This window comes from Sus scrofa, chromosome 13, assembly GCF_054392235.1.
Source record: "Sus scrofa isolate SSC_HxYL_T2T_F1_AM1 chromosome 13, Sscrofa_HxYL_maternal_Yorkshire_Landrace_v2.0, whole genome shotgun sequence".
Taxonomy (NCBI): domain Eukaryota; kingdom Metazoa; phylum Chordata; class Mammalia; order Artiodactyla; family Suidae; genus Sus; species Sus scrofa.
Genome location: NC_139395.1, coordinates 113,333,127 through 113,405,215, shown reverse-complemented (window position 1 = coordinate 113,405,215; position 72,089 = coordinate 113,333,127). Strand labels below are relative to the sequence as shown.

At 40.3% G+C, this 72,089-nt stretch overlaps 2 protein-coding genes and 1 pseudogene across 5 annotated transcripts; 2 read left to right on the top strand and 1 right to left on the bottom strand.

Annotated features, from left to right (window-relative positions):
* Window positions 1-24,337: 24,337 nt before the first annotated feature.
* On the top strand, window positions 24,338-25,293 carry LOC102167018 (P2Y purinoceptor 4-like). Its single transcript, XM_084990099.1, is given in 2 exon segments — window positions 24,338-25,156; window positions 25,159-25,293. Coding segments are annotated over 2 exon segments (954 nt in total).
* Window positions 25,294-34,521: 9,228 nt separating this feature from the next.
* LOC146397557 (U6 spliceosomal RNA) lies at window positions 34,522-34,622 on the top strand (annotated as a pseudogene).
* A 3,961-nt stretch (window positions 34,623-38,583) lies between these two features.
* MFSD1 (major facilitator superfamily domain containing 1) lies at window positions 38,584-61,663 on the bottom strand. Of its 4 annotated transcripts, none has more exons than XM_084990096.1 (16): window positions 61,410-61,663; window positions 59,721-59,773; window positions 58,438-58,550; window positions 56,873-56,915; window positions 56,509-56,576; window positions 54,461-54,569; window positions 50,414-50,516; window positions 48,517-48,615; window positions 47,683-47,794; window positions 46,195-46,251; window positions 45,692-45,848; window positions 44,321-44,418; window positions 43,591-43,703; window positions 41,676-41,723; window positions 39,868-40,591; window positions 38,584-39,485 (listed from the first exon to the last, which is right to left on the bottom strand). In XM_084990096.1, exons 1-15 carry the CDS (start codon window positions 61,579-61,581, stop codon window positions 40,530-40,532), a joined length of 1,407 nt encoding a protein of 468 aa, XP_084846222.1. In that variant the 5' UTR covers window positions 61,582-61,663; the 3' UTR covers window positions 38,584-39,485; window positions 39,868-40,529. The 4 variants fall into 4 exon arrangements, with proteins under 4 accessions (XP_084846222.1, XP_003358698.3, XP_084846223.1 ...); XM_003358650.6 differs by having other exon boundaries at window positions 38,584-39,297; window positions 40,534-40,591; XM_084990097.1 differs by having other exon boundaries at window positions 38,873-39,297; window positions 40,534-40,591; window positions 46,195-46,534; window positions 47,046-47,794.
* Window positions 61,664-72,089: the final 10,426 nt, after the last annotated feature.

Here is a 72,089-nt window from a genome sequence, read left to right as displayed (position 1 = left end):
CGTCGTGGCTCATCAAAACAAAACTGACTAGCATCCATGAGGACATAGGTTCAATCCCTGGCCTCACTCACTGAGTTAAGGATCTGGCGTTGCCATGAGCTGTGGTGTAGGTCACAGACACGGCTCAGATCTGATGTTGCTGTGGCTATGGCATAGGCCAGCGGGTACAGCTCCGATTCAATTGCTAGCCTGGGAATCTCCATGTGCCATGTGTGTGGCCCTAAAAAAAGACACAAAAAAAATTTTTTTAAAAAGAGCTTCAGTGAAATAGGCAATTACAGTGAAATACAGCCTCATGCATGCTGGCCTCAGGGACATGCCACTGTGGAGTGTGGTACAAAAATCCAGCCAACCTAAGGATGTCAACACAACTGGGGGAAGATGGATGGATGTCTTCACTCAGTTCTCTGAGGAGAGACAAGGCCAAGAAACAGGGAGGGACTGTGGAAATTATCCTCGAAATCAGTCCTTCTTTTTCAGTGACTAAAAACCTCAAATCTGACAGCACCAGTTTCTTTTTACAAAGATCACCATCTGGAGTGAAATCTGCCTCATCCCATCAGCATCAAGGCTCTCATTATTCTTAATGGGGATTTTTTTTTCAAGTGTGTCTGAACTCCCAAAGACCAAATAATGTCTCTACAATCTCAACCCAGACACCATTATAATGCCTGCTTGTGCCATCCATGGTCAGCTGCATGGACACCTTCATGACTGTGCCCCCAACCCAGGAACAACAACAGGACAGACTGGAGGGTGGAGGAAAGTGCCAGGGGGAAGCCTGAGCACAGCTTAGCCAGGATGTGTCTGAGAGGCAGCCCCACACCTCAGTCATGTTGGCATAGCAGTGCCATCTGAGCAGAAACACCCCATTGGTCCTACAATGCCTTTCTATAGTTATCAAAAAAGGAGGTGAGGTGATCTTGCAAGCACAGCTTGCCTGCCCTCAGCCCCTCACTCTGATCTCTTTGCCACCACGTCCCTGACCCCCAAACAGCAGAGGTTAGAATTCATGTTGGCAAAGCTGAAGCAGAGCTAAAGCTGTGTGGCTATGGAACACAAAGAAGTGGCCATAGAAACAGTGGCCTGGGGATGCGGAGGAGACACAATGGCAAAGCAGCAACCAGAGCCAAAGAAGGAATGTTGGACAGCCACATTCCTCCTGCCTGTCCATTCCTCTCCAGCAGGGGCTATACTTTCCCCAAACACCGCAATTCCCTGAATACTGCTCAGTGCCTAGTATTAGGGTACCAAGGGGACAGTTGTTTCTGAGAAAAGAGAGGGAGTCTTGAGAGAGGTTTCAGGACAGAGGCTAGATTTGTGCTAGCCAGTAATAACAATGATAATAACAGCTAAATATACTGTGTGTTTACACAGTTTAATTAACTGTGTTAAGTGCTTATATGAATTATATAATTTAATATAATTATAAAATTAACGAAATGGGAAGGAAGGTTCACAGAGAAAGCACTGCAGAAGGAAAAGCCTGAGCAAAGGTAAGAAAGTGAGAAAATGTTTTCATGGTCAGGAAATGGTGAGATAGAAGAAACAGTGAGGAGGTAAGCAGAGAATCATGCCGGGAGAGCATACTCTCCCAAGAAGACTTCACTCATGGGAATTCCTCATTCTGACCACTGCTGTGAGTGCTGTCCCCACCACACTTAAAATGCATACTTTGTAGGAGGTGCCTGGTAGGACTACATCTGGCTGAAAGTACCAGATACCCAAAATAATAAAGAGATGACAGTTTATTGATCTTTCACAGAGAGGCCCGGGGGGTAGCTGCCCAGGACAGAATGGCAGTCCCACAGATGCAGGGCTCCGGGCCCCTCCCAAACTCCGTTTTCCCATTCCTAGGTGAGGCCCTCATCTATGTGGTCCAGTATGGCCACAGGAGCTCCAGCAGTTACATCCACATCCAGTGAGCAAGAAGAAAATGAAAAAGAAGGGCCAAAGGAGACTTAAGTAACATGCAAGGAAGGTTTCAGAAGCTGTCACAGAACAGTTCCTCTCACACAGGATCATCCAGACTTGGCACTGTCCACAGCTTACCTGCAGGGGAGGCTGAGAGATGCATCTTTACTCTGGGTGGCATGTGCCCAGCTAAGAAGTGGAATTCCATGATGGAGGAAAAAGAGAACAGATGTTAGGAGACACCTACCAGCCCCTGTTTGTAAAAGATGTATTTGATCTCTTGTTTACAGAACATTTTCTTTTTTTTTAGTTTATTTTTATTTATTTATTTATTTATTTATTTATTTATTTATTTTGTCTTTTTGCCTTTTCTAGGGCTGTTCCCTCGGCATATGGAGGTTCCCAGGCTAGGGGCCTAATTGGAGCTGTAGCCACCAGCCTACGCCAGAGCCACAGCAACATGGGATCCAAGCCATGTCTGCAACCTACACCACAGCTCATGGCAACACCAGATCCTTAACCCACTGAGCAAGGCCAGGGATCAAACCTGCAACCTCATGGTTCCTAGACAGATTCATTAACCACCAAGCCACGACCAGAACTCCTACAGAACATTTTCTTTGACCCAACCAGATCACTACTTCCTTAACAGTAAGGACTTCAATATGTTTCGTGGCACCTGGTACATACCAAGAAACCAATAAATAATGCAGGAAAAGAACTGATGAATGACAAATGAAATAAGCAAGTTCTTAAAATCCTGGTATTCTTTATGGAGACTGTCTATTTTCACGGCTGAGCTACACACAAATAGTGTGATCATAAGATAATGAGACTGATTTCTTTTTCCAGTACGTAAGATGGAAAGATAAGGATTTTTAAAAGCCATGATCATAATATCATTAGAAACAGAACTATTTTTTTTTCTTTTTAGGGCTGCACCCGTGGCATATGGAGGTTCCCAGGCTAGAGGTCGAATCAGGAGCTGTAGCCTCCAGCCTACACCAGAGCCACAGAAATGTCAGATCCCAGCCAAGTCTAATTTACACCACAGATCATGGCAACGCTGGATCCTTAACCCACTGAGTGAGGCCAGGGATCAAACCCACAACCTCATGGTTACTAGTCGGATTCATTTCCACTGAGCCATGATGGGAACTCCCAGAATTTTTTTTTTTTTTTAACAAACAAACCAGACTCCATAGAACAAAGTCTTAACCTTTAACTCAGTGTCCACAGCTCCTTGCACGTTCTCCTTTACAACAACCAACAGTGTTGAATCTTCCACCTTGTGAGGATGTATTTGGAATTTGGAAACACGGAAAAGTGGTCTGGAACCAAGCCTGATGAATAATAAGCTAGATGATCTAGGAGTTCCCGTCATGACTCAGCGGAAATGAATCTGACTAGCATCCATGATGACACAGGTTCCATCCCTGGCCTTGCTCAGTGGGTTAAGGATCTGGCATTGCCATGAGCTGTGGTGTGGGTCACAGATGCAGCTCAGATCTGGCATTGCTGTGGCTGTGGCATAGGCCAGCAGCTACAGCTCCTAATTCAACCCCTAGCCTGGGAATCTCCATATGCCATGGGTGTAGCCCTAAAAAAAGCTAGAAGATCTATCTGCATCACAGCATTTCAAAGTTTTTCTTATAATGATAGAGTAACTAGTCTAGAGCCCTCTTATGGTTTTAAAATGTCTGTGGAAAGTAATTTCAGGAGTGCAATTCCTAAAATCTTTTCAAGAATGCTGAATTAGCTAAATTAGTCATAATTAGTAGTTACTTATGTTAATTTTTGTGAAATAATAATACAGACATATATCATCATATTAGCATAATATATATCTATACATGTGTATTACATATATATGTACATAATCCTGTTATTTAATGAACAGGATTACACTGTACGGATAATGCAAATTAGCGTTTTATAGTTCTATGTATATGTATACATGGACACACCCTATATACAGAGAAAGATAGATACACACACACACATCTATACACACATGTATACACATCTAAATATCTAAAATGAATAAGCAAAACCTTTACCAGTCCAGGCCTTCCATAGTATACAGCATTTACTGGGCTCAGTATGATCACCGATAATCATTGAAAACCAAACCAAACAAACAAGTAAAAAGAAAACACTCAGATAGGCAAATAAAAGCACAATAACAATATAATCAGATTAAATCAAGTAATAATGTCTTTTCAGAGAAAGCAAAGGCATTTTACAGACATCAATTTTCCTAGGGGAAAACACAGGCCACATTGCTTCTGCCAGCAATTCTTGGCTGTTTATGCAATGCTGAGCCATTATCTGATATGTGGAGAATTTTATATTAACCACAAGGAAAAAACTGAATCAATAATGTTACTTAGAATGGACGCAGCACTTCTCATCTTCCCAGCACTTTACCAACATTGATGAATTAAGCCTCCCATGGTCCCAGTGAGACCAAAACACAGAGTCATACTCTTTGACTCAGGGACAGAGACAGAGATAGGCAGTCAAGTCAGTTGCCTTCTGCTCTGTGGGGAGTGAGGGTCAGGGCCAGCCTGAGGTGAGAACTGGTGTGTTGAGGCACGAGGACCACACTTACCACCTCCTGCTGTCTTCAGAGAACCACAGGTCTTGAAGCTTGGGCGCCCCGTTGTCTGAGGCAGCGTAGAGAATGTGTGTTCAAGTCAAATATCTATCAATCAACACACATTGATTTTCTTTAATTATCTCCACAGAACAGACTTGATTCTGAAGAGCTTATGTGATTTGAAAAATGTATCACCTATTTGTCAGACATGTATAATTTATGAAGGCCCTTCCAGTCCAGATCTGTAGTCTAAAGCTGACAATTTGTGAGTTATTAACATTTATTAGACATACCCTATTAAGATCTGCTGACTTTCAGCCCCTTACACAAAAATGAGAAAGATGCTATGTAAATTTTCACTTGCATTATTAAGCTCAGAGGGGTCTGACTCTAACACCATCTCATGAGTCCTTCCCAAGGAACTAACTGCCCGATACAATGCAACTATCAAAAAAATTATTCTTACTTCAACAATTAAATCTTCTGGTTTAAAAACAGCCTGCTTTACATGGGCTTACATCCTTTCCTGGAATGTGTTTCAGTGACTTCCTTTGTATGCATAGTGCATGTCAATACTAATATTAAACAACAGAAATCTTAGGCATTTTTATTATCAACATCTGCTCATGAATTGAAGGTGAGATCATCTATTTTACAGGTAACTGACTTAAAAATAACTACTAATACTTAATTCATGAGCTAATATTCCCTTTACATTAGGTGTCACAAAGTAATATTAAATTTAGACATATGCAGAGAACATGATAGGAATTTCTATTAATCTGGTAAGATAATTGACTTTACACCATTATTGTCTTATGTATAGCAAAAATGAAACAAGAATAAGCAGACACATCTCCGTTCATAAAGAGGCATAAGAGGGTGTTAGAGTGTGATCTGATTCATTTAATCTCTAGAATTCTAATTTCAAAGAGTTAATAAATATGTGTGGATGTGCCACGCACTGGGGATCCAGCAGAAAGTGAGACCAACACAGATCCTAGTGAGGGGCTCAGGGAAGACGTCCTTGAAGAAGTAACTGGAGCTTGGGACTGAAGGGCGTTGAGGGACAACAGTAAGGCCAGCAGAGGCCACTGCCCTGTAGAGACCTGGTGGGAGAGAAGAGGGAACATGGCAGAAGACAGAAGTCCAAAAGGCAGGGAGATGCCTGGGACAGTTGTGCAGGGCTGCAGGCCACCCAGGCTTCATTGTAAGGATGGCAGGAGGCCACAGAATTTTGAGCAAGGGGGTGGCTGACAGAAGCAGGGGAAGGGCCTCAGGGATACCTGAAACAAATTATTATGGATGAAAAGGCCCTGAGAGGCCAGCTCTTTTTCAAAACCTATCTCAAATCTGAGTTTGAGACAATGTTTTTTAAATTAAAAAGAAAGAAGAGCTCATCTTCTTAAAACCACATGAAGATAACCCAGTCTTCTAGAGTTGTTTTCCATATGCAATGCTACGACATGTCTCCGAGGTTGATATGAGGAAGGGGATGGGCAGAGAATGGGGAAGAGGAAAGACCTTTATTATTAACTATTTCTCATATACCAAAAAGCATAAAGAAACAATAATAGATTCCTTTATGTCCAGCAACAAAATTTAGCCAAGTTTAACATCTTACAATTTTTTTTTCTTTTTTGTTTTTGATTTGTTTTTTGAGAAATAAACATTACAGACACAAACTAATTTCCCCCGAGGTGACCATTATTTTGAAAATCTTGTGTATCTTTCCTCTACATTTTACCTCCATTATAAATGTGTATTCTAAATATAATATGGAGTCTTATGTTTTTAAACTTTAAGTGGTTTCATATTGTATATATAATTGTGCCACTTGCTTTTTTTCACCTAACATGTTTTCCAGATATTTTCATATTGATATATATATAGTTTGAGTTCATTCATTTTATTTTATTTTTCATTATAGTTGATTTACACTGTTATGCCAATTCTGTTGTACAGCGAAATGACTCAGCCATATATAGATACACATTCTAGTGTGGTTTTTTTTTTGTTGTTTTTTTGTTTGTTTTTGCTTTTTAGGACTGCACCTGCAGAAGTTTCCAGGCATGGGGTTGAAATGGAGCCGAAGCTGCAGGCCTACACCCTATACCAAAGCTCACAGCAACACCAGAGCCTTAACCGACTGAGTAATGCGAGGGATGGAACCTGCATCCTCATGAATACTAGTCAGGTTCATTACCTCTGAGCCATGACGGGAACTCCCAGTCCATTCATTTTAACTGCTGCATGAATACCATATGAGTATAGAGCACAATATATTTATCAATTCTCCTAATGGTGGACATTTAGGCATTCTTTTTTTCCCTGATATCAAACAATACTGCAGTGGACATCCTTGCATTTATCTATCTCCTGATGCACATGTGCGAAAGCTTCTCTGAGTGCCAATGTCTTTGTAAAATGTTTTAACACATTACAGGAAAGTAGTCCACTAAATTGAACCACTATTCTAATTTCTAGTAGTGATGACAATGACAGTGATATGTTTAGGTTACAGGAAATAGTTTGAAGCCACAATTTTCAGGACACAGATTCAAAAATAAGTGAAATCACTTTTGTAGAGGTGAAAAATGGACATTTAGAGGTCAACCAGAACTTGGTCAAGTTTTTAATTCAGTAGCTAAAGCTCTGTAGAGTCTAATCTAAGCTGAAAATCTGGTTGAAAGACCTAAGCATTTCTAATTTAAGATATATGCCAAGTAGACCTAAATAGCAAGAAAAATGGGAATAGACATACTTAGAGAAAAAGAAAAAATCCTGACATGTTCAGGTTAGCATCTCACTAAAACCTCTGAGGCTCATCCAACATGAATAATTATACAGAATAAGCTATAAATTGATGAGATTTTCAAAGTCTGATTTTTTTTTCTTTTCTAATTTTTTCTTTCCTAAAACTAACACTTTTGGACGAGGCTGGAGTCAGGATTTCCATTCACATCCTCCTGCTGCCTTTTTCATCATCACTCATCAACAAAGCTCAAACAGCCACCTTGTCAGAAAGTGCCCTTTGGCTAAGTGAACTGAGATTGAAAAATCCTTCTAAACTGAACAGCAGTCCCATGTGGGCAAGTGGCAAGGCTTCAGTGGGAAGGAATTAAGTACAGGATTCATCCCCTCTGAGGTTGGCTAAGGGTGAAAGTCTTAGATCTCCCCGCTTGCCAACAAAGCACAGAGCAATGCTTTCTAACAGCCCAAAGGGGCCCTGCAAATCAAGCCCTCAATACTGCCACTACTGTCATGTGGACACATCACCCAGCCTGTTCTTGGAATTAGAGGAACATAGATGTTTTTTATTTATAATGAACTTGGAGATCCTCTAATTTAAAATCCTTGTTCTGCAGAAATGGGAGCCCAGTGATACTAAATGTCTTATCCAAGCTCACACAGTAAACTACTGGCAAATAAAGACTCCACATTCTCCACATCATGCTCTTTGTCTGTGGCTTGTACATACTGCTAATACTCATGACAATTAAAAATATTAATTCCTATTGATGTTTCATTCATAAGAAGTTGCCAAAATTTTCAGCAGCAGTACTTTTAGAGCATTACAAACTTCCTGTGGAAGATTATATTAATATTCTCAGCCATTTGCTCTGTCTCCCTCAGAGAGGATTAAACTGTCCCATTGGAGTTCCTGCCATGGCTCAGTGGTAATGAACCCAACTAGTATCTGTGAGGTTCAATCCTTGACCTTGCTCAGAGGGTTAAGGATCTGGCATTTCCGTGAGCTGTGGTATAGGCTACAGACAAGGCTCGGGTCTGGCATTGCTGTGGCTATGGCCTATACCAGCAGCTGCAGCTCCAATTTGACCTCTAGTCTGGGAACTTCCATATGTCGCAGGTGCAGCCCTTAAAAAAAAAAAAAAAAAAAAAAAAAAAAAAAAAAAAAAAAAAAAACACAAAAAAACTGTACCACTGATGCCAGGCTATGGGATTTGCAATTTGCTTTGGCCAAAGATATGAAAATAGAAGGGAGGCATGCTTTTCTAAGAAGAAGCTTCAAAAGGCATTGCCTATTTCCTCTCTCTTTTTCTCCTCTCCTGTAAGATAAACATGTACCAGGTAGAAACCATTCTCTCCGCCTGGATCCCAGGATGAATAATAGACACAAAAAAGAACTGGCCCTCACTCACACTGATGCACTGTGAATGAGAAACAAACCTTTGCTGTTTTATGCCATTAAGAATTTAGGGTTTTTCCAATAAAAAAATGACCAAAAGATCTAAATAAACATTTTTCCAAAGAAGACACAGATGGCCAAAAAGCACATGAACAGATGCTGAATATCACTAATTATTAGAGAAATGCAAATTAAAACTACAATGAGTTATCACCTCACACTGGTCAGAATAGCCATCATCAAAAAGTCTATAAATGGTAACAAGGCCTTACTGTATAGCACAGGGTAATCTACTCAATACTATGTAATACCTGTATGGAGAAAGAATCTGAAAAGGAATGGAGATATGTATATGTATAAGTGATTTGCTCTGTTGTACACCTGAAACTAAAACAACTTTGTAAGTCAACTATACTCCCAATTAAATTTATTTTAAAAAAATAAATGCTGGAGAGATTGTGGAGAAAGGGGAACCCTCCTACACTGTTGGTGGGAATGTAAATTAGTGCAACCACTATAGAGAATAGTATAGACGTTCTTTAAAAAACTAAGTATAGAACTATCATATGATCCAGCAACCCCACTCCTGGACATCTATACTGTGAAAACCATAATTCAAAAAGCCACATGCGCCCTAATGTTCACTGCAGTGCTATTTACAATAGCCAATGCATGGAAACAAAGTAAATGTCCATAGACAGAGGAGTAGACAAAGATGATGTGGTACATAATACAATGGAATATTACTCGGCCATAAAAAAGAATGAAATAATGCCATTTGCAGCAACATGGATGGGTCTAGAGGTTATCATGCTAAATTAAGTCAGACAAAGATAAATATCACATGAGATCACTAATATGTTTTTAATCTTACAAAAATGATATAAAAGAACTTATTCACAAAACAGAAACAGACTCAAAGCTTTCAAAACCAAACTTACAGTTACCAAAGGGGAAACATGGGGGAAGGGATAAATGATAAGGTTGGGATTAACATATAGTCATTACTATATATAAAATAGATAACTAACAAGGAACTACTTATAGCACAGGGAAATCTACTCAATACTCTGTAATAACCTATATGGGAAAATAATCTGAAAAAGAATGGATAGATATATAACTGATTCACTTTGCTGTATACCTGAAATACAACATTGTAAATCAACTATACCCCAATAAAGTTATTTAAAGTCAGCAATAGCTTAAGCTTAACATTTATTTCTAAAAAGAGCTGGAGTGGTGCAGTGGGTTAAGGATTTGTCAGTGCAGTGGTTTAGGTCACTGCTGTAGCACAGGTTCAAGCCTTGGCCTGGAAACTTCCACATGCCATGGGTATGGGAAAAAAAAAGATTTTAGTTTGTTATTATAGCACAACCTAATAAAAAGCTAACTGACAGTTACCAACAAACGGCAAAAACAAAAATGCTTGGTTAGTCATCACAAAACAACTCCTATAAAATTGTGAGTAGAGAGATCGACCTAATACATTATTTTTGAAGATGAAGGCAAGTCATAATTCATTCTTTTTTCCTTTTGATCTATTCACTTTCACATTGTACCAAACTCCTTTTACAAAAGCAGTGTGAAAATCTGACTATGGGATCATTAATAGGTGCTTTTCATTTATCCTCCTCAAGAACACACATCTCATATTAAGGGAATCAAGACCAGAGAGCATGAAATTGTGATATTCTATCTCATCACCCATGGCTTCTAGAAAGGAAGCTGAAGAGTAGGGGCCATGGAGAAGTCCAACATACCATGAGCCAAGACTTTGGGGGCTAAAGGCTGAAGCAACTTTCCCCATGTCCCCATTCAGGATGGGGGTTACCCAACAAATACTGTCTCAGAGGCCAGCCTGTCATCATCTTATGAATCCAGCAATAAAGTCCATCCTGTGGGGCAAGAGAGGAAGCATGACCCTCCCTTCTAGGACAGTAAACATGGCACTCCATAATTCAGCTAAGATCTGTTGAGTACCAACTATGTACAAAGCACTAGTAGGGGAAAGTGTACTCCAAGCAGTGGGGGGCAGGAATCACAAAGATTGTGGGGCGTGAATGAGCATGACATGTTCAGGGGACAGATAGGCCTTCAGGGAAATGAACTTGTGATTTGGGTCCTGGAACCAAATTCAGCATCAGAATAATCCAGACTGAATGACAGTCAAGGAATGGACCATGGGGAAGCAGGCTTTCTAGAATGCTTAAAAGCTAGAGGCAGGCATATTTTTCAGGCAAACCTAAATTTTGACTCTCCTCCAATGAGAATGTGGCTTTGCTAATGCTGAATTTGGTTCATAACTGGAAAATCTAAGAACACAGTATACAGAATGACAGGCTAAGTCTTGACATGAGTCCTATGTATTAAAAAGACCTGTGGTACAGCAAAAATCTGGCTGTTTACTTAGCAACAGCAGGACCCTATCCTGTTCTGTGTGGACATCCCATGGGGGAACTAGCAAAGTAGAACAGACCCCACATCTGCTCTTTTTTGGAAAGTTTCTAGGTCTTGACTATACCAATCAGGATATGTGTGTGTAAGAGAAAGAGAACAGTATAGAGGTTCCTTAAAAAACTTTCATTTAATTATATGCAAATATACCAGGAAAATATACTTCCTCTCTTTGGAGGAGAGAATATGTGCGTGTGTTAGCTTTCTCCTGTTGCCAGACCATAACCCACCTAGCACACTGTAGGCGGCTGGTGTAGTTACAGCCTGTAACTGGGGAGGTAAAAAGGATGAGACTAGGTTGGAGTGTGGGGCAGGGACAAAACCACACAGAACCCTACAGTACACTGGAAGATAGCTGGAGTTTATTCTGAAGAACACTAGGAAGGCAACAGAATGCCTTTAGAAGGGCACACTATCTGATTTTTGCTTCGTACAGATCACCCTGGCTGCTATGCATGGAGTAGGGTAGAAGGAGGCATGGAGAGCAGCGAGGAGTACAGCTGAAGTGGGCAAAGGATTACGGTGCAAACACCAGGGTGGTGGCAGTGAGTCGGTAGTAGTGGACAGTGTGACAGGTATTTGATACAACTCCGTGACAGACTGATGGGGGAGAAGGAAAAGAGGAAGAATGGAGAATGAGGTCTGAGGTTTTTGCTTAAGCAGCTGGATATGTAACAGTGCCATTTACTGAAGTGACAGAGAATGTTGAGCAGAGAGACATATGTGGTGGGAGAAAAATTAGGAAATTAGAATTTCACTCTTAGCCATGTTGGGGTGGTGAAATCTACAAAATAGCCAGGTAGTGCCAAGCGGGCAGCTGGATATACAAGTCTGGAGCTCAGGGCACAGAACAGGGCTGTGGGCCTGGGCTAGGGAATTATCAAGACATGGATGGTGTGAAAAGAACAAGCTTCACATACTGTTCAAAAATTATTCCTCCAAAATCAAAATGATATTTCTCTCAAATAAGCCCTATAACAAGAAGGCCAAGGCAAAGGGCCTTAATGGTTTCTGACTAGAAATTGGTTTATGAATTTATGTAGAGATAGAGTTATGAGACAAAGTTAGAGAAGTCATTAACGGTGCTGGTGGGCACACGACTGCTTAGGTACGTAAATCCAATCTCCTACCCAGACAATATTCTAATATATCCAATTTGTTATAACATACATACAGTGAATAAATGCAATTCTCCACAACAAATACATAAAACAAGCTTCACAGTAACCATTTCCTCGAGGTTAAAGATTATAGTTCATAGATGATTACAATAAACCTCTATAATAAGGAAGGGAAATATCCCGAGAGAATTCACCTTCTCAGCAAATAGACCAGCCAGAAATTCAATTTCACAAGGAAAAGAGCAAGTATATAGAGATCTAACTTTATCAGGACTTTTAAGCCACCTGGCTAATATACTTTATTTTTTGTGCTTTTATGGTTGCTACTTGTAAATATTCTCCAAACTTATCCCTTATCTTTGGAACAAAGGATAAGGAGTAAACTCAGTGCTTTTCCTTCACAGGTATACTTGTGTCAATAGTCTTACTTCCTCTCAAGACTTCCCATTAAATACTACTTCTCATTAAATTCCATGGCCTATAGTTTCAACTACCATGCGAGAAAAGTTTGACTCAAAGTGCCTTAGGCTGTGTCCATCTTCTCCTTTCACAATGGATGAAATCACCTTGAAAACAAGTATAGTCATGAAAAAGAAGCAGCTCTGGAGTTGGGCTCTGGGGATATCCAACATGAGAGATGAAGTTGAAGTGGGTGACACAGTATAGAGACCAGAAACAGTGAAGTAGGAGGCATATTAGGAAAGTGTGATATCGGAGACATTGCTATGGACATTTGTATCTGCTGTTCAGTATTCAGTCCCTTTCTTGTGGTAACAGGACTCCAAATATGCTTTAGGAGAACCACTCTTTTCTCAGTCTAATACATAGGATATGGATGAAGCCAATTCTCTCTTCAATCCTAGGTTTGGGACATTTCACCAAGACCTGGGCCCATCTGTGCATTCCATTCCTCTGGCCACAGAGTTTGATTCAGAGATGGACACAGAGTTTAGGGCAAGACAACAGGATCAATCATTGCTAATCATTGCTAATCCCAGGACTTCATGGCTGAGGCCTAATTTTTCCTGCTGGATTTGCTTATAACTAAATGAGAGTAGCATTGATGGCAGCTATCTTGTCACTATGAGGGGAGTGTATGCAAGAGAATGAAGCCAATTTGGAGAAAATGGAGCCAAGAAATATGTATCAAGAAAGCAGTCTTAGTAACACTATCTGAGCTCCTGCAACAGTCCGTGCCTAAAGCCATCCTCCAAGGACAGTGACTGTATGAGTCGACAAATTATTGTTTAGCTTCATCACCTTTGGTAAGGGTTTCTCTCCCCAGCAATGAAGTCTTAACTATTGGGGAAAACATGAGAAGAGTTGCTTCAAGGAGTACTCAGTTGTGTCATATGCTGATTAGAGGTTTAAACTGAGTCAGAAAACTATCTGGAGAATTTGGCAACATGAGGGCCATCAGGAGCTTGTCAAGCTCAGTTCAGTACAGTGGTAGGTTGGAAACTAGATTCAGGTTGTTCTATGGAATATCTTCCAAGCATATGTATTATCAGTCATGGCTCCTAATGGATAAAATGGAGCAGAAAGAGCCCAGGACAGAGATAAAGGAGATCAGGACCTCAGATACAGCTCAGACACCAAACGTGTCTCCTTGGACAAACTGCTCACTTGGAGTTTAACAGTTTCCTCACCTATCAAGCGATTACCCCTGCCTTGCCAGGGGCCCTCTAGCACTAAAATTCTTAGGTTTTTGTTATTTTCAGCAAACGCGTTTGTTCTGAAACTTAGAAGCCATCCATGGTTCCTAGTCGGATTCGTTACCTGCTGCACCACGGCTGTGTAGCACTGAAAACTATGTCTAGTCACTTATGATGGAGCATGATAATGGGAGAAAAAAGAATGTACACATGTATGTGTAACTGGGTCACCATGCTGTACAGTAGGAAAAAAATCGTATTGGGGAAATAACAATAAAAAAAAAAGAAGAAAAAGCCATCCAAATCTGCCCAGGTCCCATCAGCATTCTCTCCTATGTTGCTAAGTTAAATTCCCCTTGGGGAGCTCCCCTCAAGGCTCAGAGGAAAAGAATTTGGCTAGCATCCATGAGGACGCAGGTTCAATCCCTGGCCTTGCCCAGTGGGTTAAGGATCTGGCATTGCCGTAAGCTGTGGTGTAGGTCACAGGCACTGCTTGGCTCCTAAGTTGCTGTGGCTATGGTTATAGCTTGGATCCTGCATTGTTGTGGTAGCAGATACAGCTCCAATTTGACCCCTCGTCTAGGAATCTCCATATGCCCCAGGTACAGCCCTGAAAAGATTTTTTAAAAAATTCTCCTTGGCTTGGTTATCATTTCCTAGAATCATTTCACCGAAGGCTACATCACAGTTGTAGGGGTCTTGGGCAGAGCACTTGGGTGTGCCCCCTGCCTCTGACATTCCAGACTGAGTCTGTGACCATCCAACAGTGACACTGTCCCCTCGTGTCCTCTCTGTTTGGGGGCCCTCCATGCCACTTCCACTGTCCTTGTCGCTCTCACACCAAAGACACAGTTATGGGTCCACAAGATCTGTCCAAGAGAGTTTCACAGGCCTTTTGATCCTCTAAAAGGCAAAGATGTTTGTTGATTAGCTTTCATTCTTGGCAGAGTCTTTTCTGGAATGTTGCATATGTGTGCTGCTCTTTACTTCACACCATGGGCCAGTCCCATTGCAAAATGGACACTGGCCAGGAAGCAAAACCTGCACCAAAGGTCAGTGGCTATTAAAATGTATCCCTCTTATTTAGCTCAATTGGGAACAGGACAGGAGAGGTTAATTCTTCAACAGGGTAACATATCGTATATATCAGCACTAACAATGAGGTTTTATTTTCCTGAGTCAGCTTTAAAAATAATGTTGACTTTTATGGTCGATACATTATAGATCACCATATTTATGTCAGAACATATTGGCATGAAAATAAATCAATGAAAATATTAATACATGAGCCTTGTGTTTAAATGAAACTCCTTGCAACTCCACACCTTCCCCTCATATTTCACCATAGCGCTTTCTGAGACCTCACTCTGACATGTTTTACTGAACATGACATCAAGGCCTGTTTTCATTCTCTACAACTACTGTTTTTAATATCTCACATATAATGAGGTTCAAAAAACATCCAGTTGGTTCTTTTACCATAAACTTAACGTAACTACATTCCATCATTAATAGGACTGTCAATTCAAATTTAGGGCTTATACATGAGCAAAATACCTCAGAGTCAAAGCTCTGACTGGTATACCATTATAAATGAAACTCTGTGTTGGAGACCACCTTCAAATATTGTATTTGCTATCTATAGTCACTTTAAGAGTCATGAGACATTTCTATTACAAATATGTGTTTTAGAAAGCAAGTTCATAATTTAGACATTATTAAAGAAAAATTGGGTTTGGTGAAAAAGAAAGTCCATTCTCTTAAGTGTATCCTTTCTTTCTAATGCTCTCCTGTACTCAAAGAACACACCAAGTGCCAGCTGCTCACTGGCCCCCCTCTGAGGGGAATTGTCTTTCTCAAATCCTCCACAGAAAGAGCAACCCGTAGTACCCAACCATCAGGTGGGGCCCTGCTCCTAACTCTGTTATCCCACCACAGCAGTCCCTGCCATAGTGAAGGACCCAGGCATCCAGCATGTATGCAGACCCACAGCATGCCAGAGGCATCCCAGAGTCCTGTCCAAACAGGAATAATAGTGAAAAATCAGGTCAACCAGAGCCCCTTGGGAAAATTTCTATGGCTCTGTGTGCAGAGTTAGCCATCTGCAATAGCAGGGGAAGCCAGAGGAAAAGCGAGTCAGGAGAAGCAAGGAGGATGCAGAAATTGAATTAGGGAAGCAACGAAGTAGAGAAATAATAGAGGAAGGGTGACAGCATTGGTTGGAGCAGCAGAAAAAGGGGTCACTAGGGGTAGTCCTCAGCCCCTCCCCCATATTCATTACCAAGTCACATTCATTTCCCTCCTAAATCTCCACTGAATACATCCATTTCTCTTCATTGCCATCCTCACCACTCAAGACAAAGCTACCATGAGATCCCCCCTAAATTGGAGCAAATGCCCCCTAATCTGTCCAATGATCCCTGCACTCCATTCTCCACATGGCATCTAAGCTAATCACATTTCTCTGTGTTTCTTAGACACACACACACACACACACACACACACACACACACACACACAGTGTGTGTGGGGGGGACCATGAAGCCCTTAGTAGGAAAAATCAATTAGATCTAAATGGGAAAAGCTTACACATGCTAATAGAGAATATCTTTATGACCTTGGGTTAGAGAGAGAGTCTTAAACCAGATACAAAAAGCACTAACCATAAAAGGATGACCATTTCAACTATGTTAAAATTAAGAACTTCTGTTTATTAAAAAAAAAAAAAAATATATATATATATATATATATATATGTCATTAAGTCAAGGAATGCTAAAGAGTAGGAAAAAAAATAGTTGTATCATGAATACCAGAAAATATTTTTGTCCAAAATATGTAAATAACTGCTAAAACTCAATAACAAAAAGACAACTCATTTGAAGATAAGCAAGAAGAAACTAGAAGGGTCACTTCACACAAAAGGATTCGAGTCCAGCTAGAGCAGGAGCCCCTCATCGCACAGAAATGTGTGGGCAGGGAAGGGGGACACCTCACAGGGCAAAAGAAAATGGGGTTGAGTGAGGAAATGCATTCTCTTCAGGGTGTCTCCTCTTTCTGATGCTCTCCTGTACTCACAGGTACACCATGAGCCCACTTGTGTGGCCTGGCCAGTGGAACATAGGAGTTGATGGATAAATCCCTCCTTCTTTCAGGTCCTGGGTGGACTTTCCTAAGACACCTTGACTCAGGTTCTCATCAGACAGTGCCTTCTGTGGGGACCAGCTCAACAATGCAGCTTCAACTCTTGGTATTGGCCCTTCCCCACTTGGCCAGTCGCTCTCCTTGCCTTCACCGCTGCTCCCTGGGACTACACCCCAAATACAATGGTAGCATGCCATCCTCCCTCTTACCTCATGTGCTGAGTGTTCAGAGCCATTGTGGAGTCCAGTCCCCTCCCTAGCAACACCCTGGGCAACTAGATTTCCTAGAGCCACAGGCTCTGCCACTGAATCTTTCTTGCCCCAAACCAAACAAGCTTTCTACGTTTCTGCACACAGGGAAAGACTCAGTTGTGATGGCTTTAAAGATCTCTGATGCCAAATGAAAGGAAAAGGGAAAAGGCTCATGAAGATCTCCTTCCAGGGTCGTGAGCCCAGAGGCAATGATGGACTCCCAGAGCCACAGGATATCATGGCTATGGTTATTTTTATTGCATTATTAATGTTAAAAATTCCAATTTCAAAGTCTTTTGGAGGGTACCTCGTATTTGCATAAGTAAAAAGATTATTTTTTCAGTAGTGATTATTTTTCAGGCAGTTCCCGAGCAGCCACCTTCTCTGTTGTGACAATACAATGTCAGAGCAATGTTTCCAAATCACTCCCTGTGTTTACACTAATTTGAAGCTGCCAATTATGTCAGATCCTTGTCAACAGAAAACATAAATGTGCAAGCTGCTATATAAAGTAATTATTGAAATTAAGCACTGTCTCTAGAGAATCTTCTAAATTATTAAAAGGACCCAATTTGCTTTTCCTTGTGAAAAAATAAAAGCCCTTGGCTCTCATGTTTCGGGACAATTCACACATGAAAGAGGGACCCAGGTAGACAGCAGGCATAAGCCCACACTGTAAAAAGATAACACAAAATCATTAAAAGGAAAATGTCAGTGCTCTTTATCTTAAGACTCAAGGAACAGTTTTAACCTGGGTTGCTATGCAGGTCTTATTCTTGACAGTTCTTAAAAACTCCCATCTGTCTTCACTCTCTTCACCATTATCTCCAGATGAGGCTTTTTGAGCTAGGTTTCTGACATCTATAACAAAGGCACTAACTACACCTAGTGACTTTGGGGGAATGACCTGCTCCCCTGTCTTCTTTGTTGTGTGACTGGGAAGGGGGAGAGGGAGTAAGTAACTAAGAAACCATTCCCTGGAAATCTGGGAATTTTCTGAGTCTCTGCTTGGTGAAAGAGGCCCAGGCTTGTCCTAAATCATCGCAGATAGGACCTCCACTGAACCTCAGTTTGCTCAGCTGTAAAATGGGGGAAATAATGCCAGTCATGCTTATCTCACAAGATCTTTTTAAAAATCATTCCCAACAAGGCTGCTTTTATCTGACTTTAATACCATTTCATTGTGTGAACCTAACACAGTAACCTTAGACAAAAGGCCAATACGAGGTGGTTCAGTTGGTAAGATTTTCTGTATGTTCTCAATGAACTGTGTCTCATCCACAGCTGCTATGCCTGGACTTGAGCCCAACCCCAATTCCTGCTGCCACTTAGCAGAAAAAAATTGTAACCTGTCTGTCAGTCTTCATCGCCACCCAGTGGTATATTGGACAAATAACACCAAATTATCTCGTGGATTTGAAACACTGAAGTAATTCAAAGTAAACCGCCAACTATTTTAATTCACCATGTAATTAAAAAAATGTACCTCGGGGCCCCATTTTTTGGGAGGGGCCACTTCATGACATATGGAGTTGCCAGGCCAGGGATCAGATCTGAACCACAGGTGCCAGCTACGCTGCAGCTGTGGCAACACCAGATCCTTACCCCGCTGTGCTGCACCAGGGATCGAGCCTGTGTCCCAGTGCTCCAGAGGCGTGACTAATCCCATTGTGCCAGAGCATGAACTCTTGGGACCCCGTTTTTAAAAATTTTTTGAAAAATCAAATAATTATGTTGTAATATAAATAATAAATCTCTAAGTCATCTTTGTAAGTTAAGAAATGCATATATTAGAGTAGCTTTTGAGAAACCTCCACACTGTTTTCTACAAACAGTGTGGAGGTTTCTAAAAAAAACTAAAAATAGAACTATCATAACTCAGAAATTCCGCTTCTGGGTATATATCAAAAAAAAATCAAAAACACTAATTCAAAAAGATATATACACCCTCAATGTTCATAGCAGCATTATTTACAATTGCCAAGAAATAGAGTTCCTGTCGTGGCGTAGTGGTTAACGAATTCGACTAGGAACCATGAGGTTGTGGGTTCGATCCCTGCCCTTGCTCAGTGGGTTAAGGATCCGGCGTTGCCGTGAGCTGTGGTGTAGGTCGCAGACACGGCTCGGATCCTGCGTTGCTGTGGCTCTGGCGTAGGCTGGCGGCTACAGCTCCGATTAGACCCCTAGCCCGGGAACCTCCATATGCCGCAGGAGCGGCCCAAGAAATGGCAAAAAAAAAAAAAAAAAAAAAAAAAAAAAGACAAAAAGACATACAATTGCCAAGAAATGGAAGCAACTTAACTGTCCATCAAGAGATTAATGGATAGGCGTTCCTGTTGTGGCTCAGCAGTAACAAACCCGACTAGTATCCATGAGGGTTCAATCCCTGGCCTAGCTCAGTGGGTTAAAGATCTGGTGCTGCCGTCAGCTATGGTGTACGTCGCAGTCATGGCTTGGATCTGGCATTGCTATGGCTGTTGTGTAGGCTGGCGGCTACAGGTATAATTCGACCTCTAGCCTGGGAACTTCCATATGCTGTGGGTGCAGCCCTAAAAAGACAAAGAAAAAAAAAAAACAAAAACAGATGAATGGATAAAGAAGACATGGTACATATATGCAAGGGAATACTACCCAGCCATTAAAAAGAACAAAATTTTGCTATTTGCAGTAACATGAATGGACTTGGAGAGCATTATTCTAAGTGAAATAAGTCACACAGAGAAAGACAAATACAGTATAATATCAGATATGTGTAGAATGTAAAAATTCAACAAACTAGTGAATATAACAAAAAAAGTAGCAGACTCACAGAGATCAAACTGCCAGTTATCAGTGGGAAGGGGGAGAGGAGGGGTAAACAGGGGTGGGGGAATGGGAGGTACAAACTATTGGGTATAAGAAAGGGTACAAGAATATATTGTACAAGTGGAATATAGCCAATATCTCATAATGACTGTAAATGGAGTGTAACCTTTTAAAATTGTGTAAAAACTTAAAAATAAAAAAAAAGTTTAAATAAATGCATATATTAATCAACAGCTTTTGGAACAACGTATAGAAACAAATTTATTGTCTGGAGGATTTATGACGCCCCATTAAATAGTTCCATTTCTCTAAGAAAACTCTCTAGAAACAGATAAAATACTAAATATTAAAATCAATTTATAGATTTAAACACATTAATAATGTAACAGTGGCATTTTAAAACAAAAATGAACAATGCCTTCTCCTTTGGCCCAAAATCTTTTTAAAGGGGGATCTTATTTTCTCATTCAACAACCACACCTCCACAATTGAAAGGCAGTAACATTTTGTTGTTACTCAAATTTATTCATAACTTTCCCTTTTTCTGAACTCTCGAAACAGGTACCTTATAAATACTTGTTAAAGGAGAGAGAACAGCCCTTTCTTCAACTTAGCTGAGTCACTTCTCTGGGTAGTGATAAGGATTACAAACCACAAAACGAAGAAGACTTCACTCTCCCCTTGGGAAGTTGTCCACCATGTCACTCAGAGGTCATTTCTGCTCCCAGGATGACTTGCTGAGGCCCCTGTTGAGCAGGGAGCCAGAAACCAGCCCAGGATCTTGGAGACTCACAGTGGGAGGAACTCTGGGCTGGAGAGTAGAAGTCCTAGTACCCATCTAGCCCAGATTCAGGATGCTCATTTCATTCTTTCCTCAAGGCCATCTCCCCATTGCATCCAACAGTGAAACAAATTCCACCTCTATAAGTTTAGTCTTTTTGAAGGCTCTTGAAGACATGGTGACAAAGAGGGGAAATTGCATTATGCCACATATGCTCACTTTCTGGAAGTGAGGGCATCTCTTCTCCTGAGAATTCCATTCCTCATGCCCCCATCTTCTCCTCTATTGTAAAACCCTGGCCTGCCTTTCACTCTGGGTATTTTCTTTTGTTCTACAAATAACTACATAACCCTTCAATCCTGCATCCCAATGAATGAAGGGAGCTAGGGGTGGTAGGAAAACAGAAGAAAAGTCAGGAGATGACAGAGGCCAGGGAAGAGAGGCTTCAAAGAGGAGGTGGTCAACACGACCACAGATTTTAGCGAGTGCATTAACCTTTTATGGCCTGAGTTTTTCTCCCTTTCCCCTTCTCCATAACAGCAGTCTCAATGATGTACTGATCCAAACATTGTGTAGTTCTCTTACATGATGCCTTGACTAAGGAGAGTCAACCTGTCACTTACAAAGCTGTCCCTCCAGAATGTGAAAGTGCAAAGAAATCATCTTATTCTGCTCAAGCTGCTGTAACAAAATGCCATAGACTGGATAGTATAAAACAACAGAAATTATTGCCCACAGTTATGGAAACTGGGAAGCCCAAGATCAAGAAGAGCAGGGTTTGGTTCCTGGCGAGAGCTCTCTTCCTGACTTACAGTCCACTTTCTTGCTATATCTTGACTCAAGAGAGAGCAAACTCTCTGCTGTCTTTTACTATAAAGACACTAATTCTACTTGATTAGGGCCCCCATCTTAGGACCTCATTTAATTGTAATTGCTTACCCCAAATGATGTCACACTACTGGTTAGGGATTGTAGGTAACACAATTCAGACCACATCAGAAGGTGATAGGAAGAAAAGTGACTTTGTCAGTTATGGGGCAGTAAAGCTACACACACCCTCCTGTCCTCCCACATAAACCAAAGAGCTCAGGCTTCCAAGGTGCCATGGTCTCTAGAAGAGGAAGAGGAAGAAGGAAGGGTGGGAAGAGAACCAGAACATATTTGGTCACCCCCTGTGGCAGGGCTGTGTGCCTCTCTTCCAGCTAGTTCTCACAGTAACCTCACTGGAGACACTGTCCCATTCTATAGCTGGGGAGACTATGGCTCACAGAGATAAAGTGACTTGCTTTTTCAGACTGTTAATGGTCCCTGTTGGGACTGGGATTTGAGTGCTCTTTACCACAGTCCTGAGGGGGCAGAAGCCCACAGCCCACCTCAGCAGCAAGCCCACCAGACTGAAGAGCCTACCAAGCCCCACCGGTGTCTCCTCTGATTGGCAATTTCCTCACAGTAAAATGGCGCTAATGCTTCATCCACAGGGCTGTTCTGAGTATTACAAATGATCACAGTGTGAACTGGAGGGCCCAAGCCAGCGCTGAACCAGGCTGGTTCCCCTCCTTAACTTTCCTCTGAGAGTCCCCACTGAGGTGGGGAGGCAGCTTTGCTGGAAATAACTAAGCATTTTGCCAGCCCTCCATGTGGAAGATGACAGGGGACAAAAATGAATGAAAACCACCTTCTTTTTACCCACCCAGCCAAAAAGTTTTGGTCTCCCAGTCAGGTAGATCTTAAATCCAGTCTGTGGTGGGGGGGGGTGAGCTCTCTGCAGGCTGCAGCATAGACAGCCACAGTCCTCACGACCTGAGACATCAGTCCTAGCCTTCCAGCTTCAGACTTCCACTCAGGCACTGGCCTCACCATCTGCCAAGTCTCAGGAACACCCTCAACTCCTCCTCTGGCTCTTGCCTCAGCAGTGCCTCTGAGGTCAGTGCCCACTCCCCATTCACCTGCATGGCCTTGCTTGGGGTCCCATGCATCTCTCACCTGTGTGCGTGACTCCAGCCCCCTTACAGTCTGACTGGTCCAGCCTCAGTTCTGTGCTGGGCTGGGTATGCTTTATCCCATCACTATCCTGCTTAAGCACATCCATATGGAGGTACGTGGCACCCTCGGTTTTCACCCCCAACATGGCAATCTTACCATCCCATGCCCTTCAGGTCTATCCCTTTGGGTGTGCTGTGCCCCCAACCCTGCCCCAAATGTCCTCATGCTTCTTTCCTAGCAAGCGTCTCTGTTCTCCCAAGCAGCTCCCATGGCACCTAGCCTAAGAAGCCTTCACCCTCAGCACCCTGCTGGTTTTCATAGCATTAGATCAACCATTGTCCACATTGTAATGCAATGAGCTGTTTCTGCTTTTCTTCCTCACTGAACTGTGAGATCCTGGAAAGTGAGGACCATGTTTTAGTGATCTTTCATCCCTGTGCCTGACCAACAGATACCCCATAAGTGTTTGCTGACTAACAGTGCAACAAACTGTTCCTTTTGTTGTAATGATCTATATGTTACAGTTTACAGTCAAAACTCAATTTACCACAAAACTACCCATCTTAAACTTTCCTCTCTTGCCTTGTATTAACTCATCTGAGTGTTAAGCTCTAGAAATAAACTTCTTTCCACCCCTGTGGGCTCCATGCTGACCAACTAACTGACCCACTGACTTCCCAATGCACCAAAAACTGCAGGCTCTACGTGCAGCTGTCCCAGCTCTGTAGGTCTGCCTATTGGATCTGCTTTGTCAACCAGGACAAGGGTAGTAAAGAAGCTGCACCTGGCTTCATGACTCAGATTTGTTTTCTTGGATGTCCAGGATGCTGAAATGGTTAATAAGCAAATCAGCCTCAGGATTCAAATACGCAGTTAATAAATCCTGAAAGAGATACAAATCAAAATCCTCCAGCAGAGCCTGTAGGCAAAACCTGTGCTTTCCCTAATCCTTCCTAATGCCCAAGGATCACTTTCTACTCCACCAGGGGTTAGGGCCAGATTGTAAGCAATACTGCCCCCTAGGAATGCAACGGTGTCTCCAGATGGAGAAGGTCCTATTGGAGGTTTCTAACTCTATGCAAAGGAGTCTAGTCAGAGGACAAGTCCTGGCACTGGAGGAAGTGTGTCCTGTTTAAATGACAGGAGCATCTCCCTGATGCCATGTGTATCTGAGCTTCCTATCCACCCGGCCTGGAGCCGAGAGTATACAAGTCAGGGCAAGGGAGGCCTTGTGGACCTGGTAAGTCTAGAAGCCCTGGTTTTGAAGACTGCTTTGCCCTTGGGGTTAACTCTTTTCTCTCTCTCTCTCTTCTCCTGGAGCCGGTCTCTCTCAAACAAGTACTCTGACCTGACTGTGGGAGCTGAATACCAAACTAACACCCAGCTGAGGTCATGATGCTCTCTGATCCATTTTGTTTCCTCCCAGGGGAAGAAGAAGCAGGAGCAGCTGTGCTCCTGAGGGAGCCTCCCAGGAGATGGAGAAGCTGGATACCAATACCTCAAAGGAAGAAAGATTCTGCCACTTCTCAGAGAACTACAAGCAAATCTATCTCTCCCTGACCTACAGTATTATCTTTGTTCTAGGGCTGCCCCTGAATGGCACTGTCTTGTGGCTCTCCTGGCGCCAAAACAAGCCCTGGAGCTGTGCCACCATTTACCTGGTGAATCTGATGGTGGCTGACCTGCTTTATGTGCTGACACTGCCCTTCCTCATCATCACCTACTCCCTGGGTGACAGATGGCCCTTCGGGGAGCTACTCTGCAAGCTGGTGCGCTTCCTGTTCTACACCAACCTCTACAGCAGCATCCTGCTGCTGACCTGCATTTCTGTGCACCGCTTCCTTGGCGTGTGCCACCCACTGCGTTCTCTGCCTTACCGGACCCGCCGGCATGCCCTGCTGGGCACCGCTACCACGTGGGCTCTGGTGGTCCTCCAGCTGCTTCCCACCCTGATCTTCTCCCAAACAGACTACGTTGACGGCCACATGGTCTGCTACGACATGACCAGCCCAGAGAATTTTCATCAGTTTTTTGCCTATGGCATGGTCCTGATGTTGTCCGGCTTTGCCCTTCCCTCCTTGGTCATCTTGGTGTGCTACTCACTGATGGTCAGGAGTCTGACCAAGCCAGAGGAGGGCCTCATGAGGGCAGGCAGCACAGCCCGGGCCAAGTCCATCCGGACCATCCTGCTGGTGTGCAGCCTCTTTGCCCTCTGTTTTGTGCCCTTCCACATCACACGCTCCCTCTACCTGACCCTCCTCTACCTGCCTGCACAGAACTGCCAGCTCCTGATGGTAGCCAGCCTGGCCTACAAGATATGGAGGCCTCTGGTGAGCATGAGCAGCTGCCTCAACCCAGTCCTGTACTTTTTGTCGGGTGGGAACAACAGAGTCAGGCTTTTCCAGGAACTGAGGCATAACAAGGTGGGTGAGCACCCAGCTGGGACCAAGGGAGAGCGACCCAGGGGTGAGCAGATCTGGATACTGCCAAGATGAAGTTCAAGTGAAAAGAGCTCCAAGATGTTGACAAAGACTTGTTGAAACACAGCGCAAGTGGGAGAGGGACTCAGGATCTCCTAGTGGTGTCCTGCTAGGAAGAATTCTATACTGATGGTAAGGGATTTTAAAATAAAAATACAGGAAGAGCCACCAACACAAAGGAACACTTTCTTAATTTAATGAGAGCTGACATTTATCTCATTGTTCAGATCTCAGCTGAAATGTCACCTCCTCAAAAAGCACTCTAGCCTATGTTGACCTCTCTCCCCCAGCACAGCCACTCTCTATTGTTTCCCTTTTTATTGTGTTTGGAACACTTATTGGTACCTGGACTTGTTAATTTGTTTACTTATTTATGGTCTCTTCTCCCTAGAACATAGGCTCTGATAGGGCAGGGACCTTATGTGAGTGATGTAACACCAGCCTCCACATAAGGGCCCAGCACACACTGAGTGCACAATAGATAGGGGCTGAAAGAATAAGTGGATGGGAGTTCCCGTCGTGGCTCAGTGGTTAACGAATCTGACTAGGAACCATGAGGTTGCGGGGTTCGCTCTCTGCCCTTGCTCAGTGGGTTAAGGATCTGGCGTTGCCGTGAGCTGTGGTGTAGGTTGCAGACGCGGCTCAGATCCCACGTTGTTGCTGTGGCTCTGGCGGAGGCCAGTGGCTACAGCTCCGATTCGACCGCTAGCCTGGGAATCTCCATATGCCGCGGGAGCAGCCCAAAGAAATAGCAAAAAGACAAAAAAAAAAAAAAAAAGGAATAAGTGGATGGATGGACAGTGAACAAAGCTTTGATATGTAAAAGTACTGTATACAGAGTAACTCATTTAATTGTCCCAACAGCCCTTGGAGGCGAGAGCTACTATTAGCACTACTTACCAATCAGGAAAGCATAGAGCATTAAGTAGCTTGTCCAAGGTCACCCAGCTGGAGAATGCCAGATCATAGTGCTGGAAGGAAGCTTGGAACCCTGGCACTGGCTCTGAAGCACACACCCCTAAGACTGAAGCAGACTGTGCGATCCAAATACTGGTCCAGAGCCGGCCAAGTTCTCTGTGGTGACAATACCAGCTCACTTGTTTACATAACTGTTGTTACCTGCAGACCACTGGGTATACACTTGGCACTCTTTTACTACACTTCTTAACCAGCTTTCTGGTTAAGGTCAGAAAAAGCCCTGCAGGGAGTTCTCATTGTGGCTCAGTGGTAACAAACCCGACTAGTATCCTAGCCTTGCTCAGGGGGTCAAGGATCTGGTGTTGGTGTACGCCACAGATGCAGCTCAGATCTGGCACTGCTATGCTGCAGCTCTGATTCAACCCCTGGCCTGGGAACTTCCATATGCCACAGGTGCGGCCCTAAAAAAAAGCGAAAAGAAAAAAGAGAAAGCTCTGCAGGGTATAATAGCTGCATGAATAATGATTCACCTTTTTCTTATTTAAACATAATATCTCAGCTTATGACAAAATTTTACCACTGTCTTAAATCATAATATGATGTTCCTCTTAAAAAAAAAAAAAGATCCAAGTTAATTTAAAAAAAAAGAGCCTCTCATAGTTAAATAACCATGATATCCAAGGAATTCTCAGATCTAAACATATATTATTTAATCATTCATTATAATCTCCCTATGAAGAGATAGATAAGCCTTTTTCATAAAAACCTTACTGTAACCCCTCATTACTACTTTACTTTATTTACAGGAAATATCCTAGTAAACCATGTACATGTCTAAATTATAAAGTTTTATTCTAGGGAGTTCCCGTTGTGGCTCAGTGGGTATCCATGAGGTTGTGGGTTCAATCCCTGGCCTCGCTCAGTGGGCTAAGGATCTGGCATTGCTGTGCGCTATGGTGTAGGCTGCAGATGCAGCTTAGATCTTGCATTGCTGTGTCTGTGGCATGGGCTGGCAGCTGCACCTCCGATTCAACTCCTAGCCTGGGAACTTCCATATGCTGCAGGTGTGACCCTAAAAAACAAACAAAAAAAAAATTCCAAAAGTGCAGTTTATTGCTTTCAGGAGCACACAATAATTAGAACTACACTAAGTGCTGCCTAGCAGAATGCCTTAGGATAATTAGTTTAATGAATAGGCGAGGATGTTTTCTAATTAACAGGTCAGCTGTTCCTATACAAGTAAATGCTTCTACAGCAGCTGGGAGAGTTTAAAACTGTTTGCTCTTTTGAATATTCTCAGTCATCTTGCTTATTATTAATTTTTGTCCCTTTCCTCTCATAAACACACAGGCAGGATTCAGCTGACCTACGGTCCCAGCTATGACGCCTTACAAATTAGCAAGATTTAATATTCCTGAAGAACTGGTTCCCCATTCAAAGCTTAAAGTCATCCCACAACCCACTTAGCCCTTAATCTCTAATACCCACCAGGCCTGCCAAACCTGCAAAGGGAAAGAAAAATGATATAGAATCTTCAGGATCATTGCCTTTATCTAAAAAGCAAGTGCTTTGTATCCCTGGCCAAAAATTTCCAGTCTTTAGTCCTTGTTAACTTATGTACTTGCCATTATTTCTCTGATCCATATAATGCTGATTTTGCTTGAGCAGAATCTTTTGACCTACTTAACAGCAGAGTATAAGCATCTACTTTTAATTCATTTCTTGATAGTTGGGATCAAAAAAGTTTAATTTAGTTGTCATCCTGGTTTTCCAGGATAGTTAAGACACAAGTCAAAGCAGACTATTCTCTTTGGATAAATGGCCTCATTGAAAGGGGAGATGGGGGAGTTCTGCTGTGGCTCAGCAGGTTAGGAACCCAAAACAGTGTCCATGAGGATGCAGGTTCCATCCTTGGCCTTGATGGCAACCATTCTGTCACAATGAGGGAGTGTTACGTACAAGAATGTGGGTTAGGGATCCAGCATTGCCTTCAGCTGCAGCATAAGCCGCAGATGCAGCTCAGATCCATTGTTGTTGTGTAGGCCGGCAGCTTCAGCTCCAATTCGCCCCCTAGCCTGGGAACTGCCATATGCTGCAGGTGTGGCCCTAAAAAGAAAAATGGGGGTGAGGATCTGGGACCCCACTGCCCAACAAAAGTCAAGTGGATATTTCTGGCTCCCCTATGGTTATCGAAACCCACCTTCACAAGGGGACAAGGAGACAAGGAGACTATAAGAGATAAAAGTTCTTCCCAAATCTCCCCATTCAGTGGCCACCACCAAAGTGAAAGCCAGGGTCCTCAAACCTGTTATCATCCTGGGCCCTCAAACATTCTGCACAATCTGCCTGGCTGCTTGCACAGGTTAAAACAAAATCAAAGGTCACTGAACAGCACCATGTTCAAAATACCATGCCTGAGGCAGTACTGGATACAAATATAATGGCTGTAAGCCACCTACAAGTGTCAAGCATGGTGCCAGCCCCTGAGAAGTTACAAAATGTTGGAGAAACAAAACCAAAACATATAAACAACAATATGAGCACTAATTAAAAATTTCAGCAGCTACAGAAAAAAATCATGTCAGTTGTTCATTAACCAAAAAGGAACAATACAGTTGGTAGATGTTAAGAAGCTTTCTGCAGGTGGCAAGAGGATGTGGGGGCCATGAAGGGCATTATAACAATGCTGAAGGCTGGGAAAATTGCAATTAGAATTTCTCAAGCATTGTAAAAAACTGGAAAATTTGTGTGATGGCCAATGGCTGTTTCCTGGAGGGCAGGAGGTGAAGATAATGCTGGAAGGGTGGGCTAAAGCGTGATTATGAAGGCCACCTCAAAGCCAGCAAAAGAACCACTCCTCAAGGCATGGCCACGGACCCACCAAGGGCTTTTGAGCAGGAGAGTGATGGGATCAAATCTATGACTTAGAAACTTAATCTGGCAGCCACTGGAATTTGAATGGATTATAGAAAAGAAACAATGTCACAGCAGACTTCCATGAGATGTCCTAATTAGTCTTCTTCCCCTCAAAGCCAGCCTACATACCACCTCCAGACTTTTCCCTTTTTAAAAGAGCATTTTTCATAGATCACACTCTCCATTACTAACTCTGTCCCTTCCCTCCCTATGTCCTTACTTCTACAGGATAAAGCTCAGATTTCTCATATTGGTTCACTAGACCCATCACAGTCCAGTCCCGCAGAATTTTCAACTCCCAGGTCGCCTACCACACCATGTGGATTGCTACCTCATGTTTACTGTGGAGCCACCATCTACCACTCAACATCCTCCTCCTTCTCCACACGCCTAAGTACTCATCTTCCCAGACCTTGGGGTATACTTCCTCCAGCTCCCCAATCTCACTCTGCACTGCTGATCCACCCACTGCGCCCATCACCTCGGAGTTGATAATAGGCTCCTTTATCATTTCAGGTTGGTTTCCTCTCCCCTACTACTCCGTTTTTCAATCTATAAACTCTGGCACCAGAGCAACATTCTGAGCATGGCAGACACTCAGTAAGCAATGGTGATGCTGACAATGAAAAGGGGGAAGATGGAGGTGACCACCATTTACAGGACCACTGCAGTGATCCAAGCATAGAGATAACAGGCATGATTAGAACTAAAAAAATTTTTCAAACATATTGGAAAGAATGAAGAGAAATGAAATAAATTATTAAGACATGGGTGGTAACGGAGATAGAACAAAAATGACTCTGAGGCTTCAAGCTTGAAAATCAAAAGATGCACTAGGACCTAGCACATAGTGGGCACTCAACAGCTACTAGGGAAAGAAAAAAGAAGGAAAGGAGGGAGGGAAGGAGGCTGTCTGTTTACTGTGGGGGAGTTCAGACAAGTTAAATGTGAGCTGCTAGTGAGGCCTCAAGGTGGAAATGTAGAATGAAGGTTCAGAGACAGCTTAAGCTCAAGCTCTAGGCTTAGGGTTATCTGTCAGGCAATTATTCAAAGCTGCAGATAGAAACTACATCTCTAGGAAGAAGGGAAGAGAAAGGAGATACAGGAACCACAAAAACCCTTACAGGGAATACAGGAGGTGATGCTGCGTAATAAAGCGTTGGAAAAGCAAATGAGGGAACAGTTTTAATAAAGAGAGCTGTCAAGGGTATCTCAGGAAACAGACTAGTCAGAGAATTGTGTCCAACGTCCAGCACTTCAGGGCAAAGGGGGGAATCCAAGAAAAGGGACAGCGCAATACAGCAAAACGCACAAGACTCTTTTACATTTAGAAAGTGGGAGACTGGAAGGCACTCTGTTCCACAGAACAAAAGGCCCTGGGCTTTAGCCCACACAACTTTTATTAAGGAAGGTGCCGTATGTAGATTAGTGGGCAGGAGCAGGCATAGGCAATGATTTCTCTTAGGGAATAATAAAGGAAACTATTAGCACTGGTGCATACCTCTAGGGCATAGTGCAGCTGCTTATAAAATAGCATAGTTTATGCATAATGTCTTTATAGGAGACCCTGTACTTTAGAACTCTGCGTCAGCAGATATTTGCCTTTGGCAGAGTTCAACTGTTCAGTGGTCTCCAAGAGAGAATGAACAGTTGTCTCCTAGCAAACAACTCAGTGCCACCTCTTCCAAGAAGCTGCCTCTGGAGTTCCCGTCATGGCGCAGTGGTTAACGAATCCGACTAGGAACCATGAGGTTGCAGGTTCACTCCCTGCCTCGCTCAGTGTGTTAAGGATCCAGCATTGCCGTTAGCTGTGGTGTAGGTCGCAGACGCGGCTCAGATCCCGCGTTGCTGTGGCTCTGGCGTAGGCCGTTGGCTACAGCTCCGATTCGACCCCTAGCCTTGGACCTCCATATGCCGCGGGAGCAGCCCAAGAAATGGCAAAAAGACCAAAAAAAAAAAAAAAAAAAAACAAAAAAAAAAAGCCGCCTCTGATCACACACATCAGAAGGCCCTTTTTCCTTCTCTGACCCCTCATCCACACCTCTTAAGACACATCTCCCCTTCTACCAAATATGAGCAGCATTACGTAAGTTCCCTTATTTCCCCTCCTACAGCATCTAGGCTTGAATATACAGGTACTTGCTAAATCTCTGTGGAGTAAATGAATATACAGCAAATAATTGTCCTGTGTATGCTCTTCTGGAATTACTGCCTAAATCCAGTTTCTGAATGTGTGCCTATAAAACGAAATCACAAATCGTTTGGGATTTATTTGTTCTCACACTCACCAACTGCAATTCAAAAGCAATTCCAGGCCACACAATACCTGCAAGCATTCTCACTTTTTAGCCCATATTTCAAGGACAATAAAGAAATTTTTCACAAAGTCATTTGCAATTAAGCATAACCTAAGCTTACAGAATTATGTATTCTCATTGTCTTTTATTTTCTTGTAAACAAGCCAAATCTCTTTAGTATTTCAATTTCTCAACTTTATGTTTTGTTGAGGTCTTCGCGTGGTTTTTTTTTTTTTCATATACCAAACAACTTCAAAGGTAATGGCCTCAAGAAGAATTCCATGATAAGAAGTAGAACTTATGTTCTTGCAGCAAGCTTTAGCTGGACATTTTTATAGTAGTTAAATTATGAACAAAAAGTGAGACGTGCCACTTCAAGAAAATTAAAGAATCGCGGAGTCTGAGAATGTTCCACACTGCAAGCAGAAAAACACATTAGCTACAAGACATTTAGAAAGCATTAACCCATCAACCAAAGACATAGCCACTGGAGACTCTTTATGCCCTCTTCCCTCACAGCCTAGTTTCTTGTGAGAGTAGGCTACACTTTTTTTTTTTTTTTTTTTTTTGTCTTTTTGCCTTTTCTAGGGCCACTCCCGAGGCATATGGAGGTTCCCAGGATAGGGGTCTAATCAGAGCTGTAGCTGCCAGCCTACGCCAGAGCCACAGCAACGCAGGATCCGAGCCGCATCTGTGACCTTCACCACAGCTCATGGCAACACCGGGTCCCCAACCCACTGAGCAAGGCCAGGGATCGAACCTGCAACTTCATAGTTCCTAGTCAGATTCGTCAACCACTGCACCACAACGGGAACTCCAGGCTACACTTTTTATTGCAATTGCTACCTTGAATTCATATGCCAAATTCCTGCAAGCTGGCTGTTCCCATCCTGCCATCCCACTCCAACCGAAACTGCAAGTTTCAGAAGGCCAAAACAGAAATCATTTTCCTCCCAAACCAGCTTTCTGCTTAATGGTGCCACTATCCATCCAAGCCAGAAATCTGGGAGTCATGTTTAATTCCAGTCTCTCCAGCACTTTGTCATGATCACATTGTCAATGCAATTTCACAAGCGTCACTGAAACTTGTCCTCTCCTTTTTCTCTGCACTGCCACTGCCTTAGTTCCAATTCCATCACCTCTCATGAGCTTCACTGCTCCAAGCTATTAATCTCTGAATCTAGATTTCTTCCCCTCAACCTCAAATTCACTCCCTGCCTTCTGCTATTCTGGAGTCTTATTTCTAAAAACTTATCTTAATCCCCAATATAAAAACTTTCTAAAGCTCCCATTTGCCTTCAGGATTAAGATCAAAATACTCAACATGGAATGACAAGCCCTCAGCAATCTGCCTCCTATCAGAGCTTTCCAGAACTCTTCACACACTTCCTTCTCTCCATCTTCATTAACCAGCAGGCTCCCTCAGGACTAGCTGTGGGACCTCTCATACTCCTCACTCGCCTTCCACTCCTTCTCTGCCTAGGAGAGTCATCCTACTCGTCCTTTGCGATGCAGCTCAAAGACCATCTCCTCCGAGAATCTTAGAAGTATTCGAGGCTCACCACCCTGTTAGCCATTGCTCTTTGACAATGCTCATCACACTGTATTACAATCACAGAATCACTGATGCTCTATTTTTCCCACTCGATGTGACCCTTGTGGAAAACGGTTCACATTTTCCACACCTCTGAATCACTGCCCCTAGCAAAGAGCCTTAGGTTCAGCGATGCTAGAAATTAATGATGTCACAGAAGTCTGCATTACATCATCAAGCATCATCCATTTTTACAGCATTGTATTCAGTTTTCCCCACTGCTATATTTCTTTGAATCATAAGATGCTGTCAATGACTCATCCCAATTTCAGAAATGTTAAGAAGTGAAATACTGTGGTCTACAAAATAAGCACATTATTTAAGTAATAGATTATAAACTTTATCCTTAGTCATCAGACTAAAAAGACAGTTTAAAAATCCAAGTGTTGGAAAATAACCTAAAATAACTTATAAATGAAGAGAACACACATATGTTATCTTAAAATATTACAATCTCTTTCCTTTGAAATGTTCATTAAGGAACTCTTTGTTCTGTATCCTTATTGTGGTAGCCAGAACACAAATCCATATCTATTAAAATTCATAGAACTGTAAAAACAAAATCATGGAAGGCATTGTAAAATCTCCATATCTCCATTAAATATGGCCAATTTCTCCCCTCCCCCAACACTTCCATGGACCTCATCAGAAACCAAAAAAGACACTTGCTTCTCCCCTGACACTCAGTCCATCTCATGAGCGATGACTCTGAAATCTGGAGACACTCGTCTCCAGGCCCCGCCCCCGCTCCTCGCTCTCCACATCCCAGACCAGGCTTCCAGCTGCTCACACAGGTCCTGTTCCCCTTACAGCCAATTCTCTCATCCCAGCTTTCCCAGCCCTGTGGCCGCCAGCTCAAACCCACCTCTCTCCTCTCCCTCTCAACCTCCTCCCACTTCACGCCATCAACCATATGATCATCTCTCATCCACTGCACCCTCTGAAATATGGGCTCAATAGAATGGGGATAAGCGGAAAAGGATTTGGCTTTTGTTCTGATACTTTTATCTACCAGGGCACATAGGGTCTGCTTTGAGTGGTTAAAAACCACCTGAATATGATAAGCACAGAACCTGGAAATAATCAGATTTTCCTTGGGAAAATGAACCAGCCTCAATACTGGAGGAGGAGTGGGGGGCTAAGGGTTGGAACAAGCCTCACAAGAAGCAAGAAGCTTGAAAATGTCACCAGCCCACACTTGTGGCTGTACGTGAACAACCCACTGTATCCTAGAAATTTCCACACGTGCTTCATTTGCTTGCCAGAATGCCTAAAGGAATCTGAAGGCAATCGTAGGAGGACCCATGCAGTCCAACCTACTTATCACCTGAATACAAGGAATGTTCAGATGGTTCTCTAAACAATGTTTTAGGTCATCTATCAAAGAATACACACCTAACATATGGTAATTAACTGTATTTATATGTTTCATAAATTAAGAACATGAGTACTAGGTGCTCACTTCGGCAGCACATATACTAAAATTGGAACAATACAGAGAAGATGGCTCCTGCGCAAGGATGATACACAAATTCGTGAAGCGTTCCATATTTAAAAAAAAAAAAAAAAAAAAAAAAAAAAAAAGAGCATGAGTACTACAAGGAACTCTAGCAATAGTCCATTTTGCTAATCAGGAAATGGAGCACAGAAAATTATTAACCTACTGAAACTTAGGAGATAGCACAGAAGGTGAGCCTCTTCTAAAAGACAAAAAAGACAAACTCCACTTTAGGATGCAAATCCCAAACGGAATGCTTCATAAATCCCTTGATTTTCACTACAAAACTGATTTACAGTTAAACCTACTGGTGTGGGGGGAATCATTTTAGGAGGAGAGTTAAGTTAGGCAGAGTAGCTGCCAAGAAATGGGAATCATAAAGATCCACCAAGGAGAAGACACGGTCCCTTGAGTGCATGACGGTATATAGAACACCTCAGGGGAATAAGCGCTTAGAGGTCTGTAATAAGTTTGGCTGCCTGTCCTGCCTGTATGATGTTAAGGGCTTTTCTAACAGAACACAAAAGAGTTCCCCATTGACCTTGAGGCAGCAAATCTCTGCTCAGAGTCTAATCTCAAATCCCCGCTGGGACACATAAAGAACCAAGAGCCAAGAGGCCCTGAGGGTGAGACATTCCAGAAATCATGGATAGCTTGCAGACAACATGAAGCTGTTCTCTACTTCCACTGGGACCAAAATACAAATGCCTTGACCCTATTCTCTATTGCTTTGTCACCTATAGTTCCCTTCACATGCAATTTTCTTCCTGTTGATGCAAATTTATTTCTCACTCAGGGCCTGTTTAACTCCCACCTACAGTCCCAAAGTTCTCTGGAAAATGTTACTTGTTACCTTCCTCCCTCTGAACAGTAACTACCACTTTCCTCAAATAGGAACACTCAAACTTCCCTTGAATTTGGTTCTTTGTAGGGTTTTTTCACTTTTACTATACAATAAGTGTTCACTGTTGAAAAATTAGAAAATACAAATAAGCAAAAAAAAAAAAAAAAGTCATCACCCAGAGACATTTACACACATATCCTTCAGACATGTCTGTGTTTGTTTTTACAGAATCAACAGCACACGAATCTTCCACATAAAAATGTCACCATTCCATGTCAATATGCTCTCTAATGAAACCATTTAATGACTGCTCGATATTTCACTTTAAGCATATTACACAATGTACCTAACAAATCTCCTTACAAACCTGGGTGATTTTCTCTCTTAGGCTGTTATAAACAATCTTGTAAGATACTTTCCTAAAATATGTTTAAATGTGTGTATTTGTCTGATGATTTCCTTAGAATAAATTATTAGAAATGGAAGTGCTAAATCAAAAGGCATGCAGCCCCCCACCATCCTGCTTTTTAGATCTTTTTATTCATATTGCCAATTCATCCTCCAAAATGTAAGTTTATCCTCCAGTTTATTCTCCTTTTTATGCATCAGGCAAAAAAACATTTATTTTGTGCCTACTTTGTGCTAGGCACTACCACCACAGTAATTATTAACATACCAGACACATGTAGATGTAAAGGTGAACTGGTGCAGCCACCACAGAGAACAGCATGGATGTTCCTTAAAAAACTACAAATAGTTAACATATGATCATGCAAAACTACACCTGGTTATATAAGCAAAAAACCTCTAATTTGAAAAGACACATGCACCTCAATGTTCACAGCAAGAAGATGGAGAAACAAGTTAAATGTCCATCAACATATGACTGGATAAAGAAAATGTGGTACATATACACAATGAACTACTACCCAACCATAAAAAAAGAATAAAATAATGCCATTTGCAGCAACATGGATGGACGTAGAGATTATCATATTAAGTGAAGTTAAGTCAGAGAGAGAAAGACAAATATCATATGATATTGCTTATACATGGAATTTAAAATATGACACAGGAGTTCCCACCGTGACACAGCAGGTTAAGGATCCAGTGCTGTCTCTACAGCAGCTCAGGTCACTGCTGAGGCATGGGCTCAATCCCAGGCCCAGTACAGTAGGTTAAGGATCCTATGTTGCTGCAGCTGTGGTACAGGTTGCACCTGTGGCTCAGATTCTATCCCTAGCCTGAACTTTCATATGCCATGGGTGCAGCCAAAAAAATTGTTTTTAATTAAAAAAAAAAAAAAAAACATAAGGGAGTTTCTGCTGTGCACAGCGGAAATGAATCTAACTACTATCCATGAGGATGTGAGTTCGATCTCTGGCCTCGCTCAGTGGGTTAAGGATCTAGTGTTGCTGCAAGCTATGGTGTAGGCTCGGATCTGGCATTGCTGTGGCTGTGGCTGTGGCACAGACCAGCCTCTGTAGCTCCGATTCACCCCTTGGCCTAGTAACCTCGACCACAAGTGCAGCCCTAAAAAGAAAAAAGAAAATATGACACAAATGAACTTATTTACAAAACAGAAAAAGACTCCCACACAGAAACAAACTTAGGTTATTAAAGGGAATTGGTTGGGGGTATAAATTGGAATTTCGGGTTAACATACACACACTACTATATAAAAAAATAGGTAAACAACAAAGACCTATTGTATAGCACAGGAAACTATACTCAATATCTTGTAATAATCCAATGAAAAACAATCTGAAAAAAAAAAATATATATATAACTGAATCAATTTGCTATATACTTAAAACTAACACAACAGGAGTTCCCGTCGTGGCGCAGTGGTTAACGAATCCAACTAGGAACCATGAGGTTGTGGGTTCGGTCCCTGCCCTTGCTCAGTGGGTTAAGGATCTGGCGTTGCCGTGAGCTGTGGTGTAGGTTGCAGACGCGGCTCAGATCCCGCATTGCTGTGGCTCTGGCGTAGGCCGGAGGCTACAGCTCCAATTCGACCCCTAGCCTGGGAACCTCCATATGCCACAGGAGCGGCCCTAGAAATGGCAAAAAGACAAAAAAAAAACCAAAAAAAAACCCAAAAAAAAAAAAAAAAAAAAAAAACCTAACACAACATTGTAAATTAATTACACTTCAATTTAAAAAAATAGCAGACACAGTTCTTGCCCTCGTGGAGCTTACAACCTAAAGGAAGAGAAAGAAACTCACACACACCTCATGACAAACTTCATTATAAACTGAGGTTAAGCTAAGAAAGAAAAGTACAGGGTTTCTGAAAAGACCACAGGAATTTTAAAAGAATCTGATATAGCCTGAAGGGTCTGGAAGAGTTTCCATAGGAAGAATGGTTCTGAGTTGGGCTAATGTTTTCTGTTGTAAATCCCATGAAACCAGGTTGTCAAGAGTCCTGGATAAAATATTCTAAGCAAATGGAACAGCATGAACAAAGGCCCTGAGACAGGAAGGAAGAGGATCAATTTGAAAAAATGTAAACAGCTCATACACAGAGGCTTGGAGCTGAGGTTCAGAGGTAGTAGAAAGAGTAAGGCAGAGACCAGACCACACAAGCCCTCCATGGGAGCAGCAGACTTCTCCCAAATAGTAAGGCCGACTTTCAATACCATGGGCTAGAACAGCCACATGGCAATAGAAGCCTAAATAACTAACAACAGTAATGACACAATAAACTGTAAATCAGAAAAATGGAGAGAAATGAATTTACCCTCAATAAGGAATGCACTTTCAAACTGTTCTAGAACTTTTAAGTATACAATGTTATGCCATGTACATCAAACAAAATAATCAGCTAAATACATTAAATATTGTTGTCTAAAATAGCTGCCTGCCTGCAGAAAGCACATTCATAAAAAAATTCCTTAACTTTTATATGCAATATGACATCATGAAGTCAACTAAGCAGTGTTTAAGTGTGTCAGAGAAATTTCATGTCCATATTTTATGTAAAAAAAACATAAATGTTATTTAAGTTCTTACTCTGGAGAAAAAGCTATCCTCATAATCTTTCCATGACTATAATGAGGCAAATTTTCTTTATTCCAACTTAGATTTTCTTACAGAGATAAATTTCCACATAAATAAGACTTAAAATCAATGTTCTAATATTTTTAATCAAAAGTTAAAAGACATCAAGGATTCCTGTTGCAGCATTTTTATTTATTTTTGTAGGTATGCAATTATAATTTCCAGGACACTTTAGTAATTGAGTGGACTCTTAAAAAAACCCATACAGAAAGTTTGTACCACAAAATCATGTCCCTAAGGGATTAGGGTCCTCGGTAACAAAGAGTTAAAGAAGCTCAAAAGGGTCACTGCTCAGCAACCTCTCGTCACTAAAGAAAGTAGAACACAATCTGCTTTTTGTGAAAATGAGACTTCATAAAAATATCTGTCAAATATTTCCTATTATAAAAGGGATTGCCTATTAAAATGCCATTGTTTATTCTATATAAAAAAATCCCTTCTACCCTCTCAAAAGTTTTTTTTTTTGCTTTAAGATAAAGAAAAGGCCATATCCCCTAAGGTACACTTTGTGAAAATTATCTCAATGCCAGATGCGAAGATTTCTGTTATTTGCTGTCCTTACAATCACCTGCATGTACCATTTGCAATTTTCTAAACTTCATCAATTAGTCTATTCTAAATCAGAATTCTTCAGTAATACAGAAACACAGGCTAAACAGTCCTCATAATTGTACTTCAAAGTAGGTTGTTTCAAAATATAAATATAATAACTCTCCAGACCATTATTTTCCCTAGTGACTAAACTCTAAATTAAAAAAAAAAAAGAGGTTTTCAAACCAATGATGTGTGCAGCCCATTCTCAAGACAGTCATTTAAACTTCTCATCTGCAAAACACAATGTAGCACACTATCAAAAAGGGGAGGAAAAACCCTAGAACATTCAAACATCATTACAAACTGAAAGCCAAACCACACAAAACATGTAGTGCTGAACATTATGCTACACGTTCTTCTAGATAATAATGTAGAACACTTGGAAAATATAGAAAAGCCAAAAATTAACTCTTCTAACGCTACCATTCAGGTTGAATTGTTAATACTTGGGGATTTTTCTTTCATTATTTTTTCTATTATAGACAAGTAATGAATTTAAGAAATATATATGCTTATATACTTTTTCTTGAATACAATTAGGACATAATTCTGGCATTTTTATCTTTTGATATTTGACATACAGCATGTTGAGTATCTCTGACTTTAAAAATCCTTCTAAAACATGATTTTAACAAGTGATATAGATACGTCATAATGTGTTTAACCATTTCCCTACTTGGGGACATTTATATTGTTTCATATTTTTTGGTCAATAAATAAGACCAAAGATAAAGATATTTAAAACTTGTAATACATAACATTATTTTTTTTCTTGAGATATATTTCTAGAAGCAGAATTACGATGTTAAAAAGGAATTTCAGGTAGCCAAGAATCAACCCCAGAAACACGGCCTTGTTCTACTCAATTTTAACCTATTCAAAATTCACAAAACTTACAGTCACACGGTGTATATTTAAATAAATTTTTTAAATCATAAAAAATTCAATGTTTAAAAATTAGAAATAAGAGAATCACTCTTACGTTTTGGCATATACTCATGAAAAAAATTAACTTAAACTCCACACCATATACTTTAATCTGTTTCAAATGAGTCAGAGACCATGTAATAGTATGTTAGTGTCAGGAGAAGATAAAATAGTGTCTCAGCTAGCTAAGAAAAAGAAAAGATGGAAAAGAATGGAAGGGTGAGCCCAGCAGAGGAAGTCAGGACAAAGACCTTTCTTCCAAATAAATTACAAATATTCTCTCTCTCTCTCGCCTCTTGGAAATAAATTTCAAGCCCAATTTGTTCTTTATCCCCTTCATTTTAATGTTTGATATCCACCTTTTCAAAGTTTTCTAACACAAACCAGAGTTATGTTACAGTAGTTGCACAGATATTTGTTAGCTCTCAAAACTCCAGAAAAGGGGCTAATTTCCTAAAAGTCTAAACCCAGTATCCTGAAATAAAATACTACTGTTCTACGATTTTCAAAACACAGACATTTCTTACTTTCAATACTTACTCTGCATGAGAAAGTTTTATTTCTTCCCTTTGTCTTGCAGAATAATTTAGCGTCCCACCTAAAATACAAATAAGCATAGAATCTTTTCAAGAATAGTATCATAAGTAATACTCAGACATGCAGATGAGCACACACGCGTACACACCTTTAAGTTACAAAAAAGGCTATGGAAGGTGAGAAAGAAATAGTTTATCTTCTAGAAATTTATAGGGGGGAATGTTTTTTAAGAATCCATATATGATACAAATAGTCCTTAATTTTAGTTTTTAAGAAATTCAGACTTATGTACTGCTTGAGGTTTTGTTCACTGGGACACTGTACTTTGCTACTCAGTAATAGCAAAGTTAAGAAACATTTGAGGAAATTATCTAAAACAGCATACATAACAACCTGAGAGTTTAGAAAACTAAAGATAATACCAAAATCTTATTAAAAAAAACAAAAAAAGTACAATGTAGTAGATATTATCAAAAGAAAAAATAGGTTATTTCTCATTCTACATCAAACACTTTAAACCTTAAAACGCTAATTATAGCTATAAATGTGTGTACTTATTTTTTAAAAATACAAGATAACAACATAGGAAGGGCTTTAGGTTATTTATTTATTTATTTAGTCTTTTTTAGGGCTGCGCCTGTGGCATGTGGCAGTTCCCAGTCTAGGGGTTGAATCAGAGCTGTTGTTGCCGGCCTACACCAGAGCCACAGCAACACCAGATCTGAGCCACGTCTGTGACCTACACCACAGCTCGCGGTAACGCCAGATCCTTAACCCACTGAGTGAGGCCAGAGATCGATCCCGCAACCTCATGGTTCCTAGTCAGATTAGTTTCCACCGCGCCACAATGGGAACTCCAGGTTATTTTTTTTAAAGCCATACTTCTTTATGCTAAAATAAAAAGAACATCTAATATATTACACAACTTAAATTGAACTGGCCAGAAAGAACACGGTAACAGTTTTCATAAATGTGTAGGTCCAGTATTATATGCTACATAGTGAAATGTGATTCCATCACTATGAAAAGAATGTTATTACATGAATTAAATAAAGCGCCAGCCTCTACAGAGACACAAAGACAATCCAGAGGCCCCACAAGATGACCCAGTGGTTTAAGAAGAAGACATCTGAACTTCCACTTACCTTGGGCACGATTCACCAAGTAGAGTAAGACCACAGATAAAAGTGACACTGGAAGTAAAAAGACAGGGTCCTTAAAAACCAGTATTTCTTCCCAATGATTCCTATGTCATCATAATTACAAAGTGAAGCTTAGAAAATCAAATCTGTCTTAACTAGTACCTAGAAATAAAAGCATTCATACCATTTTCCAAAAAGCACTAAAAGTTAAGTTACACACCATTTTCTCTATGAGAAATATATTTCTCATGGAGTCTAGAATGTCAGGGACAGTAAAAGAGAAACTGAGACACTCCCACACCCATCCTGGGAGAAGGAGCCAATCTTTCCATGAGTTATTTCTGCACCCCTTCCCTCTCTCTCCCTTTGTAACTGCTGGTCATTCTCAGTACCTCCCCAAAACCCCCACCAGTTGCTAGACTGTTCATCTTTTTATAGAGAACCAAACAGGAGTAATCTTTTGTGGGTGATAGGTCTGAAAACAACATGTCCATTTCACAAATTAATCATACCTTAAAATGTGGTATTGAGCTCCAAGAAACTCAGAGCAAGTAAAGGCATCAGAAAGTCAAGTACTTGGCTTTTTACTTTAACAAGTACAGCATAGCTTATTTACTTTAATACATCAACAGAAACATTTTTAAATGGCATGGTTTTTGGCCTGAGAACCAAATTAATATAGAACCACTCATTAAAATTAAACCACATGCAGTAGCATCAAAAATAAAAACATTTTCATGACTTAGTATTCTAAATTATTACATGGCCCACTATTTAAAAAGAAATAATATATTTTTAAAATTTGGTGTTCTGATTTCTAAAATGAGATGACGCATTCAAGCTATCACAAGCAATGATGTGCAAATACCACACTTCAAGTATAGTCTTTATTCCTGTACATGAAAATGATGCCTGATTAAAATCATCACTGGGGCTTGCCATTTTAGACATAATTTATCAAAGTATAAAAGTATGCTATTTTAGACACAATTTATCAAAGTATAAAATCTTTGATGTTATGTGAAAATCATTTTCAGACAAACTCAACTGATGCATAAGGTGAACATTATCAGTGGAAAAATGCTGATTTATTTTTGTAGTTCTCAGCAGTTTCCTAATGCCTCCTATTTTTAACCAATGAATCATTACAGGTAAAAATCAAATAACAGGACTAAGAATAAAAGCAATTCAAAATAGACTAATGAATAAACCATGAGCACTCACACCTAAGCCACACTAATGTCCACACATTTGCACCAGGAACATACTCAGGAGTCTTCAAATGTTTCCACTTTAAAAGGGAAAGGTTTACACACACACACACACACACACACACACACACACACACACACACACACACACACACACACACATACATATTTTTACCAGAATATGAAGCAGATTCCACTGCTGCCTTTAAGAATAGGAATCTGACGAAAATCATTCATGAATCTAAAAAGAACTGAAAAGTCACTAGCTGGGAAACTGATTCACAGGTTAAGAATTAGGCAAATCTTGGAGTTCCCATCGTGGCTCAGCGGAAACAAATCTGACTAGCATGCATGAGGACACAGATTCAATCCCTGGCCTTGCTCAGTGGGTTAAGGATCTGGTATTCATTGCTGTGAGCTGTGGTATAGGTCGAAGACACGGCTCAGATCCCATGTGGCTGTGGTATAGGCCAGCAGCTACAGCTCTGATTCTACCCCTAGCCTGAGAACCTCCATATGCTGTGGGTACAACCCTAAAAAATACCAAAAAAAAAGAAAGAAAAAAAAAGAATTAGGCAAATCTTGAGCAACAAATCTTAAGAGATTTAGTTTTAAAAGGGGGAAAAAAGAACAATACAACAAAAACCTAAAAGTATAAATGAGAACATTCTGCTACATATTAAAAGAAACTAAATGTTGCCACTTACAAGAAACACAGGCAATGAAGAACACTTCTAAAAACAAATATCCCCGAGTATCCAATATCATGCCGGCAATGATGGAAATGACTGCCAACCCAAGATTCTGAATGGACTGCATGCTACAATTTAAGAATTAAAAAAAAAAAATTTCAATTCTAAAGTCCTCACACAGAGCAGTAATGCACTATAAATATTAGTGTCTATAAACCACATACCATTACGGTTAAGAGATTCTCAATCAGGAATGACCTCATTAACATTCGTATTTTTTTTTTTTATTCCATGACTGTTTGCACTACTAAATATATTTATACTCAAAAGTAAAGGTGTTTGCCTTAGCAAGTACAGTATGAACTCAATACCTTCCTGCTGAATGAACGAAAGCTAGTGAATACCAACCACAGATGTAGTTTCCTGCTTTGGCTTTTGACATCAGAGACTGGAACTCAACTTCTCATTAAGAAGCCCTCAGATAAATGGCTGGTGAGGCGGTCATGTCAGTAATTACCTCTCATGGATTAGCTTATCTTCAGCACTCTTTCTGGACACTTGGAGCATTTTTTTTTTTTTTTTGCCACAGTATAACATAAATAGATTAACTGACTTTTCTGGCTATTTCCAGGCTCAGAGCTGTCCCAGAAGCTTGAAGATGACTAGATTAAAGAGACCTAGTTTGATAAGGTAATTAAATTGACACAGCAGAGAAGGATATTATATGATCCACAAGTGCACTTACAAGCCATACGCAGTTCCCAGTTGATGTTCAGGAACTACAAATGCCACCATTGGCCACAATGCACAGGCAAGCAGTGAGTAGGAGAGTCCCAGGAGACACTACAGAAAGCAATATGGAAAAGGGTAAAAAAGTCTTATATTAACCCAAAGGTGATTTTCCTTGGATGCAGATTAGCAAAAGTGACATAATAACTAATAGGTGAATATTTGTGCAAATTGCACTATAAAACAATTAGATTAAGAACTCACATTCAACACAAAAAAGTCCTGGCCCTCTCTAACAGTATCTCTCTAGGGACAAAATGCACACACAACACTGTCTCAACCACTTTATATTATATACATATATAATTGGCTGGGCCTAGGGTGTAGTCAAAGACCTAGCAAAGACCAAAGCTAATTTGCAAAAAGTCATTACCAATGTTTCGAGCTAATTTTCCAGTGTTTATCAGGAATTACCAATTAAACAATCAAGGTAACATTACACCAATAGGCCATTACCTTACCTCTGGGTCATCACCACCCAAATGGAGAGCTGGGCAGAGAAGCAATAACAACCCCTCTTATTAAATATCACATAATACTAACTTTTTCTTCAATTGAAGAAGAGAGCTTATGATTTAAGTTAAAACAAGATCAATTACCCCTATCAGACTGGCAGCAATTAAAATAATGCCAACATCCAACAATGGCAAGGATACTAAAAAACAAACACATTCGTACATTACAGGTAAAGCTATAAATGGGTAAAAAGTTATTGGAGTAGAGGTTTCACAGTATCTATCAAGACATTAACTGTGCAATGCCTCTGCTATAGCATTTCTACTCGTAGGAATCCATCCTACAGAAATCTCACCAAGTGCGCAAATATACCGGTTTCAGACACTCATTAACAGGTAAGAAATGCAGCACTTTGACCTGTGGTCTTGAGAATGACATTTTGAAGAACAACAACAAAAACTTGATGAATTCATTATTACTTTCTGACCTACTAAGAGTCAAAGGTAAAAGAACACAAAATCATGGATATCAGGCTGATAGATTTTTTGAACCAGCTATGATGGAATTAATGAAGTAGAGAAAAAATTGAATTAATAAGCATTTTTGGCTTTCATAAGACTATTTTATTTCAATTCTATATCAGCATTGAGGATATTCTGTTATATAAGCTAAGTAAAATCAGAAACACCTATGTGTTAATTATTAATAATTACCTATTTAAAAAATAGTTATCTATAGAAAGTGAAATCAAGTCATTGTTTTCCCCACTGTCACAAGCACTGCTGTCAAACAGCTGAGTGTGGCTCCTGAGATGTGCTGTACAAGGTCACTCTTGAAGCCCTGAGCCCCCCGGTGTTAGCAGCAACATTACCATAGCAATCCAAGGGTTCCACAGGGTAAAGGCCAGCAACATGTGGGAAGCAAGAGTGGTCACCACTGCACACAGAACCCAGATGATGTTCTTTCCTGTTTTATCCACCAGGAGCCCAAATATGGGGGACATGGGAGCCGATATTACATACACAATACTGCCCAAAAAAATATAAAAGACATTTAATAAAATATATCACAACACAAAAAGGAAAAAAAATCCAAAAAGTTCCTAAAACAATTAGGTAAAGCAATCCCTAGCTCACTGAATTTAACGTTCTTCTAAAATGGTCATCAGTAAATAGAAATATAAACAGTTATCCAAGACTTCTTTGATTTTTCTGTTAATGCAAAGATGGCTGTTTAGGAAGATCTAAGATCCAAGAAAGACTTGGTTTCACACTTGATTAGCTCACAATGTCTCTTCTGTCTCTTATAACAATGGGTTATAATTGAAGACCCACACCAAGCACAAATTAAGTACTTACAGAATTAAGGAAATACCTGTTAATAGCACTTGCTGCCTGGGAGGAAAATCCAAATTTTTCTGTAAAGAAAACTCTAAAATAAAAACAGGGGGGAAAATGAACACTTCAGAGAAGTACTCTGTTTTTAAAAAATAGAGGTAAAATAAAACAATAAAAATAACTCTAAATTTAGTCAACTTTCTCCCCCGCCTTTTTTTTTTTTTTTTTGCTTTTTCTTTTCTTTTTTTTTTTTTTTTTTTAGGGCCATACCTATGGCATATGGAAATTCCCAGGCTAGAAGTCCAATCGAAGCTGCAGCTGCTAGCCACAGCCACAGCAACTTGGGATCTGAGCTGTGGCTGCGACCTACACCACAGCTCACAGGCAACACCGGATCCTTAACCCAATGAGCAAAGTCAGGGATTGAACCCACATCCTCATGACACCAGTCATGTTTGTTACCACTGAGCCACAACAGGAACGCCTAACTTTCCCTTCTTTCTTTATACTGTTTTCCCACCTAAAGTTCTAGTATTTGTATAAGTGCTTCATCAATGTGCTGATGCCTATTTTTTCCTCTTTTACGTGGACAGCAAACAATACACACAAATTTTCAGAAAACCAAATGTACTACTAACAGGAATTAAGCTGACTTCCTTAAAAGCAATACTGGATAGATTCTTTGCTAAATATTGCATAAGGTTCTTGTCTCAAACTATAAAATTACAAACTGAATTTAAAGGTTATAATTCAAAGACACACCAGGTGTTCCTGTTGTGGCACAGCAGAAGGGAATCTGACTAGAAACCATGAGGTTGCGGGTTCGATCCCTGGCCTCGCTCAGTGGGTTAAGGATCTGGCATTGCCATGAGCTGTGGTGTAAGTCACAGACATGGCTCGGATCTTGCGTAGCTGTGGCTGTGGCATAGGCTGGCACCAAGAGCTCCGATTAGACCCCTAGCCTAGAAACCTCCATAGAGCAGGTGCGGCTCTAAAAAGACAAAAAAAAAAAAAAGACACACCACCACAAACATACTCACACTTACATACTGCTCTGTTTAAGTAGCTGACAGTGAAAAAGGAGAGAAAGGTAGAAAATAAAACAAAGAATAATTTGATTTGAACCCTGAACTTGAGTCTGGAAGAGTTGCAATCCTAACGAATGAAAATATACCCTGTCACTATGAGCCAATGCACTAACTCCATTCTCAATGAGGCTTCCTAACAAAGGAATAAAGAAGAAATAAAAAAGAATATATCATACAAAATATGAATATAAACTAAATCAATATTATGAGTCAAAAACTGCTTTTAGGTATTTCTTCAAGAAATGAATACAAGTAATAAACTAACACTAAACCTTAAGCTAAGAAAATCAGCTGTACCCCAGGACATAAAATAATTCCTGCGAAAATATAAGCTATAACCAGAGAAGCAAGATTCACAGCTTTAAAAAATTACATTAATGTACTTGCATTATCATTATAATTCAGCCAATGAAAAAGGAATGCTAGAGGACACTCACTTGCCAAGTCCAATGAAAGGGAACACGGCCACATAATAGCAGACACAGATGATAAATATGAGCCATAAGGGTAAAGAGAAGTCCTTCACATCAGTTAACTTAATAACTTCACCTTAGAGAAGAAAGGGAAGAAACTGTTAATGTAATTGTGCATTTCTAAGCCAAGATTATTCTTCTTCTATCATGTGATTAACCTCTGCAATTCAGTTTAAAAAAAAACTTTTCTCAGTAAATCACTAGAACATAGTTTCCGGGACAAGTTTAAAAGAAAACAGAAAAAGCAAAATCTAAGATTAGTATCTACCTTCTCATTCTCTTTCAGGAACATTTATCATTTTGCAAATATACAAAATATAATCAAGAAACATAAATTTTTCCAAAAGTATTTGAGGGAAAAGAAAATGTATCAAAAATCTAGACAAGTGGAAATAGATTTGAAAATAAAAGATTAAAAAATATGAAAAAAATACGTATAGGGAGTTGCCATTGTGGTGCAACGGAAATGAATCTGACTAGTATCCATGAGGATGCAGGTTTGATCCCTGGCCTCACTCAGTGGGTTAAGGATCCGGCGTTGCCATGAGCTATGGCATAGGTCACAGATGTGGCTCAGATCCTGTATTGCTGTGGCTGTGGTGTAAGGCCAGCAGCTACAGCTCCAATTTGATCCCTAGCCTGGGAACCTCCATATGCCGCAGGTGCAGCCCTAAAAAAAAAAAAAGATGTATGAAACCTCACTGTTAAACAACACTACTGTTAGAACTTCTATCATTGTAAATAATCTCAAAACGGACTGAATTCCTAAAATGTTTCAAGGAAAAAATTTAGACGAACCTGTTTTTCCTTGTTCTTTATGAAGGATTCTTTCTGCTCTCTGATCCAAGTAAGCAAGGGCCAAGGCACAGACCAGTGAAAGAATACATGTTATACCCCCTGTGATAAAAAAGAGAGAGATTTTAAAAAGAGAACCCAACTGAACATTCCTAAAAGGCAGCAGATTACATTAATGGCAGAAAACACAGCAATTATAAGAGGTGGCATCTGACATATATGTGAAAAGCCTACAATTACTAAACCAAGACAGAAGGAAAGGAAGTACTGTATGGGAAGCACTTAAATAGCAGTCACTATTCCTATATTAATTCCCAGTAGAAGGTTGGAAATTAGAGGGAAAAGACTAATACAAACTAGAATAGTTTTAGAATCAGAATACAGATTGAACATAGCTGATTACCAGCCAGCAAATTAGTCCTACTTTCTAAATTCAGTATAAGTACCAATCACTGACGGATGCCAGAACAAAACTACAGCAAAGTCTGAGTCTGTGATTACTTCATCTTCCTTCAGATTCCTTCCCAAAGTCCAACACTTGCTCCTACCCTGTGGCAGCCCAAAGGCTGCCTCCCAGAGCACATCCTCCCACAGCACAGCTGGCTCAGGCTCACTTTCCTTCCAGTGTTCATCAGCATTACTCACTAATGCTGACCTCAGATCGTTAAAATGAATCAGGACAGAGTGTGAATAAAGTTTACACTGCACAAGAATTTTAATAAAAAGAAGTTGAATAAAAGAAATGAATCTTTAATTGGTTGACATAATATGACATCACATGAAATACTGTAAAGCAAGAATCGCCAACAAGCTGATTGTCCTTGGGCAAGGAACTTAACTTCTCTGGGCTTCAATTTTCCCATCTGTAAAATTAGAGCCTTTGACTTGATAACACAAATCTCTCCTGGCTCTAAAATTCTCTATTGTGAAGGGAACTAGAACGAATATGGAAGAACATTTGAGAGTAAGAAAAAGGTTTTAAGTGGCAGAGGATCTGAGAGGGAGAGGGAAGAAAGGAGGAGGCTCGAGCTGCCAGTAGCCAGTTTAGGGGGACCTTCCCACTGTCCTCCCTTTACCAGCCTGTACCAAGGAATTATAAGGAATAAAAAATGGCACCACTGCACAGGTCTCTCTAGGGCTCTGTAAGCAGCTCTCCACAGACTGAGAGACAAATCCACTGATCAGAGAAGAAGCACAGGTGGTAAATCTAGAAGGTCTCACCTGCTTCTCATGACCCATGCAGCAACCAGCACAACTGAGCCTTAGTCAACGGAACTCAGGGCCAGAAGGGACCTGTACAGTTTTAGCCAAACCTCCACAGTTTTACAGAAAAGAAAAGTGAGACACAGAGGCTAACATCCTTGTCCGACATGGCAGAACTAGTTAAAGCCAGGACCAGAACTCAGATTCCTGGCTCCCAAGTCGGTGGATTTCACCCCATATCATATTGCCTCTGACTTCTATAAAATCTAAGCTCCATAAGTGCAGGATCTGATTTTGATCAAAGGGAAACAATTCTCTCTTCTGCTATAGACTATTAATGAACACCTAACATGTACAAATTTCCTGTTTTCAGAGTTCTCATGTATACACTCTCATTTGCTCGCCATGACACTAAAGCAGACATGACAGAATAAGACCCTCATTTTTAAGAGCGTGTAAATAAAAACACAAATGGGCTGAACGATGCCACTATGTTCACTGTACCTAACCAGGACTGAGAACTAGCGAACAGGGCAGGCGAAACCATAACCAAGTGGTCTAACCCCAATGCCGGTGTTCTTTCCTCTCAGCCACAACACTTCCAACAACAAGCTTTCAGAGAAACAAAAGGAAAAGGAAGAAAGAAAGGAAAAAAAAAAACTGAAGAGATGTAAGGTGGGACACAGGATTCACTAACCGATCAGAAGTGTGACCCCAAGGGTTGTGTGACCAGCAGAACCCAATGAAGCTTCAACCTTAGAATACAGCCATCCCATGAGGTTCATGTTTACTGTACTTCCCTGAAAGAAAGGGGGGAAAATGTAATTTTCATTTATATCTCTGTCCTACTCAAAAAAAAAAAAAAAGGATGTGAGATGGCTTAGAGAAATTGGTATAATAAAGTTCAGATTAAACGGATAAATTTTTTTAAATACAAGGGAAAGACTAGCAAACTAAGATAAAGCCACAGTAAAGATTACTACACAAAAATGCCAATTTACAGAAAACGCTAGTATTCAAAAAGAGCACAGCTAGGACTTCCTATATCGCAAACAAAAATGAAACACAAGTTACAAAATTCACAGGGGACCCAAGACAAATATAAACCTGAGCTCAGAAAAACACAGCTTTTCTTGATATTGACACCTGAAAAAAAAAAAAAAACCTCATCCTGATAGTCCTTAAGAAGACAGTAATTATACATAATATCCTCATACATTGATTCTTTCATTTAGCAGTTACTGAATCCCAATTATATGCCTGTCATTGTTCTGGCTACTGGGAATATAATAAGGAACAAAAGAGAAAAGCTTCCAGCTCTCATAAAGAGCTACCCCTTTTTAGTGGTATAGCAAAGAGGTAAAATATGTAGTCTATTAAACAGCAGTAAGCTCTTTTTAAAAACAAGGGGAAAAAATAAAGCATGGAAGGAGAATACGAAGGGGTGGAGAACTCGCTGAAAATGTGACTGTGGATTAACAGCTTGAAGGAAGCTGTGAAGCTACCCAGGGGAAGAGAACCGGCCCAGGGGAAGAGGACCGGCCCGAGAGGAGGCCACTCAGTGTACTCGAGGCAAGGAGGACAGAGACTAGAACAGTGTCAATGAAGAAGGGAGGGAATGAGATGAGGTCCCCAAAAAGGAACTGGTAGAAAGGCGGGCTATAGGTAATAAGAACTATCGGCTTTTAGTCTGTGTGAAATGAGAAGCCACTGGGGTTTTTGAGTGGAGGCATGGCACAATCCCTTATGTTTTAACAGACTCACTCTGGCCACTATATTCAAAACAGACTACAAGTGGGGAGGAAGCAGAAGCAAGGACATCAGCTGGGGACTACTGCAAAAATGCAGCCAACAGAGATGTAAGTCTTGGACTGGGGGCAATGGGCATGGTGAGAAGTGCTCAGAATATGGGTATTATCTAATGGTAAAGCTAAGAGGATCTGTTAATGGAAAATATATGCAGAGTGGGAGCAGGAGCAGTAAGGAGTAGTTTAGGGTGACATCAAAGTCTCTGCCTGAGTAACTGGAAGTAAAGAGCTGCCCATAACTGAGGATGAAAAACGTCAGCATAGGCTTAGGTAGGGGATGAGAGCAGGCTACCAGGAGCTGAGTTTTGGCTGTATTGAGTTTGATATGCCTTCTAGACATCCAAGCAGAAATGGCAAGGAGGGAGCTGCACACAGGGGTAAGGAATTCTGGGGAACACCTGGACCATTTAACTCCAGGAACAAAGACAGTCTATGTAAAGTTTCAAAAGTAGTTAAGATTACTGAGGAAATGAGTGCCAAATGAAAAGAGAAAATTTCCACTGACCAAGCCCACCTTTACAGGCTGAGAAGATTAAGATGGAACCAACAAAAGAGGTATATGGAGCAGAGAGAAAGGCAAGAGGAGAACAATGAAACTGCAGAGTCCTGGAACCCAAGAGAAGAAATCAAGGAAGGTGGAGTGTCAACTGCGCCAAATACTATTGATAGATCAGACACTGAAGACCGAGAACTGAATGTGTCCTCGACCACACTGTCACAGCAAATACAGCAGCAAATCTCACATGGCTACTTCTCAAAAATGTGAGCCATCCGGCATTATTTAGACGAGCAATAAGGAATACATGGAGACCTACTGGAAACTTTTCTCAGTATCAATGAAAATATAAGCCCCTCAAAGACATTCTGTCTTAATAACGCTCTAATTCTAAAATGCCTAACCTGACCTGGCTTACCAAGTCTCAACAAATACTTATTGAAACAATGAGTTTTCTATAGTAACAAATTACAAAGGAAAATCAGAAGGGTGCTGGACTTCCAAATCCCAGATAAAACATGAAGAATAATAACAGTGAGAAGTCCACTGCCTGATGGGATAATGGTAACAGTTCAGGTGCCTAAAATCAGGCAAATCCACAGCTCAGCCATCAATAAAAGCTTGGCAAGGTAAAGCCCAAGCCTCTGTCATCATTCTGAATATGTTCAGGGGCAGAAGCAGTACAAAAAAGAATGAAACTCCACCTACCCCAGAATCTCATGCATCTTACAAGGACCTTCAATGAACCAACCAGATCAGAGCTGCACCGCCCTGTTTGACACAGAGGTGGTTGGTTGCCTGAGGTCTGGTTCATTCCACATCCTCTCACCATTCCCATTACCCCACCACTGTAACCTAAAATCCTGAGATTCCTTTCTCCAAATCTAGGGCTCCTCAGAACACAGGTGAATGGATTATAGCTAGTTAATGACCACACAGGCAAGAACCTGAAGGTCACTAGTAACCACAATGTTGTCACTGAGAATGTCTTGCTCAACTTCTCCTATTTCCTTCTTTTGGAAGTTATTAGACGAGACCCACCAACTGCCTTAGACATATCTTGACTTGCACAAGATATATAATGAAGTACCCAGAACGTCCTTATGGATAAAATTTAGAAAATGTGGAAAAGTACACTAGTTATCAAAGAATTACAAATTAAAATATTATTTAGGTGTTTCCTATCAATTTGCTAAATATGACTTTTTAATAATAGCCTGTACTATCAAAACTGTCATAAAAAAGGATCCACTCTCATATCCCACAGATGGGGATGTAAACCTCTGAGAAGATGAGGTGGAAATAGGTCTTAACAATCTTAAGAAACCCTCTGACTCAGTTATAATTCTATTCTTAGCAACCAAGCCTCAGGAAACAGAGATACAGACAAGTTTTAAAGTGTCACAAAACAGCACTGATTTTAATAGCGGAAAATTAGAAAAAGCCTTCATGTACAAAAAACATAGAAATGTTCGCACACACACAGAATATATATGTGCTATATTTCATAAGATTAAACATTACACTAAAAACTTTTTGAGAAAAAAAAACCTTTTTGTACTAAGTTTCTTTCTTAAAACTATGTTACAAGCATTTTCATGCCATCTATAGTCTTAGAGCCTCGATTTTTAATTGCAAGGATTTAAAAAACAAAAACAAAAACAAAAACAAAAACAAAAAAAACTCTATCCATTGGCATTCAGAAGGGGGAAAAAAACCTAAGAGAGTTTGGGATGGCCAAAACACCTTCCAGGTTGCATTAATAGCATAATGTTGTTCTGCTGGGTATGCTTTGTCATGAAAAGCCATGATCATTTCCAAGTTCCAAGGTGAGTAATGGCCACTTGCAATGAAGTCCAGAGCGGTGGGAGCACCATGGTTCAGGAACTTAGACACGGCTTAGACAATCACAGGGAGGAGCATGTCTGACAAAGACCTTCAGAGTTGTCTTTATAAGCAAAGTGCTGGTGCACAGCAAGGAAATAAACATTCACTGGAGGGCAAAAGTCAGAGCAATTAGTAAAAGCAATTTATGCAAGCAGATTTCATCTCTAGGAGAGGCTGAGCTTCACAAAGTAAATTGTAGTAGACTAGCCATCTCAACACACAGCAAGCTTCTAATCACTAGAAATATGCAAGGAGAGCCCAGATGACCATATGCAAAGATTTTCATAGCAAGAATGCCAAAAATGGGTCCTCCCAAATGCTCAGATGAACTAATTAATGCTTAACTAGCCTTTTTAGTCTGTTTCCTAAGAGAAATAAGGTTAGAAATGCCTTAACTAAAATAAGGTAAGTGCTATACTCTGGCCCAGAAAAATATATAAAAATCAAGACCTAAGTTACACACAAACACATTTCATCCTATAATCTTTAAAGGATTAACTACAAGATTCAGTTTTTTTCTTCCTATTGGCTTCATTATGTTTGTCATACTTACAATTCTAGCCATGCTAAGCTGGAGTCCAAATACCAAGTTTAATTCTTTGCCTTTAAACCAACTCACAGCATATGTATTCTGGGCAACTGCTAAGGACTCTCCACCAATCCTAAAATAAGCAAAGAAGAGCCATAGGTTTTAAAGAAATGCCACAGTTAGCAATGCAGCAAGTTCAAAATTTTGACACCCCCTCCTATCAAGGTGAGCTTGTGACTGCTTCAACCAGTAGGATATGGTGGAAGTGGAGTTTCGTGATCCCAAGGCTGGGCCATAAAAAGTGACATCTGCAAAAAGGTGGTATCTGCCCTCTCACTCAAACATTTGCACTTAGAGTCCTGAGACACCTTGTAGGAAGTCCAACTACCTCAAGTTCACTATGATGTGAGAGCTAAGCCACAAAGACAGGCCACGTTCAGGTGCTTCAGTCAGCAGTACCAGCCTTCAAGTCATCCCAGCCCAAGCTCCAGACATCAGGTGCACAGACACTCTGTCCATACTGTTCCCTGTCCAAATTCCTGACCCACGAAGTCCACAAAGTAATGGTTGTTTTATACTGCTAAGTGTGAGTCATTTAATAGACTGCAAGGATAACCATGACTGGCAATAAAAGGAGTTTGGGCTACCACATCACCATCTATGCTCTATAAAATGTTCACGTGGGAAGAGTGTCCCATACTTTGTGAAAACACAAAGATCCACACTTTTCAGGCCAAGATCTTCCTTACTCAACATTTTCCCACTTCCTCAGATTTATTTTCCTTCTGTAAGTTCTATATACTGACTTTCAGTTAGGAGCTTCAACTCCTTTGTATCCTATACTGAGCTGGCCTCATCACACTGGCCTCGCAACCCTCTTCTACTCATCCAAATCCTAAACTGATGAAAAGGCCCGCTCCATCCATGAGGCCATTTCTGACCACACATCTCTGAATCCCTTTCATATTTTCATATACATTCTCTCTCCCTCTCCTTCATTTAGAGCATTCTGAGGGGATGTCATCTATGTCTACATGTCCCTCATACCTGTGAAAAGCTTAAACAAGTTATGTCATCTGCATCCCTCTGGGCAGGAAGCCCAAGACTGAACTCAGAATGAGCTTGCTGGAGTTCCCGTTATGGCTCAGCAGTTAACTAAATCAACTCGGATCCATGAGGATGCGGGTTTGATCCTGGGCCTCACTCAGTGGGTTGGGGAATTGGTATTGCCATGAGCTGTGGTGCAGGCTGCAAAAGAGGCTCATACCTGGCATTGCTTACTGACTCACAAACTTTGAAAACCTTATGGTCTCCAAAGGAGACAGTTTGGGGGGTGGGGGGAGGCGTTGGGGTTGTGGGATGGAAATCCTATAAAACTGGATTGTGATGATCATTGTACAACTATAAATGTAATAAATTCACTGAGTAATTTAAAAAAAAAAAGAAAAAAAAAAGATCTGGCGTTGCAGTGACTGTGGTGTAGGCTGACAACTATAGCTCTGACTGGACACCTAGCCTAAGAACCTCCATGTGCTGTGGGTGTGGCCTAAAAAGTAAAAAAAAAAAGAGAGAGTGAGAGAGAGAAAAAAAAAGAAAAGAATGGGCTTATTTGACACAGAAATTGATTAAAAGCATTCAGTCTTTTGGTAATTTTCTTATTCAAGCCTCTTCAATGCATTTCAAAAGGACCTGCACATTACTCATTAAGAAACAGCAAAATGTTCATTATTCACAAACCCAGAAATTGATGGTCTATACTTTTCCAAGTGAGGTTTAAATCACAGTCTTCAATACAATGAAAAAGCAAAACATCAAAGAAAAATACTATTTTTTGAGAACTATTTAGTATCCAAACTCTACACAAAGTCAACTGTGACCACTTAAAATCACTGCTTACTTTAAAGGAAAATTGAGACAAATGTTAAATAGTCTTAAATATATAGCCAGATTTCAAGGATTTGAAGTAATTCTCCAGAGGATACAATAATATACTTTTTAAAATCTTTAATAAATTGACAGATGAACATGAAAACAGCAATGTGTTAGGATAAATGAAATTATGCATAACTTACCCAAACACAAACCTTCCAAGTTCCATCAGCCAAAAAGCATTAAATATTCCACCCAGAGCAAAAATAACCTATAACACAGAATATAACATAGAATCAATGAAAAATTAATTCAAGGAATTTAAGATAAATAAGTAACTTAGGGTGAAACAAATTCTACAATGGTTTTAATATTCTTTCTTAGTAAATCCGTGAAATTTAAATATTAACATTCACCTGTCTCAAGGCTTAAAATGGACTATGCATTGTGCTACCCGGGCATTTGTGAACCCTGCTTAATTAAGTTAGGCTTCCACTAAACACATCTAGTGAAATTAGACAAGAATTCAAGCCACTGTCACAATGAATATGCTTTGGCTTTTCTTACCTGTCCAATGCAAACAAAGCAACTAAAAATAATGGTGCCCCACCTGATACAGAAAAAGAAAGAGAGAATGAATTAAAAGTGTATCACCAAGTCCTTCAGTAATAATTCACTTTGGGTTTTTCTGACCCTCTCTACATTCCCTCCACAGAAGTAAAAATGAGGTGCTGGTCAGCCTCTGAAGTCAGCAGATTTCCTAGGCTGAATGCTAATCACAGAATTCTTGACTTCTAAGGAGATTCCAGAAGCTTTATTGATGACATGTGTTTGTTTAAGCCATTATTATCTCTTAAACTAAACTTACTGAATAATCTTCAAGAAGTTCGCAGGGTTCCCATTTAAAAATGGGTGTCTGTTATAAAATTTTTATTGGGTTTAGGATTGATTCCAAGAAATTCTAGATTAAGTAATTTTAAGTGGCTATAATTCTTAATAACTAAAAACTATTTTTAAAAGGAAAAACAGCAGCCACGCTAATATACTACCAATTTGCTTACTCTAACATTTTGCCCTCTGAATAGATCATTATTTTTTCCCCAGAGCAACAAAATGCCGGTATTAGGTGAGTCCTCAGGTATCATATGAGTAAACCATCTTTTTAAAACTCAAATCCCTCCAATGTGTGAAATGGTCATACTATAGTCTAATGATTGTTTTATAGCACTGGAAAACTTACTGTGGTTCCAAGGCAACTTATGGCCCCTCCTGTCACACTGATCAAACAAGGTCTTCATTATACTAAGTGGAATCTGTTTCCCTAAAGTTCAAAGTAATTCTATGCCTTTAAACCAAGCAAATTAAATTTAACTCATACTTTATACAGTCTTCAAAGTTTAAAAGTTAGTCCCCAAGTTTAAATACTTAATTATAGTTTCTTTCTTTTCCACTAGATATGGTTAGAAAACCCATCATCATCTTATCCTCCACCTTCCAAAGTATTCCCACTCTACATCTCTCCTAAAGTCTCTACTCACAACACATACCCACAATTGATCATTAGGATGAAACTGACAAATGTTTGTTTATAATATTATGCCTTCCTCAGCATCTAATAGGAGTGGTCACAAGAAGTTTTATGCCTAAAGAAACGCAAAAGGAAAAATCTTCCTGGGACAGGGTGAGGCAAATACTGCATATGTGCCAAATACTGTGCATCCATCTCGCTCAATCCTTATAACCACCTTCCAAGGCAGGAATTATTATCCATATTTTATCAATGGGGAAACTGAAGCTCAGGAAGCTAGGAACAGCTCAGAAGAGATAAGAAGTTGAGCAAGTGGCAGCAATGAGATTCAGACCCTGGTTTGCTGATTCCAAGTGAGGGCATTCCAAGTTTAGACAACTGAGTTACGATATCCCATGAGCAGCATTTACCTTAACTGAAATACCAACCAAGGTTCAAAAACCAATTCCAAAAATATAAAAATCACACACACACACACAAAGCTAATGCAGATTATCACATTCAATACACAAGTTTATTCAGTTCTTTCTAGAAATACTTAATCTAGTTCTGTTTTCTTAACAATCACATTTTACCCATAAGTGAAATTTTTTTCCAAGCTTACCGTATTCCAAACACTCGGTCTATCAAAAAGCCACCAAAGAAACACAAAATTACATTGGGCCAAGAATACCAGGCATACAGCAGCATGAATTTTGTGGTATTCACCTGCATATCCTACATGGAAAGAAAACAAAACAATTTTTTTCCCAAACAGTTAAGTTTAACAACTAACAACTCAAAACATTCTTTCTGATAAGGCAGATGTTTTTGTTTTTTCTCCTTTTTTTCCTCATTTTTCTTTTTTTCTTTCTTTCTTTCTTTTTTTTTTTTTTTTTTTTTTTTTTGACTGTACCCCCACCCCTAGCATATGGAAGTTCCCTGGCCAGGGACTGAATCCGAGCCACAGCTGTGACACCGGATCCTTTAACCCACTGCAAGAGTCCAGGGATTCAAGCCACGCCTCCACAGCAACTGGAGCCACTGCAGTTGGATTCTTAATCCACTGCTCCACAGCGGGAACTCTAAGAGGCATTTCTTAATCATTTGTAGTCACTAACTGCTTTGAGACTCCCATGACAGTTGTAGCATGTGCCCCAGAAAAATGATGACACGTGGAAACTTCTTGAGTCCACCGCTACTTCAGAGGCTTCATGGAGTTTAGAATCAATCAGCTCTCCCACTACAATCTGCATCTGCCTGTATCTTCTACATTCTTATTCCCAAATAGAAAGGGATTATCTCAGCCTAACTATCCCTTGCCTTCCTCCACTAATTCCTACCTTCTTTCCCTTTCATTCCAGAATGTGAAGAGTCAATCTATACATTTCTCCCTGTTCAAAGGGTTAAAAAAAAAAAACTTTCAAAGGAAAAAAAAAACTACCAAAATACATAAAAAACTGTAAATATCAAATATATTTTTACAAAACCAGACTAAAAATACTGGCATGGACAATCCTCTGGGATCAGTATCCACATTTTAAAAATAAAATAACCACAAAAGACACACTTACGAAAGCAAAAATCCATCCTACCAAATCATGTGTCATTCAGATGTTTACACAATGGGACACAGAAATGCAAACAAAAATCTAATAATACTTCTTGGCACCACTGCAAGAAACTGCAATTATTTATTTAAACTGTGAAACAATATCAAGCTGCAAGTGTTATAAATGAATTCTTTGTGGCCACTCATTTCAAGAATACTGCTTGCCATACACAGGTTTGATGAAAATGGATTCACTGGACAATACTTCAGACTGGGAAATCTTAGAACTGATGATGCCTCAACAGAACATCTGCTCCAGAGCCAACAAAAAAAGCAGTGGTGAAAAACCAACTTACCCGTTTAACCTGAGTCTGAAGGGCAGCAGGATTATCATAGCAAAAATAGCTGCCTAGAAAAAGGAAAAGCAAATATTTTTAAGTAACAATACTTCCCATATAAAAGTGTCAAGTTGCAATTGCTACTCAAATTGTGATTTTAAACGTTTATACTAGGGGCTCGACACTGGAAACATTTCTGGACCACGTCCTTGTCCACCAATAATTTCTAAGTTGCAGGCAAATATGCAAAGAAAACACGCCAAGTTATTTACAAAATATTAGTGTGACTACATAGCAAGTACTGGGAACCTGCATTAAGAAGTTAATCTACAACTATTTGTTCTTCTACTTTACTTTTATCATGCTTCATGTCTACTGTTTTATTCACATCCTTGTAAAAGCCGTATTTTCCTTAAAGCTACCAACGCACACACTAAAAATTTTAAAAACATCCTCAGAAGTTTCCTAGTATGTTACATAAAGCTACTATTTATCTTGAGAGCAGGGGAAAGAAGTTTACTCTGACTAAACCTGTTTTTGAAACAAGAATTTTAAATCTACAAACAAAATGCTTTAGACAAATAATTTAGCAAATACAGTGCCAGTAATGAAGAAAAACAAAAGCATTCCAAAAGATTAAATTAAAACATAATGTCTTTGAGAGGATAAGAAAGAGAGAGGTGGAGAGATTTGGACATTCGTGCACTCAGAATTATTTTTACAGAAATAAAATTGACTTTTTTTTTTTTTTTTGCTTTTTAGGATCACACCTGCAGCGTATGGTGATTCCCAGGATAGGGGTTGAATCAGAGCTGCAGCTCTTTCTTTCCACAAAGAAAGAGGGGGAACAAAAAGAGATGCAAAGGAACTAAGGCTCAAAGCAACCTCCATGCCAACATACATATCCTCAGCAGTAGCATAAAGTTACCCAATATAATGTTTCTGAACTTGTTGATGATACCCATTCCCGCAAGCCCCTTGAGAAACACATTATTACCTTCCTATCAAACTTATATTGACATTAGAATGTTGCTGAAAAAAATTAGTAGCTGGAACACAGGCAGATAATTTTTAAAATTAGCTCAAGAAATTTCCTTCAGAGTCACCAGATTTCGTAAATGAAACCAAACACCGTCAAGCCTACCACAAGTCCAATCCAGTATGATTGCTTCACATTGGCATAGCGGAAGAGAACGAGAACACATCCACTCATTGAAGCTATCAACAAGACACACTCATACGTTTTCCCAAAGAGGATGAGAAACACGTAAGACTGCCAACGAGTTGGTCAATCAAAAATTTTAAATTGGGCAGAGGGGCGTTGGGGAAGGGCAACGGGGAAAGGGACAGTTAAATCTTTCTGAATTCCTTCTGAATGGAACTGTCATTAGAGCAACCTTGATGATCCCGGGATTCCTTCATATCTAGGGTCCCAGGCGGCAAGTTGCTAGCCTTCGAGACTTCTTGGAGAGGAAAGGAGTGGCACAAAACTCGCGCAGCTCAGTGCCCTTACTCCTATCTTCGAAATGCCGAATAGCTAGCAACGTCTACAAGGCTTTGATGGGGTGGAGAAGGGAAAAGAAGGAAAGCCCAGAAACAGAAACTAGAAGCTGCGCTGAGGCCTCGTGGCAGCCAAGAACGACTCTCCGAAAGAAAGTCGGTAATTTCCTGATTAGCAGCAACACCCCACCAGGCCGGCCGGCTCACCGAAGCCAAGGAAGCACATCAGCAACAGCACCAAAAGCCGGTGCGCCAGGTGACTGGGGTCGCAGAGGGCGGACAGCGCCCTGGGAGCGTCGGGAGTGTTGGAGGCACCTCTGCCGGCCTTGACGGGGCTGCTTGGCAGCAGCGCCCTCGCTTCTTCATCTTCCTCCTCCATCCGGCCGGCGGGAGATCAGGAGAAGACAGTGACAGCAACTCCGGGAAGAAGCTGCTGCTGGAGCCCAGCAAAAACCGTGCTCACGTGACCACGGTTGCTCACGTGATGCCGGGGCAGGTCACGCAAGGCCGCGCTCACGTGAGCAGGCAAGATCACGTGGTGGGCAGGCCTAGCGAGGAGAGAGGGGAGGAGCTACGTTTAATTTCTCCCGGTACTGTCTTAGGCGCCAGCCGCAGCTTTCCGCTGCCCAAAATGGAACTGTGCTCGTTTCCTGCCTGCTCCTGCTGTCCATCCCCCGCCGCTGCGCGGGTACAGAGTGCCGGCCTCCGCTCAGCCTGACGCGAAGAAGCGCACCGCCCTTCTCCTCGCAGCGTTGCTTTCCGCAGCCTTTTTGGCTGCTCTTAATTCCACACAGTTCATTGAGAGTCTTATGTTGTGTCCACTCACATGCCAGGTACTGGGAATACAAACTGGAATGTGACAAGCTCTCAGACCTCAGAAAGTTCGTGGTTTACTTGGGGAGGTCGACAGAAACTGATCCTTTAAAGAATAGTATGGTGAATAGACGAGTCTAAGTGAGAACAGCGGTTGAAATAAGTAGTGAATTTCGTAGGAATGCCTGGGAAAGGCGTTTGGGAAGAGAGTAAGTACAGTTTAACAAACTTTGGGGGAAAGTGGTGGCGTGCTGAAGGTCCTTTAAATTCATACCTAAGCTAGAATTAGTACGAATGGGTCAGTCATGACGCCTATATGAGGGAGTTGGTTATGAGGGTGGGGATTAGGAGGGATAATAATGATGCAAGCCTGAAACAGAACCGTGTGTGTGTGTGTGAGGGGAGGTGGGGGAGAGGAGAGAGACCATTGATCTGCGAATGAAAGAAGAACTCAGTAGGAAAAACTAAACCTGTTCCGTAAGGAGACATGCAAGGATTTTGTGTAGAGGATCAAGAATGCAAGACCTGTGTTTTTATTTAGGGCTGCACCTATAACATATGGAAGTTCCCGGGCCAGGATTGAATCCGAGCCACAGCTGTAGTAGAGTGGAATCCTTAACCCACTGCACCAAGCGAAGGATCAAACCAGCGCCTCCACAGTGACTCAAGCGGCTGCAGTCGAATTTTTAACCCATTGTACCACAGTTTGGGAACTCCAAAACCTATGTTTTTACAAATTACATCTGGCTATCATTCAGCCATTAAAAAGAATGAAATACAGCATTTTTAGCGACATGGATGGACCTAGAAACTATCATGCTAAGTGAAGTCAGCCATACAATGAGATACCAACATCAAATGCTTTCACTGACATGTGGAATCTGAAAAAAGGACAGACTGAATTTCTTTGCAGAACAGATGCTGACTCACAGACATTGAAAGACTTATGGTCTCCAGAGGAGACAGTTTGAGGGGTGGGGAGATGTGCTTGGGCTGTGGGGTGGAAATCCTGTGAAATCAGATTGTTATGATCATTATACAACTACAGATGTGATAAATTCATCTGAGTAATTTTTAAAAAGTTAAAAAAAAACAAAAAAAAAACAAATTACATCTGGCAACACAACCTGACACCCTCCTCAACTTTCAAGAAGGGGGTGGTGGTGCCAGGCTTGCCAGCAGAACTTTGAGGGTGACAAAGCTAGAGGTTGAATAATCATTAAGATTATTAGGTACTATGAAGATTAGAAATGGCAAGGTCCTATAACTGGGGAAATAGGGATGAAGCAAAGGAGAAGTATTTTGGAAGTGAAATGGGGATGAATTTGGGCAAATAGTTTATGAGGTCTGAGAGGAAGGAATTGAGAATATTTCCCAGATTTCTAGCGTGGGCTCCCAATAGAGATCAGAATATAGGAAACGGTGGGGTGGGGCGGGGGATGCCAGAGAAGATAGATCAGTTTACAACGTTTTGCCTTTGAGATGTCTCCACAAATGACTCCACTTTCCACCTCCCTTTCTCACCCAACCCCAAAGGAGAAGCCCCCTGTCTAATGAAACTGTCTTACCAAGATGGCTAACAACTCCATCTTCCCAGTTAGTGGTCACTTCTCTGTCCTCATCTTATGCCACTCTTCAGCGTCAGCTGATAATAGTTGACAGCCCTCTCCTTAATTACCTCCTTGACACTACACTTGCCTTGTTTTTCTCCTAGTTTACTGGGCTCTCATTTTCTGTCTCATTTGTCAGCTCCTTCTAGCTCCTCCTCTTCTACCTAAACTCTTAAATGTTCAAGTGCTCCAAAGTCCAGTCTTGGGCTCTCTGCCACTTACCCAGTTCTATAGCTTTAAACATCATCTCTGTTCTGTACAATAGGTAGCCAACACCATGTATGACAAGCTGATACTTGAAATGTTGCTGGTTGTAATTAAATGAACTGTAAGTGTAAAATATACACCAGATTTCAAACTTAGTATGAAAAGAATATAAAATCTTTTTTTAATTTTTATACTGATTACATGTTAAAATGATAGGATTTACATATATTGGGTCAAATAGAATAAAATGAATTTCACCTGCTTTTACTTTTTAACATGGCTGGTACAAAATTTTAAATTATGTATATGGCTTACATTATATTTCTGTTTATCGGTGCTGATTTACATGCTGATGCCTCCAAAATAATCTGCATTTCAGACTCCTATTCCAACTGCCTATATGACATCTCTACGTGGATAACTAATAGGCATCTCAAATCTTACATATCCAAAACAGAATCCTTGAGTTCTCTCACACATGTCATACTTGTTCCTTCCTGATTGCTCCCCAGCAAAGTAAATGGCACATCTCTTTGCCAGTTGTTAGCCACAAACCCAGGAGTCATCCTGATGGCTTCCTTACCTCATCACCCATAACTGCTCCGTCATTGTAGTTGTCTTGTCAGCTTTCTTCCAAAACATATCCTGAATCTATTCATGACCTCCACTACCACTATATTTAAAAGACAAGTATCATCCACACAACTGAAACTGACCTTTACATTTTTTTTTGCTGTTTTTTAATGAGAAATACATACACCTAGTATGACATTCAAACAGGACCAAAGAGAACACAGCTCAAGGCAAGTCCTCCCCCTCCCAGTTCTCTTGGGAAGTAATCACCATCACTAGCTTCCTTTGAATCTTTCAAGAGATATCCCACACATTTTTTTTTTCTTCCAACCTGACAATATAGTGGAGATATTGTCTTCATTTTCTGTTACAGATGCAAAGAATTCTGTTGTATGGATGTGTTAAATTTAGCAAGTCCCCTATTGATAGACATTTAAGTTGTTTCCAAACTGCTATATGTAGTCCTGCAGTGAATTGCCTAGACAACAGTCATTTCACATTTACCTGTAGGATAAATTCCTAAAAGTAGAATTGCTAAGTCAAACAGGTATACTTTTAAAATTCTTTTGCAATAGTGTCACATTGTTCTCATTGAAAGTCATATCATTTTACACTCCTAGCAGCAATGCTGAAAAGAGCCTGTTTCCCACGCTATTGCTAATCAAGCTTGTCAGATTTTTAGTCTTTACAAATCTAATAACTGAAAAATGGCTATCATGGTGTAGTCTCAATTTGCATTTCTGCTAGAATGCAGGTTGAACCTCTTATTAATAGCCACTTACATAGGAATTCTCTTCATATCCTTTGCTTATTTTTTCGGATAAATTGTTTGCTTTCTCTTACTGATGAAATTGGCTCTTTGTCAGTGCTATGAGATATTTCTTTTGTCTATGTTTATGGTATATCTTTCCATATAGGTTTTTTTTCTTTTTAGTATAAATGGGTTTTTTTTCCTATAACTTCAGGGGTTTGCTTTCCACACAGGCTTTTCAACAGCCTTAACTGTGTTCCTACTTCCACTGTTGCATTTACAAAATGATCTTTTTAGTTTGGGGGTTTGGTATGTCAAAGGATAATGAGACAACCATCCAATGTATAAACTGAAAAAGACAAAATTGAATTTATTGTGTACTCTTGTGGGGGAGAGCTGTGCAGTAAGCCCAGTCTCACCAAGCAGAGTGGTCTGTGGATCTTATTTAGGGATTATGGGAAGTATGGGGTTCAAGGACAGGTGCTTTTAGGATGCAAGAGGTTTGAACATCATCTGTCTAATTTCATTAGCTAATACCTCTAGTTCATTGTTAGATAGCAGTGGGAATTCTTACCTTTGACTTGGGATAAATACTAAACGAACAAAAAAAAGAGAAGGGAAGAAGGGAAAGCTCTTCCTGACAGTGGAATAATAAGCGTAGAAGAAACGATGGAAGTAGTACATCATAATTTAGGAACTATCCTAGTATTGATTCAGGCAAGAATCATCGATGTTTGCTAAAATTAGTGGATGAAATTTTGAAGAGTGATAAAATACATACATAATCTCAAAGTATCTCTTCACAAGACATTTACTAATTATAAAGAGAAAAAAACAATCCAAGTGTTCCCTGGTGGCTCAGTGAGTTAAGGATCCTGCATCGTTTCTGCTGTGGTGTGAGTTTGATCTCCCTCTCAGGAACTTCATGCACCGTGGGCACGGCCCAAAAAAATGCAAAAACCCAGCATGTGCCTCCTTAACCAAAAAGTTAATATTTCCAGTACCGAGGTAAACTGACATCATGTGCCTTTCGATTTTATGCACTGCAATGGACACGGTCCTCTGCTGTGGACCTACCAAAAGTTTGCTTTGGACCTACGCCTAGATCTAATCATGAGGAAATATCAGACAAATCCACATCAAGTTATATTGTGCAAAATAACTGGCCTGTACTCAAAAAAGTCAATGTCATAGAAGACTAAGGAACTGTTCCTGAGTAAAGCAGACTAAAGGGACATAACCACTGAATGCAATACGTGATCCAGAACTTCTTTAGGTGTAAGAAACATTATTGGGTCAGTTGATTAAATCTGAATAACGTCCATGATCAGATAATTTAAACTTAATGTCAATTTCTTGATTTTGACCATCACACTGTGGTTATGAAAGAGAAAATACTTCATTTCAGAAAACACACACTGAGATGTTTGGTACCAACTTACCTGCCACTTAGTTTCAAATCATTCCCAAAAATGTGTATGTGTGTGTGGACACACACATATATCTGTGAATATATGAATGCAGAAGGAGAGAAAGAAGTCAAATGTAAAATGTTAACATTTGGGGGATCTGGGTACAAAATATATGGGAATACTTTGTTCTGGTCTTACAGCTTTTCTGTAGGTCTGAAATTATGTCCACCACACTCTGACCTGGGGAGAGGACCCAGCTTTGAAATAAGGCTGAAGTGGATGGCAACTCTCTCCTAAATCCAGGAGAGAGTTGCACCAGTGCCTGATGTAACAAGGAAAGTGTACTTCCTTGGAAAAATCCATTTCTGCTTACACAACAAACATGTTCATGCTCTCTGCATTGATCTATTATGAGTCAAGCACATTGCCCTTATTTTATAATTACTGAGTGATGGGAAAATGGAGATGACCATATAGGTGTAGACTTTTATCATCTGGCCAGGAACAAGGCTATTGGATTGACCAACCGGTTTCATTGGTGTGGGGGGTAGCTGCAGCCTCTAGGGCAAAGTTAGCCCACATACAGAAAAGAGGATAGGGTTCACTCAAATCTCTAAGTTCTAGATTCAGCTTTGACCTGCCTTTACTTCCCACCATGCCTCCTGAGGGCTGTGTGGGTCAAAACATTCCCTTACGCTTGTCCCATTCTGAAGCCAAGCTGGAAACCACATAGTCCTCTTAAGTGCCTTCTTTCCCTCCTAGGTCCACCCCAGCCCCGTTTCCCCACCAAGCAGTGTATTTCTAACGTGGGACAAGAGAGAGGGAATGTTGGGTTCTTGGGAGCCCAGAAGCAGTGATAAGTGAGCTTGATCTCAAAGAATGGAGAAGATTGATGGGGGAGGGGGAAGGAGGGGGAGGAGATTGAAGGTGTTTCAGGCAAAAGCAACATGACAAGTATAAATATAATAAAATTCATTGAGTTTAAAAAATATACAAAGGCTTAGAACAAGATTAAAAATCACATCAATTGCCAAACCAGCTGTATCCAATTCTAAATAAAGATGTGCCAAAGAAAGCTTTGGAAGTCTGATAAAATAACTAGATTGAGTTAAATCATGGGACTAGAAGTCTGGTTTTTCCGTTTATCAACTCATGAAAAATATAGTCTCTGGTCAAGTTTAGATAATCACAGGAATGAAAAATTTGTAGATTCTTATTTGAATGAGGAACCAATTTTAAGAGAAAAAAATATGTGCTTTAGTAGTGAAAGATTGCCTTTATGTTTTAGAGTTTAATTGGCAAAACTAGTGGCCCAGATCATGGAAAGGCATCCACTAGGAGGTCTGGGGAGCCTCGGGTAATTCAAGTACTTATTGTTTCTTAACTGCCTTCTCTTACTCTTTCTCCTCTTTTGGCATTACCTTCCATGACCTGAGATGCTGTGTCTTTCACACATGTTGCCTGGTGCCTTGCCTTCGACTGTCCCCTGTATGGAGAAATCTCTTCCTTCACCTCTAGGCTCTGGGACTCAGGTAACGTTCCTGTTCATTCATTAACATTTCTCTCGGCAATACATTTGCAAGGAGGTCTACTCTGAATATCTACTTCCTTTGTCCACAACCTAAGTTTCACTCATTTATGAGGAACAGTAGCATGATATAAAGCTGAAATGATGTCTTCATAAATCATAATTTTAAAAGTTGATTGAAATAGAAGTGGGTTTTTTTCAGTAAGAAAAGATGTTTACCATATGATTTGAGCTCATTGCAGGTTTCTGCACCTTAATTTTCCTATAATAAAAATCATATGTGTGACCTGCATACTTTATTGGAATGCCAAAGTTATAGCGGGATTTTTAAGCATGTCTATGTCCTCATATAGGAAAAAATATGAAGAGTAAATACTAGTCTTAATGTCTTTGGGGTACAAAGTCTCGAATCTAACATCGTTAAAGCCAAGGAGTAGTCTTTATCGATCAGACCCTCTGCAGCCAAACTTTTTTTAAAGGTATGTTTGTATGCTCAATAAAGAATTTTTTTATTATATAGCAAAATACATAAGAACCAGTTAGATTTATTTTATACACTTCCAGTGTAATAATTCTATTCTCTTATTTGATCATGGCACACTTGAGTCCTGAAGGAGCAGAATAAATAATTCACTGGGGTTCCATAAAAATTAGTGAACAGATTAAACCACTAGTTAAAAGAAAGAGATTGTGAAAGATGTTATATTATTTATATGTGATCATTCCACCAAATGAAAAAATTCATTAAAAATGCAAAAATCAGAGTTCCAAAAGTTGTGGCTCAGCAGAGATGAATTTGACTGATATCCATGAGGTCATAGGTTTGATCCCTGGCCTCACTAGGTGGGTTAAGCATCTGGTGTTGCCGTGAGCTATGGTGTAGGTCGCAGACACGGCTCAGATCATGCATTGCTGTGGCTGTGGCTGTGGCGTAGGCTGGCAGCTACAGCTCCAATTTGACCCCTTGCCTAGGAACCATATGCCAAGGGTGTGGCCCTAAAAAGACCAAAAAAAAAAAAAAAAAAACAACATCTGTGGACATATTGGAAATATATGAGTCAATATGGACCAAGCAATAATAAAGAGATAAATAATACAGGATTACAAAATGAGGAGGGAAAAATAAGAAAAAAAATAAGATTAACACCAAAACCAGCCCCATGGGAAAACAGAATTAGAAAGTAAATATGAGGAGTTCCTGCTGTGGCACAACAGGATTGGTCATGTCTTGAGAGCATTGGGACACAGGTTCGATTTCAGGCACAGCACAGTGGGTTAAGGATCTGGCATTGTTGCAGCTGCAGCTTAAGTAGTGTCTGCAATTCAGATCTTACCCCTGGTCCAGGAACTCCAAATGCTGTGGGGTGGCCAAATATGGGGGGAAAAAAGAAAGAGAGAGAAGGAAAGAAGGTAGGAAAAGGGAAGGGGAAAAGGAAGGAAGAAAGGAAATATGAGCATGCCATAGAGAAGCATGTAAGATTTTCTACTGGGAAGAATGAAAAATGAGAAGACAAGATCACTTATACCTCAGAGCTTAGAGCCTCTGACCCTCAGATCCCAGTTTGACCCTTAGAACTGTAATTTCATGAGTGTAAAGTGTAAATACATGTGTTTCCATCATATACCACCACCCCCCAGACTGACACATTATTATCTGTTTTGAGAACTAATTAAAGAGAAGGAAGCTGCCCCCCAAAATACTAAATTGGCGAATACGTCAGGTTGAAGAGGAAAAAAGGCTGGCATGCAGGGAACAAAGATAGGTACAATGCCTAGGATGAAATGCCCCCTAAAACTGCCATCCAAATTTCTAAGACCAATGATTAAATTTATGCCCTTCAGATTTCAATTTTTAATATTATGTCTCTCTTACTGTGAATGTCATTTCTGTGTGCATTCTTTGAGTCTATTTTTCTCTTTCTCTGTGTCCAGCTGTGCATTCATTCATATGCCGATATATTTATCTATTTGTCTACTATAGTTGTGAAAATCTATTTTACAGTCTAATTGAAAAAATAAACTCACTATATTTTTTCTCTTTCATCACATGTAAAGAGGGTCAAAAAGATAATATATTTTCTAACTGTAAAACTTTAAAGGAACTCTCCAACTTGGTAAAAGAAAAAAATGTATAAATATAAGCAATGAAAAAATGTACACATGCTTATGAACCACATATTGAGGAAGAGGAAGACAAAAGATGAACAAACATTTTAAGAAAGAATTAAGCTGTTAGGGAAATAGCCATAGGAAGTATATATGGACACTCCTTATGCAGGTTATGGATTTACTGTCTTAGCTCCAGTTCATCCTTTTCACCTAGTCTATGATAAGTTTTTTTTTTAATTTTAAAAAAATTTCTTGCTTTTTAGAGCTGCATCCACAGCATATGGAAGTTCCCAGGCTAGGGGTTGAACTGGAGCTGCAGCCATGGGCCTGCCTCACAGCAATGCCAGATTCAAGCCACATCTGCGACCTACACCACAGCTCACAGCAATGCTGGATCCTTTAGTATGCTTCCTTTCCCAAGTGATGCCCATTAAACTTTGCCAGTAGATGGCAGTAGAAAAACGTCTCAGGCAGAGGGTTTTTGCCTCCAGTGCTCCTGTGTTCTCTCTAGGGCCTTCTACACTGTGCACAGCCTCTCTAGCACCCAGTTCCTGCAGCACAGGTGGAAATTTTTGTTAAAGGAAAATCACACATTTTAATAGAATAAATAAGTATAGTACTATAAAATTAGTACTGTAACAAAACTGTACAACGACATTATCTCTGAAATTCAAAATGAGAAGACGAAAGGGAAAAGGACGAGAAAAATATTGAATTAAATTAGGTGTAAATGACCAGCCTGTTGGAAGAGCAATAATAGAAGGTAAATATGAGCATATCTCTACAGAAGCAGGGCAGATTTTACAATCTGAGAAATAGTAATGTCTTCCCTACTCTAAGCTTGAAATTTAAGTCAACACATATTCATGTCAAACAGATCAGTGTAAAACCTTGGAGTAAACAAACTTACTAGTCTGTGATCCACCGCTGTCATCTGTTCAAGCATGATTTGTTTGTAAATACTGAAAATGGCAGGGTCAATGTGTGATTCAATTCATACACCTAAACTCATACACATTTTTATTATCTGTTCAGATACCTATCTGTTTATTATCTACTTCTGCATCTATGTATGTATGTGTATATGTAAATATATGTCTCTTTATCTATAGAAATGACCGCCCCCAAATAGATTGCATTAATGAGTATGTCAGGAGAGCTGGCCCATGAAAGACAAAGACAGGTTATCATATCTAGCTTGAAATGCCTTTGTCAGTCATCACTACCATTCTTGATTGACCACAGATTTCTAGCACTAAAAATTTAAACTCTTCTGGACTAGATCAAAAACAGCATTGTTACTCATGTCATTCACTAAAACTGGTTTCTCTCTGCCTGTTCCGAAAAGCCCTCCAGATCAGTTCTTATAGATCTTACTCTTTCTTTTCTTTGTCTTACCTGCATAGTACTGTATTGTATGTACCATATTGTATGTATGTACCATAGTTTATTTGACCACTTCCTGTATTGGGGCATTTATTAAGTTCTCAAGGTTTTGCAATCATGATTCATGTTGCACTAAATAATCTTGTGCATATGTATTCTTATATTGTCAGAAGTTTTTCAGGTTAATGTGCAATTGCTGGATCAAAGGATAAATGCATATGTGGTTTTGTTACCTACTGCCAAATTTTCCCTTAGAGTGGTTATAACATTTTGTGTCATAAAAATACCTGTTTTCCCATGGCCTAACCAAGAGAGTATACTGTCAAGCTTTTGAATTTTTGCAAATCTGGATTGGCATGTGCAGCATAGATTTATAAAAATAATGTGAAGAAAAGTATACACTAGTGGATACAAATTTTTAAGATAGAAATCATTTGCTTTGGATAGATGTGTTAAGCTATGTAGAACATCTGTCTTTGAATGTTCTCTTCCTTTCAC

What these genes read in the sequence shown, in the direction of transcription:
- MFSD1 (XM_084990096.1), bottom strand. Translation starts at nt 61,581, where the DNA reads ATGGAGGAGGAAGATGAAGAAGCGAGGGCGCTGCTGCCAAGCAGCCCC. An exon ending in CTTGGAAGGTTTGTGTTTGG is followed by an intron (nt 54,570 to 56,508) that starts GTAAGTTATGCA and finishes TGCTTATTTTAG; the next exon opens with GATTGGTGGAGAGTCCTTAG. An exon ending in TAAAGAACAAGGAAAAACAG is followed by an intron (nt 47,795 to 48,516) that starts GTTCGTCTAAAT and finishes TTCTTCTCTAAG; the next exon opens with GTGAAGTTATTAAGTTAACT.